This window comes from Mercenaria mercenaria, chromosome 11, assembly GCF_021730395.1.
Source record: "Mercenaria mercenaria strain notata chromosome 11, MADL_Memer_1, whole genome shotgun sequence".
NCBI lineage: Eukaryota > Metazoa > Mollusca > Bivalvia > Venerida > Veneridae > Mercenaria > Mercenaria mercenaria.
Window position 1 is genome coordinate 36487212 of NC_069371.1, and position 56692 is coordinate 36543903.

Sequence of the window (56692 nt, forward strand, 5' to 3'; positions counted from 1 at the left end):
TGTTGATGATCTTTTAGATGCATGCCCCTTTTAAGTGTCGTCTTTCTGCTTGCAAAGACTTTATACATTGAAGACGTCTAATTGGTAGAAATAAGAGCCTTTCTTCATTTTAGTTTTGACTACTTTTTATCCAATTTATGTTCTGTTAATACGTATTCACTTGATAAATATATATTTCCTTTTGTTATCAAAGAGTATTACGCATGGATTGACCTTTGCGTTGACCATAAGACAGTATAAAAGAAAGTGAGTAATGGTCAGTTGTCCACTTCCACTTGAGAAAGAGCAATTTATATTCACCATCAAAGTAAGTTCTAACTACTGCTGCCTTTGGACTTAATTAGTTTTAATAGCTTTATCTTAACAATATATTTTTGTACTATGGACAAAACTGCAGATTAAAGCTAGGCTACTTATGTTCGGTATCCCCAGAAAAAAAAGATTTTTCTAAAAGTCTGGAATTCGTAAAATTTGTATTGATTTTAGTGAATTTGTTGTAAGTGGTTTGCAAAAATATGACAACTGTCAGCAGACGACTTTAAGCTATTTAATTTGAAGATCGAGTAATTACAATATAGATTTACGCCGCAAGTCTATCATGTTATACATATAAATTACGTTTGTTTTAAATATTGCAACTTTCACATACACAAAGAAATGTCAATTTGAAGATACATGAGAAAACAAATTACACGCAGATGCAAGGAGAGCGTAAGGGATGTTGCATTTTCACTATCACTACGAACAGACTTGGTCAGACCAAGTCTTCTATTACATTGCTTGGTTGCGTTCTACGCTTCGAAAGGATCTTCTCATAACCCTTATTGTTGTCTTACGTATTTCAGAACAACTGCAACAATGAAATTTGCTCTAGTAGTGCTCGTCCTCATTCCAATGGCTTTGGCCGTTCCTGATAAACGATTCATCCTCGACACATTGTGTAAGTACTCAGAATTCAATGCGTCTTGGTTAAACTCAACACACAATCTGTGCTTTTCTTACACATCCGACACAGATAAAGATATGCACACTTAAGACAGACGCGTGCATTGAAACTAGGATAGTAATATTTTCGTGATATTGTTCATGTTTATAAAATTGTGACTTGTGAGAATGGGCAGGATTACCATTAGCTACAAAACCATTTTACAGCTCTTTTGTCACTCTTTCCATATTTCCTGCAGTTAACAAAAAGCATAATCAGTAGTTAAGCACACTGTGTACTTTATCCGCCGGGGTGACCGTGTTTGGCTTTGTAATTTTTTGACAAAGAGTAGTTAGTAATTTTTAAAAGATGATGCTGTTCTATACGTAAACAGTCACTAAATTGAAATAGAAAACAACTTTATTGACAAATATTTATGTTTGGTCAGTTATGGACAGGAGGGTATATTTGTAATGTTGAAGTCCACGGGTCATGCAAAACTGCTCTTGTTTTTGATGAAAATTCAGCGTTCTACATGGCTTATAGAATTTAATAGATACATTTGGGTTCCTTTGATAGAAACAGCCATACTGAGGGGCAACACAAAATGAAAAATATGTTGTTTTTTTTTAAAAAAGAAAGATTAAACACACAATTTGGCTCTGGTAAAGGGGTCAGGGATTTTGTTTTAGTAGTTATATAAATGGGGTTTTTGGCGCAGTTTCACCAAATTTTAACATTTAACCTTGACTAAACCGACCATGCTGACCAAATTTCAACAATTTAAAACAAATTTAAAACAAATTTTAACAAATTATTGTTAAAACCTATGTAATATGATTAAAGAAAATTTTAAACACTTCCACAATATTTTGCAAAATCCTGCCAAGTGGCAGCAATGTGACAATGTCTGCCAACTTGGCAAACTTTGGCAAACTTTGCAGATTATTTTTATATAAATGTAAAGGTATTTAAACTATTTTCAATTAGTAAGTAATTATTGGGTACCAAGTAATTAAAATTTTACTAAGCTTTAATTTGAAAGTTTGTTTCTATCAGGGAAATGCAGTTCATTCGATACAGGTTATACAGATCATCCGATTACAGGTTCATCAATACAATACCCGATGCAGTTCACCAATACAAACTCGATACAGGTTCATCCGATATGTAGAATTTATGTAACTATCCCCCAAAAGCGAAATGTTATTTCTGTAATTTTGAATCGTTATAAGGATGAATGTCAAACATGTTCCTTGTGTAGATAACTTAATTTTTTCTTATACTTTAGATATTAAATGATCATTCAAGTCCTTGCTACTATATTACAATATAAATGAATTAAATAGCCAAAGGGCTGGTTATATTCAATAGTCCACAACTAAATATAAAATGTTTTATTGGGCTTTAATCGTTTATCCGTTCACCTATGGGCCTGGTCCCGTTAATAAAAAATTTAATATCTATTAATTAGTTCGGGTTTTTTCGATCTTAAACACACCCTTCAAAAGCACACTTGTTCTTTATTATTATATTTTTTGTGTTTATAAATTTTTATAATCTAATAAAATTCCATCTTACTTGAAATGCATTTAAATAGTTCAACGGCCATATCTTCAATGTAATATATCCATCATCATTACGGTCAAAATACTTTTCATTTTTACATAATCATAAAGAGTGTTATTATAGTATTCAAAAAGAAACACTTCACGTCCCACTTCCTCTACCCTTTCTTCTATTTTCCTGTCTTTCTTTTTAAGTTTAAGAATTATTTCAGCTAAATCATCAAGTCGTTTTGTTGTAGCAACTTCAGAAGCAGATAAATTTGTCAACAGTATTCTTTGTTCTAGCTAATTGTGTTTCTTGTTTTAAGAAAACATTTTTTACTTTTGTAATTTCTTGGGTATTAGTGTAATTTCTTCAACATTAGCGGTTATTGCTTTTAGTATTAGCAGTAATTACTTGGGTATTTAGCAGTGATTGATTCTCCTTGTTTATCTGATATTTTAACTACAGAGTCCAAATCATTTATTATTTTTTAATTTGATCATTAATTATCTAATTGCTTCAGTAATAGCAGTAATTAACTCTCCTTGTTTAGCTGATATTTCAACTACAAGTCCAGATCATTTTTATGTTCTTCAACTTATCATTAAATTCATTAATATCTTCTTGTAATTTTTTGTAATATTACTTAATTCTGCATATTTTAAATTATGACGGTTGTCAACAATACTAATCCAATTTCGAATTTGTTTTTTAAAGTCATCTATTTAGAATTAATTCTTTTTAAAGTTATCTAATGCTGTATCATGATCATCACCTCTTTTGAGCTGCCTTTTCCAATTCAGATTTATTCTGCAAATTAAATTTGAAAATGTATCGAGTAAATCTTGATTCCCTTTTGCCATTTCAGTATTTAGTTTATTTATTTCTGTTTGATTTCTAACTGATACATATTTTGTAACTTTTTCTCAGCTTCAATAATCTTATCTTTAGCTCTTCATGTTTAATCATACTATCTTTTAATTCTTGAACTTGAGTGTATAAAATGTTTAAATTGACTCGAAATACTTCTTTATGTTGTCATCTGTCAAATCAGATTTCTCTTCAAGTTCTTTAATAGAATTAGTCATAGCTTTCATTTCTCTTCAATTTACCTTGTAATTGATTAAATTAATAATGAATTCTTTTTAAAATCTTTTTTTAAAATTCGTCAATATTCTTTACTTCTACTTCTAGTGTTTGTTTATACTTTTGACATCTTCAAGTTTATAGTCATCTATTACACTTGAATTTTTTTATACACAAACCGTCTTGGAACTGCATCGTTGGTTTATCTTGGATTTCCTAGGTTGATTATTCATTACCTCCCATATCTAATGCTCTATTCATTGTGTTATCAAGTTCCTTATTCTATGAAGATACGATTCCGTTTCCTTTTTTAAGCTTTTGAATTGCTTTTTTAGTAGCATAATCACTTAAATCAATATCAAATTTAACTTTACTTACCTTTCAGTTTCACTTATTTGTTTTACATCATTAAAACTCCCATATATAATTATATATATACCAGTAAAGTTTTTTCTTAAAAACTTCCTCGGTTTGTCAATATATAAGAAATCAATTTTTGATTTGTTGCATTAGCAAAAGTATCACGATCTATATTTGTTCATTACAAATCATATCATTTTCTCGTTTACCCGGACTTTCAAACAAAAATATAATGTGAACAGTTAATTCGAATATCTTTTGGTGTTTTATAGTAAGACTGACTTAAATAAATAACACAACAGTTTTTTGTGACGCCCCTTGAATAAAGTATTTTGTTATTTCATTTTGAACTTTTTTATCTTCACATACAAAATCATCAAATATTACTACTTTTTGTTTTTCTGATTCAAGATTCTCACAAGGTTCAATTTGGTTGGGATCAGATGAATATTCAAGTATTTCATTTGGATCTACTTTAATTTTTTTTGCAATTTGACTTAAATGATTTATTAAATCCTGATATTTAGATTGTTCTAAGTTTTTAGCATACAAGTATAATTTATCATAATATATAAGAGGTTTTCGAAGTATATGCATTAATGTAATTTGTTTTTCCAGATCCAGAAGATCCACATATTAACATTCTAAAACATGAATCGGGCATAAAAGGATAAAAATTGTTTAAAGTTATTGGATTTACACTTTTTGTATCATAATTTGGAATTTCCATTTTAAATAAAATTTAAAAACTAAAGTTTTAAAACTTATATTACAATATCTTACATTATTTTACATTATTTTACAATATCTTACATTATCTTACATTATTAATAAAATGCAATCAAAACTTAATGAAATAAGAATAAGAAAAAAGTTAGTCGGGCAAAAGATGAGAAATCTTAGAGAAGAAATAATGAGAGAAAAAGTAAGAAAAGCTACAAATCGGGATATGTACACTGAAATTTATAAGCCAATTACTGAAGGAATAGAAAGTCAAAAAGAACAATTATCAAGTCAGTTAAAAGCATTACCTGGAATTAAGGAGCAATTAGCGTTATTAGGTGATGAAATAAAAGATATACAAACATATCAAGGTTTACCACAGCTATTCCGAGAACCGCTAGCACCATTACCGGACTCCTCTGAACGTGTTAAAAATCTTGAAAAAATATTGGCAGATTATGAAAATAAAATAAGAAAAGAACAAGCTTTAAAATCGGCTTCATCGATAGATTGGGGAGATGAACCTGCTGGATGGGTTTCTCAAGATGAACTTAAGAGATTAGAAGATTATGGAAGAAAAAAGATGGGAATAACTGAAACAACTGATGATACATCTGAAAAATCAGAAGAACTGGGAGCAAGACCAAAAGAATTCAAAGTTGATTTTAATAAAGGAATTGATTTAGATCTTTTAGATATAGAATATAACACACCACAAGAAGTGTTTGAATTTTTTCACAGCAAGTCTGAAAATCCTGATAAAAAAATGACTAGGGAAGAATTAGATAATATCATAGAAAATGTATTGGAGGATAAAAAGAAAATAACATCAAAAATACAGAATATAAAAAAAAGAAAAACATTAACAAAGATGAAAAAGAAAATAAAATACAATTCCTAATAAATAAAAGAGACAACTATAGTAATTACTTAGATGTAATTAGGGATATTCGTAAACAAAAAAAATATACGGGAAAAGGAATAAGATATCATAACCCATATAAAGTTTTACCAAATGGACAATATGGTAATTTAATTATTAACTTAAATAAACTTTATGGTCAAAACAAATTAATTGCTAAGGATAGAATAACTGGAAAAGAAGTCATTAACACTAAAGTTGATGATGATTTAATTGATTTGATTAATAAAAGATATAACAATAATAAAAAACATTCAATTCATTCAAGAAAAATATTTAAAGAATTAACAGAAAAATCAGGATTACCTATCAATAAAAGATCTATGAAATTTAAAAAAGTAATTAGGGGACAAGGTTATGACGTTTGTCCATGTAATCCAAAAGAATTGGTTAATGAGTTGGAGTTAATTTGTGGTTCAATTGATGCTGGAAATAATAATGAGGAACTAAAAAATGAAGGTATTAGAATAATTGATGAACTATTAAAAATGAATTCACTTTTACCAGAACAACATGAAATGTTATATAAAAATTATTTTTCTTGAATTTACACTTTTATTAAAAAGATATGTTTAATAATTATATAAATGGAACAAAAAATAGTATTAAGTTCTGAAACAGTTAAAGATAATAAAAATAAACCGAGTGATTTTACAATCAGATTTAGTCGTTCTTTAATTTTAGATAAAAATAAAACTTACGTTGTTGGTTTGGATAGTATTAACATTATGACCTACTCTTGGCATAATATTAGTGATGAATATGACAATAAAAGAATTCGTTATCATAATGGTAAGGATTGGAAAGATATCATATTTACAAATGGTTCTTACAGTTACACAGATATTAATAATTATATTAGAGAAACATTAATAAGTAATGATGATTTTGAATTTAATAAATCAGAAATTGCTCCAATAAGTTTGGAATTTGATTTAAGTATTTTAAGATTTTGATTTTCAATTACAGATAATTTTAAGTTGGATTGGAAATATCAAATTTTCATACATTGCTTGGATTTGAGAAAAAAATTCGACAAAACTGAATGGGGAACTAAAACACCAAATATAACTAACTCTATTGGTAAAATTTTTACATTCATTGTGATCTTATTGATAATTCACTTGTTGATGGTAATTTCAGTGATATTATCTATGCTTTAAGTACTGCAGATTTAACAAGAGCTTATCCATTACAAAAGAACCACAAAGAGTTGGATATTCTGAAATTAATAAATATATTATAAATTCAATAAGAAATATATATTACAGATGTATTTGGTAGAATAATTAATTTTAATGAGGTTGAAAACAAGTTTTACACTAATTTTAAAAGAAATTAATTAAACTAAAGTTTTAAAAACTTTAATTAATGAAAATTATAAATTTTAGTTTTATATAATGTACAAAAAAGTTTATGACAAAAATAAAGGAATATTTATTTATGTTGATGCTCACACAGGAAAAGAAATCATACACGGTACAGGTATCTTTGACACTTTAACGAAATTGTTTTCAAGCGGAGTTGCATCTTCATTAGCACAGCTGGAAAAAAAGCTTTGGAAACAGCAGGAAAAGCAGCACTTGAAAGTGGAACAAAAAAGGTTGCACAGAAGTTGGAAATTTAGCTGCTGATAAAATTGTTGAAAACTTAAAAAGAAACCTGCTCCAGCATTGGTAATTTAATTGCTAAGGAATTACAAGAAAAGAATAATAGTAAAAATAATAAAAATAATAATGATAAAGAGGAGGATATTAATATAAGATTAAATAGATTATTGTCAGGATCTGGAACTTCAGCTCGACAAAAACGTATTAACAGATTAATTTATAAAAACTAAAGTTTTAACTTTAATAAAAACTAAAATAAAAAATAAAATAATATATAATATATACATGTTTAGAACGAAACAATATTGCGAAAGATATGAATTAACTCCTATTCAATTAGATACAGCTTTAATATCTGTCCTGGGAAATAATGTTAAGCAACAAAAAAAAACGGATATCACTTTACCAATTAATGATAGAAGTTCATATTTTGATTGGTTTAATGGTTATTTTGAAGTAAGTTTTAAAGTAAATAAGCTTGCTGATGGTACTAGGTATAATGGAGCCCAAATTGCTCTAATTAATAATGCAGCTTCATTAATTGATCAGTTAGTGGTTAAACAAAATGGTAAAATTGTTTATGATTGTAATAATTTATACAAAGTAATAAATGTAAAAAATTTAGTTGAATTGTCTGAAGATTATGCAAAATCAACTGGAACAAACGAATATATTTATTTAGATACTACTGCTACTGCTGTCGCTGATAATAATTCAGGTTTTAAATTTAGACAGGAATTAATCCAGGATAATAATGAGGTAAATGCTAAGATTCCGTTAAATAATTATTCATTTTTTCAGGGTTTAGAAACTAATATTTTACCTCCAAGTCAAATTCAAATAACACTACAGCTGACAGATGATGATGAATTAATTTTTAGAGCTAATGCTGCTGATCCAGGTAGGGTAATTGTAACAAAATTAATTCTATGGGTTCCACGTTTGGTTTTCAATGAATTTGGGTTTGATCTAATTGCTACTGAAAGATTTACAAAAGCAAGATGGTCATACCTTAGGGAAATGATGACGCAATCAACTGATACACAACAGATTAATACAACTTTTAGAATAACGGCTGGTGTAACAAAACCACAACATGTATTTGTTTATTTACAACGACCTGACAAAAGTAATAATCAAGAACATAACCCACATTTATTAGATACATTTAAAGTTAATGCAGCAGATGATGCTTGTACTTTGAGTTCTTGTCGTCTTGAAGTTGGTAATGGTGTTTTTTTATCCAGAAACAGAATACACAAGTATATCAAGAATATATGATGATGTAATTAATTATTATTATAAACAAAATAATAAGACTACTGGAAGTCTGCTAAATAGATTTAATTTTCAAAGTTTGTATGGATTTGTTCATTTTAACTTGGAATATAAAAAGGAAGTAATAACAGAAGATCCTAAACAAATTACATTAACAGTTAAATTAATAACACTACCCACTGCAAGATATCGTAATTTACGCAATTGTATTATATGAGGAAACAGTTGAAATAAATACTATTGGAAATGAACTTGTTATTGTTTAAATGAACTTGCCCATTGTTTAAATAAAATAAATATAAATTAAATAAAATAAATATAAATTATAAATAATGACATCAAATTAATTGAATATAAAGTTAACCTTACAGATGGACAAAAAAAAAAATTTAGCCCGAGCCTACAACAACAAAATTCCGCATACTTTTAGATTAAAACATGAACAATTACATGGAAACTTCCCTTTACTATTAACAAAAACACAAATTAATCAAATTAAAAAAGCTGTTGCAAATAATAAGGGATTAGAAATTACAATTTCAAAAAGCCAAATGTCCAGTCAAGGTCAAAATGGTGGATTTTTAGGAGCTTTAGCTGGTTTGTTAGGAAAAACAATTCTTCCAATGGCAGCAAAAATAGCTCCAAAAATATTAGCCCCTTTAGGCATTGGAGCCCTTTCTGGACTGGCCAGTACTGGTGTTAGTAAAATACTTGGAAATGGTATGATTTCAGTAGCTAATGATAAGAGAAATATGATATCACCATATCTTACACCTAATCAAAGAAAGCAACTAGTAGGATCTGGAGTGATTAAATTAACACAAAAACAAAAACAAGACGGTGGGTTTTTAGGTATGTTGGGTGCTAGTCTAGGAATACCTTTGATTACATCTTTGTTAAGTGGTAAGGGACATGGCCAGGGTATACAGATTGATTCTCAACGGAGACCTTACAGACGAATTCCTATAGTAAAAAAAAAATAAAATTTAATAAAAAGAAAATAAAATTTATAAACAAACCTATTTCTAACTTTGAAATTGAACAATGGGTAAAACAATTAAAAATTTAAAACTTTAGAGGTGTGTTTAGTAGAAATAATTTACCAAGAGTGAAACTCTCGGAGACCACAGGTCTACCAAAATTAAAATTAAAAGAAAAGGACGAGTGTGGAATTATAAATTTGGACGACTCTGTTGGACCTGGAACACATTGGGTTTGTTATGTAAATAACATGTATTTCGACCCATTTGGACTTCCTCCACCAAAAGAAGTAATTAAGTATATACCAAATGTAAAATACAACAATGTTCAATATCAAGACAAAACAAGTATGCTTTGTGGATATTATTGTTTATTTTTCATTAAAATGTTACAAGACAAAGTACCATTGTATGATTTATTGTATAAAATACTAAAAATTAATAATGTAAAACAAAATGAACAAACTATTATAAATTATTTTAACTAAAAAGGACATTTATTTAACTTATTAAAACTGTGTTTTATTTAACTGGAATAATTAATATAATGGGAATATTCAATAATATAAATGAAAAAGTAAATAAAATAGAAAGACACTTAATAAGAAAACCTCCATTGTTTTTAACAAGTTATACCCAAGATACTGATGGTGGATTATTTCAATGGCAAACTGTAAATGCTAGTCCTGGTTTAGTTCAGGGTGGTAATATTGTGGCAATTAAACAAAATTGCATCTTAATTATTCTTGTTGATGCAATTAAATTAGATAAAGGAGAAGCTAAATTACAAATAAAAAATAAAGAAAGTGTAATTCTTCAAAGTTATCATGTAAAAAATAATAGAAAAAATGAATCTATTTCTATTAATTATGCAAATGAATTTAAAATGGATGATGTTTTTTATATTAATTCTTTAAACGTTACGAATATTCAGTTAACAATTTATGGTTCTATAATTTAAGAATTAATTTAAGTTTTAATTTAAGAATTAATTTAAGTTTTAATTAATTTTAAGAATAAGCTAATGTATCAATACCATTATCAAGAATAAAATCTTTTATCATCATAACATGATAAAGATGTTTTATTTAATAACATAACTGGAAAGATTGTGTTTATCAGAACGAATAACTTTAAAAGTGTGATTACTTTGGGTTGAATTAAACAAAGTATCTTTATAATTTTTATGAACTATTGTTTTCTTAACAACAAGTTTTTTAATTCCTTTACATTTTTTAACATTAACTTCATTTTCTAATAAATAAGAATACATTTTACTTCTTAATCCGACAAATTCAACAATTACTACACCGGCAGCTTCATCTTTAAATTTTCCAATTACTTTTTTATTATTATCGAAATAAAATTTTGAATTACTATCATAATCACTATTATCAAATAAATCTTTGTCCTTATAAAAATCCTCATATGCATCTTTGGTTTTAATTTCATAACATAATGAATCAGTGTCAGTAAACAATAATTTACAATTACTCTCGTACTTTTCCTTATGTAATTATAATGAAAATCATACATTAAATATTTTGATAAATCTAGAATGCACATTCCAACATAACAAGGTCTGTTTAAATAACAAACTTTCTTTTATTCTATGAATACCAAAAAGGTTAGAGTTAAACATCGTTGAACTAACAAATGAAGGTTTGGCTATGTATTTTAATAAAATATTTTCATCATGAGTTAATTTAATATTAACCCTCTTGCGTAAATTCTCCATCGTCTTACCGAATACAGAATTGTTCATTAACTTAAAAAAGTCCTTTTCAAATGAAGTTTTTGCTTTAGATCTTTTTTGAGTATTAAAATCAATATACTTTTTTAACCAAGGACTTTCATCAAAAGTTAATATTTTATGTATTTTTGTTACTTTTAACCCTAATTGTGTATATAGTTCAAGATTTTTAAAATGAACTAAAATAATTTTGTTTTTTCATTAAAGTTGGAACTAACTTCTTTACATTACTTTTTCCTATTTCAAATTCTGTTTTAATATTTTACTATAGTCAGAAAGCCATTGATCTGGTATTTTAATTTTTTCAGGAGCTAAAGGATAATCAATTGTGGGTTTTATGTAATTCTTTTGGATATTCAAGATCACATTCAACTATAAAGTTAGTTTAAACCTTTTGCAATTAATTTCTTGAATTGTTTTTCGGATATAAATTTAAAGTTTCCAGAGGGTAAAGGTTGACACATAGCCCAACCGTAAAGGTTATTGGCGTCGAGGTACATAATGTATTTAGATTCTAATTTAGATTATAATCTTTCCATATATTTATTGTTTGCTTTACTGTATCTGTTTGAAATATAACTTATTCCTCCTCTCAGTCCCTTTTCAATAAAAAGATACATATCAATATCAGTTATTAAATCTAAACTTAATTCCAGTCATTTTTAACATTGCCCTCCCAAGCTAAACCAGGACTACTAAAATAATGACAAGGATTTAATTTGTAGTACTCTAAACATAGTTTTTTTAAAATTTTCGAATACATCAGCTAAAAGTAATACGTCAGTTTTTAAATATAGATCATGATATTCTCCCATTGTTTTAATTTTAAATTTTTTCCAGATATTTTTAGCATGTTCGTATTCATTATCAGATATGTGTGTTTCATTTAAAATTGAATAAAACTCTTCTTTAGAAGGTAATTCTGTTTCTTTGAATTTTTTTAAATGAATCCATGTAATCATATGGATAAACACCTTTTGTCTTTAATAATTCTATGTAATCAAATTCTTGAGATAAGTATTTAAATTCTGGAATATTTTTTACTAGGTTATCCAATGATTGAGACATAAATTGGAATGAATCAATAAAGACCAAGTCGGAAATCATAAATGCCATATATCTTTCCATATTGTTAGGAAAAACATTAATTTCTTTTTAAATTTTCCTATTTGTTGCATAATAAAATACCGTCATAACCTCTTAAATTATGAAAAATAACAGGAATTTTATGTGTTAGTTAAAAAATTTAAAATTACATTCTGAGTGAGCACTTCCTCCTAAATTTTCCTGTTATATGACAGTAATCTCTTACTTTGATTGAATCTTCTATATATTCTTTTTCACAGATATGACAAAACTTTTGTTTTTTAAATTCGGTTGAATCATTTTTAGACATTCTTAGTTCTTTGTTAAAGTGCTCTTTAAATATTTCTTTACAATATTCCTCTTCCTCAAGCATTTTTTCAATAAACTTATAAACTGCATTAGGGCCTCTATAAATCTGGGTTGGTTTAGTATATTTATCGTCATAACAACAAACAACTTTATAGCCGTAACCACAATCTATATGATTTTGATATGGTTCAGTAAATGAAGATTCAGTTGAATGGTAAAGCAGTTAAAACTTTTTTAGTTATTGATTCAAAATCAGCATAAATTACAAAAGGTACTGCTAAACCTTTATGATAATTTTTAAATTGTACTTTACTTCCCTCTTTTGGCATTTTAACACCTTGGATACCATTAATAGCTAAACAATTTGGTATGTGTTCATTTAATATTTTTTTCATATGTAAAATGTTGTAAACAACTTTTACAAAATATTTTTTTCTTTATGTTGGTTTTGTTAAACATTAATCTATTAAAGTCTTTTATCCAAACATAATGTTGGATTACAGTTCTTGAGGGCTTACAGTCATCATCAGTTATTTTATCATTTATTTTATCATTTATTTTATCATTTATTTTATCATTTATTTTATCATTAGTAATTAGCAACATGTCACAGTGTTCTTCGTATTGATATTTTGATATGTACAATGGATAAATAAATATTTTCTTCATAACCAAATATATTAAATGATTTTTTCATTTAAAACTTCAATTTTAGGTATTTGATTTAATGTAACAGGAAACTTTATTCCAGTATAATCAAGATCGTTTATATGTTTTTTAAAATTTTGAAACTCTATGAGGGTCTTTTTCAACAGGAAATTTATAAGCTAAATGACACCATCTAAAACATTCGTTATCATCATTCTTTATATTTATTAATCCTTTCATTGGATGTTGTAATGGTTTTGGTAATTCTAAATAACTTGAAGCAGCCAATGGACTATATTTATATCTATTTATATAATGAGCATCAACTGACTCTATTCTCCAGCCACTTCCTTCAGAAATCCAATTACCAATTCTATTTATTATTTTATCAAAAGCTTGATGTAAAGTTTTTTTTATTTCGTTTGTGTTAATAATTTCTAAAGCCTTTGATTGAAAAATAAGCTGATTTATATTGTATCAGTTTTATCCATTTTTGCAAAAGTTATTTTTAAAACAACATTTATTTTTATACCTTTAAAGTTTTAAGTTCAGATTTAAGTATTTCATAAGAGTCGTTTATAGTTAAATATAATTTATTTTTTGGATCTTGTCTATATGTAATTTTAATTTCAAATTTCTTATAATATTGTTTTGTAGATCTCTCGATTTCCATCTATATATTATATTTAGAAAATAAAATTCGTTAAGCAAAAAAGGATTAAAAAAATAATAAAATAAATAAAGTTTTAAATTATCTTTAAGAAGAAATAAAATATTTAAACTTATATCTTTTTCCATTAACTTTTGATATTCCACATTTTACTCGGTTTGTCCCTTCACAACACATTTTTATTAACCCAGCATTAATACCAAATTCTTTAGATGCTTTGTAAGTGCTTCTATATATTTTTTCTTCATTAGTATCACAGTCGGTTACAATAACTTTTTAGGATTGTTTCGATAATTATTTGGTCTGGGACAATCACATAAATCTTTCATCATTTTCTTCTTCAGTTAATAGACAACCACAGTCCCATTCAAATAAAGTTCTTTTACGAAGATAAGGATCTATAACATTTTGTAATTTATCAATGACATGATTTTTTATATTCATCGCTAACTATTTGATCAAGTTTTGAAATTAATAAATTTCTTCTTTTAAGAACTTTCTTATATGAATTTTTGTCTGGGTTCATTATTTCTCCTAAAGTGCTAGATAATTTTGACATAATCATTCTATCTACCTTTCTATTAACCATCTTTTATATAATATACTTATAGAAAAAAATCTTTAAAAACGCACCTAATGAAATTAATATTGATTTGAGAAATTTGTTTATATTATCTATATCTTTTGAATAAGATTTTAAAGTCAATTTTTCTAAATTGTTATCAACTGTTAAAATTTTAATACCTTCTTGAAACATTCTGTTTTAACCATTCTTCGTGTAATTTGTGTAGTTTTTCTAAATAATCTAAACCAACTTTTTTTTCTTCCGTTCTGTTTCTTTTTTGAAGTCTTTTAAAACATATTTCTGGGTCGGTTTTAACATAAACAAATCCATCAATTGGGTTTTTTCCATATGGTTTTATAATAAGATCAGTTAAGAAAAGATTGTATACTGCCCACTCGGGTCATTTATAACACCGTTGTCGTGATGTTGTTTTGTAAAAACGTTACTGTTAGTTAAATAACAAAGTTCAAGGACAGAAACACCATCAAACTGTTTAGCAGAAGATAACATTTTTATATGACTGTTTAAAGTTGTTAGCTGAAAAGGAAATAAATATTTGGAAGGTTCTTGAGCAGCAAGTTCAAAAAGGTTATATGAATTTCCGCTTGGGTTTATAACATTTGCCATTCGTGAATTGGTTCTGGAATTATATTAAAATTAGGATTATATCTTTAATAATATCTAAAAACGTACTTTTTCCTGATGCAATATTGCCTTCAACTGATATAATTTTTCTCATTTATATAAAATGCTTATAGAAAAAATCTTTAATAATCTTTAATACAGTTCTTCTTCTTTTTTACTTTTATTCCGTTAAGTTTAAATTCCTTCATATGCATTTCAAGAGGTGTTGAATAATTTTTTCTTTCTGCATTTCTAATAGTATTGTAAAAATATCCTGAATAACTTGTTTCTCTTCTTCTTTATTTACTTTTCCAATCCGTGCTTTTGTTATTAGTTGTTTTTATTTTGTGATGATGTGCTTTTAAAATAAATTTCTTGTCGTCAAGTTTTAGTCTGTTAGTAAATATGGTAATTACTGATGGAACAGCGCCAGCAACTGCTATAAAATAAGGAATAGCTGGAACAAGTGCTAATGCAGCTGAACAACCAAAGACACCTGCTGTAATATATAATCCGGTACTTACTCTTCCACAAAATTTATAACTTTTTCTGTAAGCAGCAGCTAGTTTGGTTAAGTGAATGATTAACTGATCTATTGTTTCTATTCCATTATTATTAGAAATAAGATTTTTATTACTCATTTATATAATTAAACTTTTTATTTTCTAAATTAAATTTGTTCAAGATCGCTAAACGGAACCCAACTATTAAATTCTTCACTATAACCTTTCCATTTTAGTAAAGCTTGTTTTTTCTTATAGTCTCGTCTAATAATTTTTTCTATTCTAAAAACTTCTTGTGTAGTAGGTAAAAGTTCTTGTTCATAAAATGAACCTTGAATTATTTCATCATTTAAATCTTTAATAGTGTATGTTCTGGGATTTGTATTATTAATTTTTATAAATTAAAAATATTTCCTCTGTCCAGTTTGGTGTATATCCTTTTTCAAAATGTCTTTTAAGTTTGCTTAAACGAACTCGATCACCAATTTTAAATTTTGCTTTGCTCTTGGTATCTTTAAATCACCATATAAATTAAAGTAAACAGTACCTTTATTTAAGTTTTACTAGCTTCGGTTGGTGTCATTTTTATACTAAATGTTTTGTTTTGTTATATTTATCAACCATATCCTGCAAATTATTTAAATAAGTATAAGTATTATTTGCTGTAAAAATTTTCCACATTTTTCTTTTTAAACTTCTATTAAATCTTTCAATAACTACAGCCTTTCCTTCATTAAATGTATGGTACATATTAATCTTATTTTTATTCAAAAATGATTCAAATTTTTATTATAAAATTCTTTTCCTTCATCTACCCATAAATTTACTGGGAATCGTCCTTCTAAAATTATTTTTCAAATGCTTCAGTAACAGATTCTCCAGTTTTATTCTTTAATGGAATAACCCAAGCATAATTACTAAAAAATATCAATAACGGTTAACAAGTACTTACTCCCTTTATTATATTTTGAAAAAGCTTGCATGTCAACTAAAATCAGCTGACCAAGTATCATCAATATCATTAACTAAACACTCTTCGTTTCCTAAATTTTCTTTTAATTGGTTTGTGTAAATTCTTCTGCTAATTCATCGCTCCATGTGATTCCCGGGGGGAAAACTCTACCCCCTTTTCCCGTTTTTTGATTTTTGTTTTTGTCCCAACCCAAGTGTGTATTTCGTTTTGATAGCTGGTTTACAACTAAATGTTTTGCAATCTTTTCTCCAAATGTTTTTGATTTAGTTTTATTTAAATTGGAAAGCATTTGCTTATCACATGTACCCTTTTTTACACCACTGTCATAGCAAAAGTCATGGTCCATACATACTGCATCCAGTTCATTGACAGGAGGTCCATTATCTAGGGATTTCCTGGTCCACAATAATTATATCCTGGAAGTGTTAAACCTTTCTTAGGTAATAAAGGTAAACATTGCTTTGTGAATATCTAAATTACCCCCTGTACTTTTAACAAACTTTGATTTTATTTTTCCACAAGATGAACAAGTAGCCTTTATCATTTTTCTCCCGTTTTTTGTTATAACATAATGGGGGTTTATATTATCAGTAAATCTTCTTTCTTTCAAACAATATATTTTATTTTGTAAACTCATCTATATCAAATGTATTTAAAATTATTTAAAGACTAATAATGTAGTTATTAATTCAAAATAAGTTTAAATACCTTTACATTTTATCAATAAAAATAATCTGCCAAAAGTTTGCCAAAAGTTTGCCAAGTTGGCAGACATTGTCACATTGCTGCCACTTGGCAGGATTTTGGCAAATATTTGGTGGAAGTGTTTAAAATTATCTTTAATCATATTTACTATAGGTTTTAACAATAATTTGTTAAAATTTGTTTTAAATTTTGTTTTAAATTTGTTGAAATTGGTCAGCATTGGTCGGTTTAGGTCAAGGGTTAAATGTTAAATTAGGTGAAACTGCGCCAAAAACCCCATTTATATAACTACTTGTTTTTTTATTGTATTATCATCTTTGGGCACAACTTATTATTTTTTTTATTAATGGTACTTTATGCCATATCTGTTACAACTGCAATTGGCATTTTTAAATGAAAGCTGCCATTGATTTAATATGCATTTCTTTGATTATCTACCTTCCTGTCTAATATTTTTACTTTGGAATTCTTTCCCTGTTGACATATTTTGAAACAGCATGTAAATATAACTATAAAGAACTGTCTGCTATTCTTAAATGAACTAGAGGGAATGTTAGTAGTTCATATTTAAAGTGTTACAGGTATTTCATTAAAACTGCCTACAAAGGTGAAGGATATTGAAAGGAATTGCAGTGCACAAGTATTAAAACTCTACCTTTCTTACTTTTTGAATTAGTTTACTCATGACACTTTGATCGAAGCAGAACTCTAAAACTATGAAAGGAATTTTGCATAATTTCACACAATGACAGTGATCATTTAGATAATAAAAGTTTACTTTGCTACTTCTTTAATAATCTCATTTTATTACATTAATGTCCATTAAACTTCTCTTTAGTTAAACAATGACATTTTTGAAGAATTATGTATCGTTTTTCACGAGCGCAGGAAACATTATCACACAGCTGCAGTTTTGCTAATTACGAATTCACATTTTACGTCATCATTAAAATGCAAGAACTACGAACAAGAACAATGCATTTGTTTTCGATGAAAAGTCAAAACGCATTTGTAATCGTGAACAACGTGCATTACATTTTCATTTGTCTTAGTAGAAAAATATGTTGCGTGTTGCTCACTCTATGAAATATTTTCGATCTTTGACGGAAACAAACAAAAATCTCTTTATTAAGTCTCCCATTAAATGAAATTATTCGCTACGGACCCTCCCTTTCGGTGTTTTAAATGTTATACTTTGAGGGATTTTCTGACGGCCATGCCAGTATAAAAATATCATTTCAATTATATTCATGCGAAAACTAGAAACTAGTATATTGTAATTCAGTTATCTAAGGCAAATAAATGTTATTTGTGATATCGCGGCAACCGAAATACCAAAGCACTCATGCACCATGAGAATAAAGATGTGTATAAATAAAAGACCCTAAATAAAAGATATTTGGTTGAGTTAATTTTCAGTAAAATGCATGATGTTTAGTCAGTGATACGCATGATATGTGGCATAAATGACATAAAAATACACCCATACACAACCTAGTCACGTCATAAATATGCTTTCATAACGTTCTTAATGTCACGTCGGTGGCTGACTTAAAAGCATTGCAAGTATTGAAATAGTGATGTTAATTTGTTCAAATTTTCAGACTTGAAAGATAAAAGAATGTTCTTCCTGAATATTATGTTATCTCAATTTTGACTTATTGTCACTAATACAGGTCTTGCCATGGCACGGTCCATATATATATATTTAAAACTGAGTTAGAAAGTTGATCATCTTCAGCACTTTCTCTCTTATTATAAAAACGAAACCTGTTATATCCTTATATCTCTTGCTGATTTCTTTGGGAATCCATTCTGCGCTTGTTTACCCTATATTTAAAAACTATTATAAGCTGCAGGCAAGGGCAGTGAACCTTGTAGTAGTAATTGAGCATCCGCTTCAAATGCGAAAGGCCATTGGTTCATACCAAAGACATAAAAAAAGGAAACAGTAGCGCCACTGCTTGGCGCTTAGTTTTTAATAAAGGAAACAGGCTTCTCTCTTCTCATACCCTCGTGATACCATCAAGAATTAGGTGTCGTGAGTGATTACTATAAGCCGTAGAACGTTTACAGTTGACCTCAAAGCAATAAGTATAAACCAACAGGCTTTATCGTAAACCACGATCTATCTAAAAAGAAATATTTCGAAATATTTCAAAATCCTCATTAACATGATAAAGTCTATTAAGGCTGTGGGAAAGAACAGACCCGCACCGTCTCAAATTTTGAACAAAAGTAAAATGACGGCTTTGGTGCACAAAATCGCCAAAGAACTACAGTTAATATAGAATAGCACTACAGATAAGAACTTTTATGGGAAACTTGCAAAATGACGCTAAGCACGAAATACTGTTAATAATGATACAAAATGTCTATGTACAACGGGTATTCCTTCCTTGCTGTTAGCCTTGATTGATTACGATCTCTTCTGTGACCTATATCTTTTTGCAATCATCAGGGACATGGTCAGTTGTTTTTCAAGATTAAAAAGACCTTTCTATTTTTGTTCGTTCATATAAAGGATGCAATTTCATCAAGAGTGTAATACACCTCTTCAGGCCAATGAAAAGAAGCGTAGAAGAGTAGTTAAGCAAACAAATTTTCATGAATCGTTACACTCACGTCATAGACAGTAAAAAGCAGCGTTGCAAAACAGGAGATGGAGCTATTAGCATTAAAGTGGAATTATGCACATTTTTCAAGTAAAAATACAGCTGAAATGGATTGTGTGTAAAAAGGGTGGAGGAAATTATAGCCTTTAACCCAATATACCAAACTCTTCCTCTTACAGTACGAAATAATAAGTTTCCAAATATGACTTTTCTTATTTTGACTGGGGCAGTCTGTTTAAGAAAAGTCAAACTGCACACAGGAGTTGCTTCCCTTCAACATCAGAAATCTCCACCTATAGGTAAGGGAGGTCACTGCGTAGAAGATTGAAGAAAATAACTACTTTTTTTATAAGCCCGATTTCTTTATCTCTAAAGCATCAATTTCAAATACGTTTGCGGCATTATCATTAATTTAACACATTTAAATGCACAGCAACCGAAAATTGCTTTTTATAAAACATTCACTAAAACACACTATGTGCAGTAAGATGAGCATAATGGCACTTTAATAAAGGCATTGTTATGATCAAGACGCTGACTTTCCTTGCCTTTTCAGTAAACCTGGTGGACACTACTACAATCAAAAAGGACCTTCAGATAATGTTAGATACCATTGGCAGTGACCCAACAGAACAACTCTGCGAACAAGAATGCCACAACATTGCGCAACAAGGACTCCTTGATCATGCCTGTCCCCTCCTTTGTCATTCGTAAGTCGTTTTAGTCAAGTGATTGTGACACTTAAAGTATTTAATGAATTAAACATTATTTAGCATATACGTTTTCCAGTAATTTAATGCAAACAATCTTTCCCACGGCATTTTTGTTTATTATCATAAGCATCATGTTAATACAGAAAAGCACTGAACAGAACACAGTCAAGTTAAACGATTAAACCTTTATATCAGAACTCAAGCTACACACTGACCGATAATTCATATTGGGCTTTATAGTAAACAAGGCAAATTAATGCGTTTCAGGGACGTTTTTGTTAAGGAAGACCGTGTAAAGAAAACTTACCTATATGATTTTTTTTGCTGACTAAGATATGATGGTTAAAGCTATCGTCACCGAGTGTGATACTGCAAATTCTTTCCGGAAATTTCTTTAACGATTTTCTGTAATAATAGCATACTAGTTAGCATTGCTTTAGAATATAGTTGTACAATAGTATTGTATTCTACCAGTTTTAACTTAGAATTTGAGGCTTTACAATTCTTAGAAGGAATAATGTATTACATACAAGAACTCAAAGTGTCAAATCAGAGTTTGGAGACCAGTCTCAAAATTCTAGCAACTGATTTGTTGTTTCTGTGCTCAATCTTGGAATTGACCAATGACATATTGTATTCTACGATTAGTCCTGACTTGTTTTATAACCTCGGACCCATGTCCAAATAAATACATATGTTTCTTTATTATTCAGGTTCCAGGAACTTGTCCATCACTTCAATATTGTACCAGATACAACTACATCGTCTGCATAGAAAAATCCACATTACCTACTGATGGTTGAATAAGCTTTGATGTTGTTTAAATAAAATCATATATAAATAATATAGTCTGTTCTTTTGTGTGTACATATGTACTCGTTGTTTCAGTGTTATATCGCGAGTAGACACAAGTTGCATTATTTTCATGAGTGGATCAGGTGAATGAAAGAAAAGAATGAAAGTTGTTCTGATTTTACATACAAAATAAACATTTTTTAGCTCGTCTGATTTTTGAAAAAAATCTACAAGGTATTGTCGTCACTTGATCGTCGGCGTCGCCGTTGGTTAAAATTTTTGTTTAGGTCCACCTTTTCTCAAAAGAGCTACAGCTTTGAAATTTGCACACATGCTTATCATCATCAGCTGACTGTGTAGGCCAAGAATCATAACTCTGATATGCATTTTGTCAAAATTATGGCCCTTTTGTACTTAGAAAATTTTGGTTTCTTGTTTAAATTTTTTGTTTAGGTCCACCTTTTCTCAAAAGCTATAAGAGCTACAGCTTTGAAACTTTGCATACTTTTTTATCATTAATAGATAACTATGTAGGTCAAGAACCAAAACTCTATCTTGCATTTTGTCAGAATTATGACCCTTTTGTACTTAGAAATTCTGAACTGTAACTCATTTCTTACATACTGTCCAGCATTTGCAGACGAACGATGGCACCTGTAGGCGGTGCTGTTGTTTCTCAAGTCTTTACAGTGGTTTGAACCAAATTCTATACACTTTAGTAGTTCCTTGCTCGTACAACTCATCACTCAATTATCAAATGTATTTCACACCAAAATTTCAAACAACAATTCACAGAAAAAACATGTATAATAGCAAACATTTGAATAGTAGAAAAAAATAATAGATACATGTACTAGATAATATGTTTGGTCACCGGGCAACCTTATAAAAATAACATGAAATTGAAGGCTTGTAATCATTTGGCCAGATACCAGTCTTTGAGGTGGTTTAAGCCTGTTTCTGTAGTATTCCTTTAATCTCGATGGAGTTTTTGGATGATGTTTCGACAACGTGTATTTTATCCATATGGAAGAGACGTATCTTTTTGCAACTAGTAAGAAGTATTGCAATTTGTAATTTCCTTATAACGAAAAGTATTAAGTAGTAACAATACGCGACCTGCCAAATGGGTTAATTCTGTTTGACTTCCACCCAATTTTTACTTTATCAAATTGCCTGAACAAAGAAGTACTGTGGCATAGAGGGGACATAGAAAATATTTAATATATCACGTGCGCACGTGTTAGCTAACACGTGCGAACGTGTTAATTAACACGTTCGCACGTGATAACTATCACGTTCGCACGTGTTAGCTACCACGTGCGCACGTGATAAATAAAATATTTCCTATGTGAACGTCATAGCTATCACGTGCGCACGTGATAAATAAAATATTTCCTATGCGAACGTGATAGCTATCACGTGCGAACGTGTTAGCTACCACGTGCGAACGTGATAAATAAAATATTTCCTATGTCCCCTCTATGCCACCGTAAAGAAGCAACAAGTGTTTTTTTTTTATTTACATTGCATGAACAAAGAAACAACACATATCTTAATTATCATTGTCCGATCAAAGAAACAACCAACATAATTATTGGCAGTGTTATGATTTACTTTTGAATTAAATGATAAAATAAGAAGACTATTTTCTATACATGGCAGATTTACAAGCCCACTGGGACCTTGACGATTTTATTTTTGCTCCGTGGCCTGTTTCATCGAAGTTTAATTGGGTTTTCTTCGGCTGAATTGCAATCTACAGAGGTATTGAGTAATGCGTATATGGTTCATTTATATATTTACAGTTCCTTTCGTTACTTATCTAGACTTAAGGTGACGGGCATTTAAACGAAGGTGGAGGTATGGGATGGAAAAGTGTATACATATTCTGGCTCCATTATTGGAGTATATAAAAATTCAAGCCTCAGTTTCAGTGTCAATGAATAATCTGGCCCCTGCGTTAAACTACAGATGGGTCAATAGCACAAACTATAGTCCAACGATTTATATAACGAGTAATTAGTAAGATATAATATTGCTGCCACAAGATTTGTATTTGAAATACGAGTACAACAGGAATATGTACGATGGATTTTACATGGATTTTATGTGTGTAAATCCCATCACTCTTATTGTTTTATATACTTGAGGAATAGCTAGATGTGCCTAGTTGAACATCCACCATCGAAACTGAGCTCCTTTTTCTGTTATCGCTTGCTTACTCATAATTGATAACGGACAAGGCAATACTATGTTAGGCATACATACAGGAATAATATCAAGGCTATATTAAAGGGTCATACACCACACTGAAACATGTTTATTTGACTGGTCAAGACCGCTGCACAAAGGTCCTCATAACGAATGAAATAATGATACTGAATGTCCTTATAACTACTACTATAATTTAACAAGAGCTCCGCCTGCGTCTGCGTTTGACGTAAAGCAATATACAAGAAAAAGGTTATGATTCTTGACACTCTTACTAGTCTATTGATGACAATAAACAAAGAAAGTTACCAAGAAATACAAATTGTATAAAATAAAAAAGGTCCATATCGCTGACAAAAATAAGAGAAACATATTTTCTTAATCAACTTACTAATCTTATAAGAATAAACAAGTGCACAAAGTATTCATAAAAAATGGACCTAAACAAAAATTTTAACCAAGAAACTGAAAAGTTCTAAGCATATTTTAAAAGGGCCATACTCATTATAAAATGCATATCAGAGTTATGATTCTTGACCTACATACTTGCCATAGAATAATAAACAAGTCTGCAAAGCTTCAAAGCTATTGCTCCAATAGTATTCAAGTAAAATGGACCTAAAGAAAATTAGTGTATAAAAGGCTATAATTCTAAAAAAAAAAATGAGAGTTATGGTTTCTGGACTACTTAACCGAAATCAAAAAGGTTTCGAATTTATAGATTTTAAAGTGTTTGAGAACAAAGCTGACGCCGACGCCAACAATCAAATGATACCAATACCGTTTAAATTTTTAACGACTACTTTAGTGTATTGGAAAACCGACGGAAATATTATAATTTTCACATCCTGAAAATAGATTTCGGTGCTCCGAGAAAAATAAGCGATGGCAGAGTAACAAACTGGAATTTTAATATAGCAATTGCTAACTACATAATCTGAAATCGTACATGAAAGATATAAATGCTCTTACTTCCATGGAAAAGAACTTTTAATAGTAAAAAAATGGACAACATTCCAAATGAGACATATATTGTTATTCATTGTTTTGACAACCCTTTATCATGCTAAATTTTTAAAATGAGCTTGTCCTTCTTTCAGTACCATTAACTGTTAAAAGGGGTGCTTACCAAAACGATATTGATTGAATGGCGAACAGTGCAGATCAAGATCAGACTGCACTGATGTGCCGGCTGATCATGATTTGCACTGGTCGCAAAGACAGCATCAGTCGTGTCCAGCATACTAAGGATTAAAAGTATATCTTGATTAAAATGTTTTCTCGAGGACCAACTGATAAATTTATTTTCAGTTTGCCACAGACTTATACCTTCACAGATTTAGGCAACCAGTCAATTGTTATCAATTTCTGTTTGTTTATGACAGCATTTTTTTATTTTGACGTTTATCTGAAGGATGTTTATCACATGTATATTGGCATTTTAATTTATGTGCAATCATGTAACTTTGTATACATGTCTTACTAGCTACTCAAATATTCTAGCTGCAACCAAAACTGTATCGGATCTGATGATGATGATGATGATGATGATGATGTTGATGATGATGATAATAATAATAATAATAATAATGATAATAATAATAAAAAATAATAATGATAAGATGATTTTATTTTTTAGCATACTGTTAATGTCGGATCACTTGTATATTCTTCAGCTCAGGCAAACCAGACTTTAATCTTCAAAACAATACCGCCAACAGATGGTATAGGGTAAAGGGTTTGCGATGGTCTGGGCTACACATTCAGAATGCTTGAGCACAGCTGTCTGGTCGTGTTTGTGAATCTCGGAGGCAATGATCTAACATCAGCATGTGTATATAGCCTAAGAAGAGTGATTTCAACATATATTCGAAAACTTCACATCGGCTAGGCATTTTCCGACGGAGACCTTGACCGCAAAAACGCCCATTCCAAATATGATTGTAAATAGAAAGCGCTGTTTTTTTTGAGGATATTCTAGCTTCAGAGCTGCAAAACTAACATGATTACTACAAAGTTTAAGTCTAACTGTACAAAGCAGAAATATTTTAGTTTAACATAATTACTGCTTTAACATGCACAGGCCTCCCCATTTATTGTCGCACTTCAAAACTATGGTGCACTTATTTTCAAATGAGCCGCACCATGAGAAAACCAACATAGTGCGTTTGCGTCCAGCATGGGTCCAGACCAGCCTGCGCAACCAAGCAGTCTGGTCAGGATCCATGCTGTTCGCTAACGGTTTCTCTAATTGCAATAGGCTTTGAAAGCGAACAGCATAGATCCTGACCAGACTGCGCGGCGCAAACGCACTATGTTGGTTTTCTCATGGTGCGGCTCAAATAAAGAGTATTATGCGTGGCTCGTAAAACATCATGTTTTGTGCTTTTCAAGTTCCTTTACTCCAGCTTTTTGTGTTTCTTCTATACTTTATAAATTAGCTTGAATTAAATGCAAAAACCGTCGTTTCAAAGCAACAAAGCAAGTAATACATTTGGAAAATTTGGACCTAAAAAGTGATCTAATATAAGTGCTCTAGCATAACCTACTATCAATCGTAGCTCGACCTCTTCGCTCAGTATGGAGAACACTTATCTTTGGATCGTGGGATTGTGAGTTCGATCCCAAGGCGAGATGTGAGTTCTCCGTAACAATTTGATAGAAAGCATTGTGACTGAATTGATTCAACGTTCCACTTCTGATGCACATAGAAGTTGACAGTTACTTTTTTAGAACTGAGAAGTATTAGTTCAGAATCCAGAAAAGAAGTACCCATCGTGGCAATGAATACAATGTATAATATCGTTGATGAAACGGCGCAAATTAAACTACTATTGCATGAACATAAAACATGCCATTCGTTGTTTAGTTCAATGCCACTGACTTGTAGAACAAAACGAGTCATGATCACATCTACAAATGTATATAGATATATTACAAGTTTTGCACGTTCTTATCTGATGTGCGTCAGACATGCAAACATGTATATGAGGCCCTTTTCTTGAAAACACGTTCGCAAAAATTTCACCAGATTGCATTTCTACCGTCCGAAGAAGCTACACTTGTCATTGTGATTTTCAGCTTAGTTTTATAAAGTGACTGCAGATCAATTTTTGGTTTTATTTATTTTTTCAGTTTGATCCACAGAACATTTGGTGAGCCGTGACTAAACATATCTTTTCTGTAGGCATACCAAACATTATTATCTTCTTCGCAACTATTTGCCAAACTGACAAAAAACTTCCATCAATAAAACATTTCCAAACATGGACAAAGTTCTACTACCGACAAAATGATTCCACCAGTAAATCACCACAAAACATGGGCTACCACTCCTATTAAAAGCCTTCAAAATATTGAACGGATTAGTTTTGCATATTCTTAAGGCATTTGACCGTCAGTATGACCTTAGCCATAAAACGACATAGCTAAAAGTCACGTCAACGGGACAACGAAAGCATACGGAAAAACAAACAATATTTCGCTTCGATACCAAGGATTGATCGATAAAATAAACATCAATTATTTAAAATTTGCAGAGTGTCTATTTTAAATTTAAATCGTTACAAAAGCACAACTAGCATGTAAGGGCCTCGTCTGCCAAACTGAGACATCGTATATAACGCAAATCTAAATCGCACTTTTTCACTTCAGACTTTTCTTCTCGGTTGGACATAACCATTTGAATAAAAGGTAAATTACAAAGTTTATCATTTATTACAGTGTCCGGCGAAAAATAATAATGCCAAGTCGTGAATCGGTTATGTTTTTACCTGTACCGATAGACGCTTGCACTTACAGATCAAGCATTCTGCTCATTTCTGCAGCAGGAAAGTAGAGAAAAATAGTTACGTCTAATACAAGAAAAAATGAATTAATTAGAATGAAAAATTATATAAAAATGAAAAATAACAAAAAAGAAGAAGAAGAAAAAAAAAAGATTTTTTTTTCTTGTGTGTTTTGAATCAACAGCTTATTGTTTTAAAAATATTTCATTTATATTAGAATAAAGAAAGTTTCATTTATTAAGAGTTTTGTTCAGGACCAACCTTAAAATATATAGTTATTTTTCCTCTCAGGACAAATGTCATTAAAGGCTGGGTAAAATCAGCGTGTGTTGTTTATTCATAATAACACCATTGTTTCAACTTTCAACAGTTTTAAAATATATCTGTAACCTGTACATCAGTTTGGTTTTGGAACGGACACAAATGAAGTTATTCGATTCTCAAAGAATTTAAAAGCCTTCCTAATTCTACTAGAAAATCGTATCCATATACACGACAATATAAAGCATAAATGAACCTGAAAAAAGCACTAACGAAACAAAAATATTTAGTGTACCTACATTTAAACAACAACAACAACAACACCAACAACGACAACAAAAACAGCACTAACAACAACGAACGCTAAACATCAGGAAATAAAATTGCCATACATTTCTACAAAAAAATATTTAATCTCTATTTCATTTTTATTTTTTTTGTTGGGTTTACAGTCGCAGCGACACAATTATAAGTCATTTGTCGACATTCCAGCTTTGATGGTGGAGGAAGACCTCAGTTGCCGCTCCGTGATCATCATGAACGGGCACCTGTGTAGAACCACCAACTTTCCGTAAGCCAGCTGGACGGCTTCCTCACATGAAGAATTTAACGCCCCGAGACTTAAACCCACATCGATGAGGGGCAAGTGATTTGAAGTCAGCGACCTTAACCACTCGGCCAAGGAGGCCCATAATCTTTATTTCAGTCTTTCAATGTATAACAAGATATAACCTAACAAGAAATATCTTTAAAAATGATGGCCGGCGAATTGTAATAAGGAAAGAAGTTTACGAATTTTTCATCTAACATTCATCTTTCATCAAACATTTTGCAAAACTAAACACCGCACTTTAACAATTTAAATGGTTCTCTTTTAATTTTTCGCAAAGGTTTCGTAGGGTTGCAATTTTGTTTCGTTTATCCTTAGACGAATAATTACAGCAGTAGTTTGATGAAGATTCATGAAGCGGTTCATGAGAAGAGGTCATTAAACGTGTTTATATTTTTAGCTGAATTGGTCCCTATTCCCATTTGTAACAAAATAGCAAGAGACCTTACGATATTGTTACACATCGAGTTTGATAAAATCCATTACATTTTAGTGGTTAATGCGAAGAAAGGCATATCTACTTTTAGCTATAGTAGTCCCTAATAGGGCCCAAGTTCCTATATAAATAAATTTGGAAGAGGATCTTATAATGATGCTCCAGACCAAGTATGACAAAGATCCACCAAGCTGTTCATGAGACGCTGTATAAAGGCATTTCTAGTTTTAGCTCTAGCAGCCCCTAAAAGGGGTTAAATGTCCCAGCTGAACAAAGTTGGCTGCGGGCCTAATAAAGATGCTACAAATCAAGTTTGATTAGAATACATGAGAAAAAATCATTTAAAGGATTTTTTTATTTATTATTTTTATTTATTTCTAAAATAGGCCAACTGACCCCGCTTTAACAAATGCATATTCGCTATTCATGAATCTTTGGACAATAACGTCACACCTATAAAAAAAAGTGAAGGTCAAGCAAAACATACAATTGTAATTATTTCAATATTTCTGTTTCATAAGCAAAGTTTGACCGTAGTCATGTCACATAGATAAACTGTATGCAGCGTACCTTCATTTCAGTGTAATGAGATTCAGTCGTTATATAGCATATATATCATAAAACAGATTTCAACTGAGTTCAATATTTGCATACCATACTAAAGAAAGATATTCGTATGTAATAAATCAGTTAAATAATTTATAACAAATATATCAAAGCAAACAAGTACACATTTTAATATGCAATCTGAATAAGTCACAAAAGCAAGAAACCTTTTCATATACAGACGACAACTGTAACAAGGAAAATATTTTAAAAACACTTCTTTACACAAAAGACTCTTATCACACCCTTATTCCTGTGATACGCAGACCGTATTCAGCTCTTTCTTTAATTTGATATATGTTGGTATTTGAACAGGTTTTTATCATATTTATTAAACTTACTTATCATTTTGAGATATATCAATATTCTTGCTAAATATACTGAGCCAAAGTTAGCTTTAAAACTGTGAACAGCGTCGTTTAGGATAAACGCTTTGTTTACATTTCACTCAGCGTAGCACAATCAACAGAGTGAAAGAAATTGACACTCTCGTCCAATCAGGCAGTGTTGCATAAATCTTCCATTTTGATAAATTATCTATAATGCGTTATCAAGTAGTTTGATTTGCTAACTGAAGTCACGTGGCATAGGTAACGAAAACGAATTTAGAGGGCGTCGCCGAAAAATAATAAGATGATCAAAATATATAGTCTTTACACTAAAAGAACAATCACACCTTAATTTAAAGATAAAACTTAAACAAGGCGATCGGTAACACCGACGTATACTCCCCGAAATTACTGTAGCATCAGGGACTTTACCAGGTTGTGTTAAGGAAGAGTTGTAGTTCTGCACCCCTCTCACTGAAGTCTGTGAAAATTAGAGTATCAAGTCTATACCTTACATTGTATTCGAGATATGCCCCAGACAAAGATTTTCAAAAAGGGTGTTAATTGAAAAAATGGACCCGTTACATTTATGGTTCCTTGTCATTGCACTTTCTCTCACTGACTTCTATGAATATGTAAGATATGTCAATACCTAACATAATACTCAAGTTATGTCCCAGACAAGGTTTTCAAATAAAGAGATATAATTAAAAAATGTGACCACCCAGAGTTACCAAGGTATAAAGTAAAACTTGGTACCCTCAATATATTTTACGTTATCTTTCGGACAAAAAGTGTGACAGACGGAGAGACAGACGGACGAATGGACGTTCCTACTTTTAGGTATTTATGTGGCCGTTTTTCTTCTTTCGTTTGTTTTTTAGCAACGTAAAAGAAAAGTAGCTACATAAATTCTTACGGAATGATTGACATCAAAGAAAATGTAAAGTTACCTATTGTTCCTATAGCCGTCTAAGTATGCAAATGTGGGGTCGGGAAAAGGACGGACGAACTTACGGGCGGACGGACGTACAAGGTGGCGATAATATCCCCCACCATACACCCACATTCAGGGAGCAAAAATAAAGGGCTGCTGTTTAAACTAAAAATTAAGAAATTTGAATGAGAAAAATAACCATAAAAGAGCACAACGGAATGTTTTTATGTCCATCTAATCCAATCAGACTGATACTGCTATCAGCACCCTTTTTCCAAGAACGTTTAACACACAAGTCAAAACAAAACAGAAACAATAATCTTATACGTATGTACATACAAACCACTTTTATCTTCAGGTAACAATGAGGGTCCTCTTCATAGCTCTTACCATAACTGCTCTGGCATTTGCTGTTCAGGAGAAGAGATTCGTTTTGGACAGTCTGTGTAAGTACTTTTACAATAAAATCATTTTACATGTACACAACACTTGAAAGGAGTTCGCAACGAAGCCTTGATTTGTCGTTGGGGTTGGCTTTCGCAAATACGCTGAATTTTGATCCAAAATGTTTGGGTAAAATATGAAGTAGCTTAGCACTATAAATGGAAAAACGACACACTTTCGATCCGAATTAGGTAATAGCCCAACTAGGAATTCAATTTGATTCTGTTTCGCATTGGAATCCATTTCTATTTTAGTTTGGTATTTAAGTGAAATGGCCTATCGGTTATAATAATAATGCATGCTGATTTTTCATTTAGATTTGGATTTCGGTGTATTTGTGAAATGACCCTAAAATAACATCTCATGTTTGGACTTAAAAATAACCAAATAAGAAAGACAAAGTAGGTTGCTTGACTTTTGCTTGACTTTCTTATAAACAGCTCCTATCTGATATTTACGTTTCAATAGCTGTAAGATAAGCGATTTAGTGGTCAATTTCATAAAATGAAAATATATATACATAGAATCATGTAATTTGAAACGATTTGAAGTGCGTTCATGTATTAATACATTTACATTTGCCAAAACTTTACATAATTTTACAAAAGTTATTGTTGGGATAAAATTAAACTATTATTTTTATTCTATAGAATTCAAGTACATTGTCTGGAGACTTTTTAAATGATGTTTTAATTTGAATATATTCCCATACAGAGTATAGGAATCAAACATGCTTACCTCAGTATGTCTAGATTTTTCACTTTCTGAGGTACAGCCCGAACTTTTTTATGCTGTCTTGATAGTTGTGAAAACAGTTGTCATTCGCAGGGACACGTCAAAATAAATAACAGTTACAAAAAATAATAGATATTGGCATTTCCTTACATTTCGTATTTTTAAAGCAAACTTTTCGCACTCACACCATATTGAATGTAGTTACAATGTATTCAACAGAATGTAAACTACACCCTATTACTAACCCTATACGGCTCAATGGTAACAGTTTAGTGGTAACGAGGCTCAACAGAGCTTTAACTGTCGTTATTTCACTTCCGCTCCGGGAGCAGTCACCTTTTCCAAACGGTGCCGCAAATTATAAAATAAGATATTGTAGCATTACTGATCTTTAACAGATCGAGGTAATGTAAAATTTGTTTATATGCTAAATGTATTTTCTGAACTCTTCTGTACAGTGATACGGTGTATTCCGGACTGTGTAAGGTTTTCAACAGACGGCTATTAAAGATGTGTTGGTTTCACTACTTTTTTCCAGCACTTAGTTAGTCAAAGAATCGGCTCTAAAAGTCAATTCACGCTTTGTTTCTATATATATTGCTTGACGTCAACTGTCATTTAAACAATAACCATCGGACGTTCTACCGGCGCGGAAGTCGTTGACAGACGTTGAAAAAGATGAAAGTAAGTTTCTAAAGGACGAATCTGTTGAAAAGAAATGATATTATTGAAGAACTTGTCGGCCTACCGTGTTAGGAAATAAGTAATTCAAACAGTTACATTTACATCACCAAAAAATCGATAAAGCATAAATTCAAATTTACAAATATATTTAACTCATAAAAATTGGCAATACACTACACAAGCTGATCTTCTTTATTCTGTATAGGCTAAATTAACTTCTAAGGTTTGCAATTCATACGTTGACACTTTATAAAATTTTAATGCCTTTAGCAGAAAGTAGGACAGAAAGCGGTGTAAGTATCTTATTTAAAAGTAGACTCCCTTATTGTGCCTCATCTTGACAAGGTTAGGTTTTGTTTAGGATTACTGAATTTTCAAAGTTTTGAAACGGGACTTGAGAAATGACAACTTTATGATAAACTGCTTGTATACGATTGAATCGTCGACTAATCTTTACCTAAAGCTACAGTCACACATACGGATATGTCCGTGCATTAAGGTACGGTGCGGATAGGATTAGTCTGTGGGTGTATAACTACGGAGCAGTACGTCTTAGTATGGGAAAATGGTGAGAAACAGGAAACAAACAAAACAATACAGGGCGCGAATAAGTACGGATAGGTACGAGGTACTACGTTGAATTACGTTTTACTGCGCCTTGCAACTTGCCCAGCGCACGGACGGGTCTGCGGTAAACTACGTTAAACTATGCTTAAGTACGAGCGGCCTCGGATAACTACGTTCGGCTATGGTGAGGTACGTAACAGCCCGGATAACTACGTTTAAGTACGTTTAACTACGGATGAATAAGTTTCAGCCAAGTTGGACTAAAGTCACGCTCAAATGGCTACGGTTCGCTCAAACTTTTGTGCATGTTCAAAAGTTGAAGAAAATTGCAAGTTTGGAATAAGTTTTGAATACGTTTTGACCACATTTTGGTACGGATTAATACGACTACTCTGAAGTACGGCTAAGGTACGGATCGATACGGATTACTACGTTTCTGTCCGTAGCTAGACGTAGCTATCCGCGCCGTATGTGTGACTGGGGTATAACTTGCTTGAAATTTCCCGAAGATAAGCATTTTCGTCTTAAAACTTACAGTTATTTTAACTATAATAAATTCTTAGATATAAGTATTTGATATAAGTATTCTATTTATGAATATCGACTTTAACATCAATTATAGGTACCGCCATTTAAAAACACCCCAAGGTACGTTATCTGTACATTGTAAATGTTTTTAAAGTACAGTAATATATTTTCTGTAATCTACTTTTGGCACTAAAAGTTTCTAAATAGTACTGGTAGAGCCATTTGATAGTTTAAATTAGCTCAATCTATATGTGGAAATACTTCCAGAATGCACCACACACGTTCTAAATAACAAAAAATGTTCTCGGGTGAATGTGCACCTGGATCCCTCGAAGTATTTTTTAGTACACATATTAGATTAGAAGCCTTAGATATGCCGCTGCCAGGTATTTTAAAAATCCGTATCGAAACAGAATTTTATTACTGTTCTTCTTTTTCTTCATAATGATAATACTACTAATAATAATAATAACAATAATTATTATTTTTACGCATTGGACGGAAAATCATCATTTCATCAAAGAAATTTAATTACTTATATCATATTCAAAAGCGTGTTAGATCATATTCAATATTTTTTCGTAACTTAATTAAGAAACCTTATGTATCTCCTGCTGATCTGCTGTGCTAATTACCCTATAATAAACAACTATCATGAGCTGCAGATAAGGACATACTTGCATATTGGTTCTTGGGCAGCTCACATATACAGTGGAACCTCCTTAATCTTAATCTGAAAACCTCTCTAAACCGAAGAATTATTTTGTCCCGATATTCTTTTTCATTCTATAGTGTTAAAATACCCTTGTAATCTGAAACATCCCTAGTCCTGAAAACCGAACAATTTTTTTTTGATTTTTTATATCAAATTACTTTAAAATTTACCGCTCTAGTCAGAACTTTTATCAATGTTTCTGATATTAATATTACTTATTTAACACATCCATGTGTTTATTTAGCATTGATCTAGGTCTTTAATTAACTTCGTCAGTAACATAATGATAAAGCGTCCGCTTAGTGTGCGAAAGGCCTTTAGTCCGTTCAAAGACAACAATATGGATGCAGTGACGCCACAGCTTTGCGCTCAGAAATCTTTCCACAGTTTTTCCATTCATATACTTTTTATATATTATAAACTAGATGCAATACTTTTGAAAGATTTTAGCGTATAAACATTCATCAATATCAAGCGTACTCACATCCCTTAAGGCCAATGAATAGCAGCATTGCGAAAAGGAGTTGTCATCTGAGATGGAAATATTAGTAAATAAAATGTTATAAAGCGTTTCACGCACTTTAAGGTCAGTAAATTTGATTAACATTACCACAATCACTTTCTTGTCTTTTCAGTAAATTTGATTAACATTACCACAATCAAAAATGATCTACAGATAATGTTAGATACAGTTGGCAGTGACCCAACAGAACACCTCTGCGAAGAGGAATGTCACAAGGTTGCGAATCAAAGTCTCCTCAATCACGGCTGTCCTCTCCTCTGCCATTCGTAAGTCAACCAGGCAAACAATTTTGACACTTGCAGTATTTGAATTTGAACATTGTTTAGCATAAACGTTTTTAAAGGCATACTTAATGGTAACATTCTATCTCATGGTATTTTTAGGACAAAAAGCACTGAGCAAAACACGAGTTTAACTATCACAACATTAGTTAAATCCTAAACAGTATTCAATATTCGACTATAAGATGAACAAGGAAAAATAATGAGTTTAGAGAAATTCTTATTCAGGAAGAAACATGGAAGCTTTTCTGTTTAAATTCTACTTTCAACTGTAAAGTAATTTATAAGATCTAAATCTTATCGTCACCTAAGCAGATATTGTACGCGTTTTCCGTAAAGTTCTTAACTATTGTCTATAACAGCACTCAAATTAGCTTTTGGTTCAGACTAAAGTTTTATGGTAGAAATTTTTGTTTCCTATCCGCTTTAATTAAGAACGAGGCTTTACAGCATAACGTATTCTAAAAAGGAATTATATATAACATAAGAAACCAGAACTCGAGTTTGTAAAATAGAGACTGGAGGTTTTGAGGCCGGTCAAAACTAGCATGTGACATTTTGTTTTTAAATATGCTCAGTTTTGAAATTGACCATTGACAAAACTGCATTCTAAGACCGGTCTCGGAACAGTCTATTACCTCGGAAGATGATTAAAATTTACATGTTTTTCCATTATTCAGGTTCCAGGAACTTGTCCATCACTTCCACATTGTACCAGAAAAAACTACACCCTCAAAATAGAAACACTCCCATTACCTGCTGACGGTCGAATACACTTTTGTTTTTATGCTGTTTAAATAAAAGCATATCATAGATATTAAAGCTTCTTCTTCTTTGTGTACATATGAACTCATTTGATTGTTTTGATGTAATTTCGTTATTATTATCTTTAAAAGACTAAACATGAGTTATAATATTTTCACCAGTGGCGTAGACCAAGTACGAAAATTGGTTTGATCTTACATGTAAAATGAATAAACATTATTTTCATCTGATGTCTTTTCAATGGAATTCCGCAACACTGAACATTGTCAAAAAAATGTTTTCACTCATTAAAAAAAAACGCACAAAATAGAATACAGTAGAGATACGCCTATCTTTTGTCCCAGGTAAACCTTAAAAATAAAGTCTGTAATAAGATACTTCGGTAGAGTAGAACGCATTCACGTAACATAACAGCAGTCTCGATTTGACTGATTCTTTTTAAGAGAGGTAAGGAAATATGCAACACCCCTCAAGTCCCCTAGCACCGACTGAAGCGGAGTTCTATTATATGAGCCGTGCCATGGGAAAACCAACATAGTGGGTTTCTCTAATTCCATTAGGCTTTAAAAGCGAACAGCATGGAGCCTGACCAGACTGCGCGGATGCGCAGGCTGGTCTGGATCCATGCTGGTCGCAAACCCACTATGTTGGTTTTCTCATGGCACGGCTCATATTAGGAATGAATCTACGTCATGATCCAAAAGGACCAAAAATATCACAACACTGAGTCCAGGTACAGACAAACATTTTACATCCACCACGCGTCAACTAAACAAACTGTAGTTATGATAGTTAATAAAATCTGTAAACAGACCCTTTGGAAGCATGGAACGCAACAAAGAAACATACTAGCAAACTACAACGGATAATTTGGAACTGAAGACCTTTGATCGGGTAATAAAGTCTTTGAGACGATTTAAGCCTGTTTATGTAATATTAATCGAAACTATTTTTAGATTATGTTTCGACAACTTGGTATTTTATTCATATGGAAGAGGTATTTTTGTCTTTAGTTAGAAGTGTTGTAATTTATAATTTTCTTATCATGTAAAGTACTAAATAGAATCAATATTCAAAAATCCAAACGGGTTAATGCTCTATTACCCCCACCAACTACAGGCCTTCGGAAATATGTATCAAATGACTTAATTACTGATGAAATCAATGAAACTAAAAAGCAAATAATATCCTTTATTCTGAGTCATAACATTTTTTCAGTCAGGATCAGAACATTTATCATGCCGGAACAGAGAAACAACAAGCATCTTTCTTATCGTTGCTGGAACAAAGAAGCAACACATATCTCTATTCACAGTTGTCAGATTTACTTTTGAGATAAATCATCAGATTTACTTTTGAGATAAATCATCAGATGAGCCGTGCCATGGGAAAACCAACATAGTGGCTTTGCGACCAGCATGGATCCAGACCAGCCTGCGCATCCGCGCAGTCTGGTCAGGATCCATGCTGTTTGCTTTTAAGGTTTATTGGAATTGGTGAAACTGTTAGCGAACAGCATGGATCCTGACCAGACTGCGCGGATGAGCAGGCTGGTCTGGATCCATGCTGGTCGCAAAGCCACTATGTTGATTTTCCCATGGCACGGCTCAGATTTACTTTTGAGATAAATCATCAGATTTACTTTTGAGATAAATGATATAATAATGAAGACAGAAAAGGAAAAATTATTTTATTTTGTATAAATGGCTGTTCGAAAAACCTACTGGGACTTTGAATATTCGACTTTTTCCTTTGTGGCCCGATTTGTCGGAGCTTTCATTTTTTGTTAACATGCATTCTACAGAGAACAACCATTAGAAAGAGAATGGCCGTGTGGGAACTAGAAGGGGTTTAAGGGAGGTGGCGGGGTTGTGGAGTGAATATATATTCTGGTCCTTAAATTGAAGTACATATGATATCTATCTACGGCTTCAAAGTCAATGAATAATCTGACCTCAATTCCAGGAAAAATACACGCTTTGTTCGTGATAATTATTACAAGAGTTTCCATACGACATATATTCAGACTCCAAATTATTATTACAATTTGCTTTCTATTAAAAGAGGTCGTATAATCTTCAATACAAATCGCTCGCTTCGATCGCTGATTACACTAAATACCTCTAGAAAGTTTAGAGCAATTTAAGGTTGTATAGTGATTTCAAAATTGCATCATCTACGAAATAACATGAAGTTGCGTCCCTTGCAAATAAATAGTAAGCCACAACTTGATCTTCTATTGGTTTTCCCTGAACATAACGAGAATATCATGTGACTGGAACATGGTGGAAATAAGGAGCGAGGGTAAAACTACCTAGCGATATAGATACCAATTTACACAGCGTTATTTTTTCTGTTAACTAAGCTTTTCCTGTTGGACCTGCGTGCTATGTTTTACAAGATTAGACTGCCTTTGGAACGCTTCTATAAGAAATAAGAACACATTCAAAGATTCACATAACATTTGATCTCAACAATTAAGTTTTTGTCTATTGATTTAACATTGAAATGTTAACACAACTGAGACCCAAATGTATACACTGTTAAGACCTAAACATTTTCATACTTGGGACTAAATATATATACGATGTCGACCTTAATATACGAACAATTGAGACCCAAATATATACACTATTGAGACCTAAACATTTTCATACTTGGGACTAAGTATATACACAATGGCGACCTAAATATACACAAAATTGAGACATAAATGTATACACTATTGAGACCTAAACATTTTCATATTTGGGATTAAATATATACTAAATGGCGACCTTAATATACACACAATTGAGACTTAAGTACATACACAGTTGAGACTAGATTTATGTACAATGGCGACCTACATATATATACAAAATTCAATCCTTAATATTTACATAATTGCAAAGAAAGACATATGAAATATCGTAATTTGCAAAACTTCATGATAGAATACGGCACATATTAACCCTTATCATGCTGAACACGACTGATTCTGCCTTTGCGACCAGTGCAGATCATGATAAGCCTGCGTATCCGTGCAGTCTGATCATGATCTGCACTGTTCGCCATTCTGTCTGTATCCTTTTGGTATGCACCCCTTTTAATTTAATTTAATTGTACTGTCAAAATCAAAAAATGGACAAGTTCATTAAAGTAATTTAGCAGGGTACTGATGAAATGCTACAAACAACAGGATTTGACAACACAAATTCGATATTACAGTTTATTACAATGTCAAAGGGAGAAAATTGACAAAAGTTGCTTTCTCATTTTTGAACAGTCAAATAGTAAATATTGTGCTATATTCAGCAATTGTCATAAATCAAATTAAAAAATATCACAGACATATAGTCATATAAACAGACTTAATTTCTGTCACAAACAACTGGTAGATTACCGATACGTCATATGTCATCATTGACATGTGATATGATTATGTGTGTGTTTAAATGTATCCATGCGTGTTTGTCATGTGCGGTGCCCCACAGCGATGTTTTTTCTTGCTTGTCTGTTTGTTTTTCTGTGTATGTTAGTATACACACGTTTGTTTTTCGTTAATTTGTACGTGCGTGTCTGCGACGTTGCAGGAATACTACGTTTAAGGAACGTGACTTTCCCTGTTTAATATTCATCCTTGCTGCACCTTCAGCCGACATCCAACCTTTATATCTACCCCTTACCACCCAGCCCCATTTTCTGTATTTTGCATATATTTACAATATACTTTTTGTTGGACTTTTGAAGCAACCCGTCTACAATATATTTCCGTTACAGCTTCTTTTGTTGTGGGCCTACTTTGCGATGTACTGTTTTATGGCTTTGTTTTGGGTGCTCTGTGCTTCCGGGAAATCCACCCTTACCTTTTATCTTTTTTAATTTCTAAATAAGAGAAAATATCAATTTTCTTATTACAAATCTGGACAGCAGCAGAATATATGACCGTAGAGTTGTGCTGGCGACTTCTGGTGGATATCTCAGTTCCAAATCTGTGCTGTGGCCAGGACTCCTGTTGATCTGTAGTATTTTGAAGCCAATCCTCCCTCCTTCACGAAGTTGATGAGTGCTGGCCTTGTCTGTGCTTGAAGCTTCTTCTTTCGTGCTGCATCTAGGCCGGCAGCAATTTCGCTCAGGATCTTGTCATGTCCCCATCTGTATCTTCCGTCCGTCAACGCTGCCCTGCAAGAAGACAGAATATGCTCGAGGTTCGCCGGCCTTCCGCAAAGCTTACAGGTAGGACTTTCACTGAGGTTCCATGTCCGCAGGTTGGTTGGTGTTGGCAGTACATCATACACAGAGCTCAGCAGAAATCCTATCCTATGCTGGTCCATCTTCATCATATCATTCCATGACACATTCCTCGCCTTGACCCTTTCCCATTTTAACCAACCACCTTGCTTCTACATAAATACTGCAGCCGCTTGTCTTGTTTCCTCCTCTGCTGTCCGGACTTCCTTCTGTTAAAAGTATATCTTGATTAAGATGTTTTCTCGCGGACCAACTGATTAATTTATTTTCAGGTTGCCACAGACTTTAAACTTCACAGATTTAGGCAACCAGTCAATTATTATCAATTTTTGTTTGTTTATGACAGCTTTGTGTTTTTGACGTTTATCTGAAGGCGTGTCCCTTTAATATGTTTTTCACATGTATATTGGCATTTTAAATTATGTACATTCATGTAACTTTGTATACATGTCTTACAAACTATTCAAATATTCTAGCTGCAACCAGAACTGTATCTTAGTGGATCTGATGATGATGGTGATGATGGTGATGATGATGATGATGATGATGATAATAATAATAATAATAATAATAATAATGATACTAATAATAATCATAATGATGATAATAATTATAATAGTAATAATAATAATAGTAATAATAATAATAATTATCTCCCGTGGATTTCAACATATATTCGAAAACCCGCCCGCTCAGCTCAGTAGGGGAGCGTTGGTCTACGGATCGCGGGGTCGCGAGATCGATCCCCGGGCGGGGCGTATGTTCTCCGTGACGATTTGATAAAATACATTGTGTCTGAAATTCGTCCTCCACCTCTGATTATTCATGTGGGGAAGTTGGCAGTTACTTGTGGAGAACAGGTTTGTACTGGTACAGAATCCAGGAACACTGGTTAGGTTAACTGCCCGCCGTTACCTGACTGAAATATTGTTGAAAAACGGCGTTAAACCCAAAACAAACAAACAATCACATCGGCTAGGCATTTTCACACGGAGACCTTGGCTGCAAAAACGCCCTTTCCAAACAAGATTATAAAGATAAAGCGCTGTTTCTGGAGGATTTTCTAGCTTCAGAGCTGCAAAACTAACACGATTACTACAAAGTTCTAGTCTAACTTTACAAACATAATTACTGCTTAACATGTAGTTCATGACATGCACAGGCATACCCATTTATTATCGCACCTCAAAACTATGCTGCACTTATTTTTCAAATAATGGGTCTTGTGCCTGGTTCGTTAAACGTCATGTTTGATGCTTTTCAAGTTACCCAAGCTCCTTTACTTCAGCTTTTTGTGTTTCTTCTATTCATTATATATAAATTTGCTTGAATTAAATGCAATTGAATTTCATAGCAACAAAGCAACTAATACATTTGGAAAATTTGGATCTAAAAAGTCATCTAATATAAGTGCTCTAGCATAACATACTATCAATCGTAGTTCGACCGCTTAGCTCAGTAGGGAGAACACATATCTTTGGATCGTTGGGTCGTGAGTTCGATCCCAAGGCGAGATGTGTTATCTCCGTAACAATTTGATAGAAAGCATTGTGACTGAAACGATTCGCCGTCCCACTTCTGATGTTCATGGTAGTTGGCAGTTACTTTCTTAGAAAAGGTAAGTGTTGGTTCAGAATCCAGAAAAGAAGCCCACGTCGTGGCAATGAATACAATGTATAATATTATTGAAAAAAAGGCGCAAATTAAAGCAACTGTCCATCGTAATATTTCGAAATCAATTGCATGTACATAAAACATGCCGTTCATCAGTGGTTAGTTCAATGCCATAGACTTGTAGAATAAAGCGAGGACAACTGGTGCAGTCATGCTCACATCTTTAAATATTACAAGTTTTGCACGTTCTTATCTGATCTGCGTCAGACATGCAATCATGTACCTGAGGCCCTGTTCTTAAAAACACGTTCGCAGAAATCGCACCAGACTGAATTTCTATCGTCCACAGAACCTACACTTGTCATTGTAATTATCAGCTTAGTTTTATAAAATGGCTGCAGATCAAACTTTGGTTTTATTTATTTTCTCAGTTTATTCCACAGAACATTTGGTTAGCCACAACTAAACATATTTTACCTGAAAGCATACCAAACATTATAATGGTTCCATCAGTAAATCACCGCAAAACATGGGCTATTAAAAGCAATCAAGGTACTGAACGGAGAAGTTTTGCATATTCTTAAATTTGCATATTCTTAAAGCATTTGACCATCAGTTATGACCTCATAGCCAAAGGTCATGTCAACGGGACAACAACAGAAGCTGAATTAGTGGAAAAGAAAGCTTACCGACGGATAAACAATATTTCGCTTCGATAAAGAAATTTTTAAACGATCAAATAAACATCAATTAATTAAAATTTGCAGATTGTCTATTTATGATTTTAAACGAAAGCAACTTGCATGTAAGGGCCTCGTCTGCCAAACTGAAAAATCTTATATAACGCAAATTTCACTTCAGATTTTTATTCTCTGTTGGACATAACTATTTGGATAAAAGGTAAATGATAAGTTTATCATTTATTACGTAGTGTCCGGCGCAGTTTGAAAAGTAATCGTGCCAAATCGTGAATCGGTTATGGTCTTTACCGGTACCGATATACGCTTGCAGTTACAGATCAAGTATTCTGCTTAATTAAGGTAGTTCTGCACGTTTGATAAACCGGAAGTGATGGTGTTACGTCATTTATCCGGAAAACGTAGAAAAAAGCCTTGATTTGGCGTACGGAAATGAAAATCAGTTTATGAATTAATGGCAATCCGTGAGTAAATTTATTAAAATAACACTGTTACTATCTTTCTAAAGTTGATATATGATATTTAAACATCTGACACGTTAAAATAATTAAAAATAATGTCTTAAAATTAGCTTGAAATAGGCGGTTCACTTTAATTGGCCAAATATCTCAAAAATAGGCACATGGACCTATACATTTTATTTCACCATATTATAGGCCATATGTTTATTTACGACTCTGAGATGTTTCATCAAAATCTACATTGTAGAAAAAATCATATTCGCGAAAATGTGATGAGAGTTGCGATTTTCCTGTAGACTCCCATTATAAAATATTGCGTGAGGTCAAATTTTTTCACATCTGTCAAGCACAAAATCAAGCACACGACCCTATCTTTTTTTATTTGCTGTATTTTCTTAGTATAGTCCAAAGTTTTGAAAAATCAGAGTTTAATCAAATTCTACATTGGAGAAAAAATTTCGATACAAACGTGCAGAACTACCTTAAAAGAATGTAGAATATTGACGAGGGTTTTGTCTGTGAAGTAAAGGCCTATTTCTGCAGTAGAAAAGTAGAGAAAAATAGTTATGTTTGATACAAAAAATGAATATAGAAAATAATGTAAAAATGGAAAAATAATAAAAAGAAGAAGAAGAAGAAAGAAGATTTTTCTTGTGTGTTTTGAATCAATTCAGCTTAAAATATTTTTTAAATATGTTTATTGTATATTAGAATAAAGAAGGTTTAGGGCCAACCTTAAAATATATAGTATAATATTTTACCTCCCGGGACAAATGTCATTAAAGGCTGGGTAAAATTAACATGTGACTTTTATTCATAATAACACCATTGTTTCAGCTTTCAACAGTTTTACAATACATCTGTAATCTGTACAATAGTTTGGTTTAGGAACGGACACAAATGAAGTTATTCGATTCTTCAAGAACTTGAAAGCCTTCCTAATTCTACTAGAATATCGTATCCATATACACAACAATGTAAAGCATAATATTTGTTTATTGTAAACGGAACAAAGATATCTAGTGTACCTACATTTAAAAAAACAAACAAAAATATCAACAACAAAACAGCATTAACAACAACGAACGGTACACATCAGGAAATAAAAATGCCACACATTTCTACAGAAATAGATTTAATCTTTATTTCAGCCTTTCAAGATATAACCCAAATAAACACAATAACATGATAAAAGTATATAGCCTTTCTTTGCACTAAAAGAACAATAAGACATCAATTTACAAATAAAACTAAACAAGCCGATCGGTAACACCGATGGATGCTCCCCGAAATTACTGTAGCATAAGGGACTTTACCAAGTTGTGTTAAGGAAAATTGTGCCCAGCAAGAGTTGTAGGGCTTTAATACTGCACTCCCTCTCACTGAACTCTATGAAAATGTAAAGTATCAAGTCAATACCTTATATTGTATTCGAGTTCTGCCACAGACAAGTTTTTCAAAAAAGGGGGTTAATTAAAAAATTGGACCCGCTACATTTATGGTTCTTTGTCACTGCACTTCTCTCACTGACTTCTACGAATATGTAGGGTATCAAGTCAATACCTTACATACTATTCAAGTTATGCCCCAGATAAGGTTTTCAAATAAAGGGAGATAATTAAAAAAGGCGGCTAATTACAATTACCCTTTCTTGTCATTGTACTCATTTTACTAACCTCTATCAATAGGTAAAGTATGAAGTCAACACCTTACATAGTATTCAAGCTATGCCCAGGACAAGATCTTTAAAAGAAGGAACATAATTCAAAATAGGACCATCTAGAGTTATGGTTCCTTGTCACTGCACTCCCTTTCACTGACCTCTATTAGTATGTAATGTATCACGTCAATACCTTACATAGCATTCGAGTTATGCCCAGGACAAGGTTTTCCAAAAAGGTAGATAATTCATAAATGGGACCATCTAGAGTTATCATTGTATAAAGTTAGAACTTGGTACCTTCAATATATTTTAGGTTATCCTCCGGACAAAAAGTGTTACGGACGGACGTTCCTACTTATGGGTACCTATGTTGCCATTCTTTTGTTCTCTCTATTGTTTTTAACAACGTAAAAGAAAAATAGCCACATAAAAAAACTTACGGAATGATTGACATCAAAGAAAAAGTACAGATACCTATTGTTCCTATAGCCACCTAAGCATGCAAATGTGGGCTCGGAAAGACGAAAGGATGGACGAACTGACGGGCGGACGTACGTACAAGGTGGCGATTATATGCTCCCCACCACGCACCCACTTTCGGGGAGCAAGAGCAACAAAAAAGGCTGCTGTTTGAAAAAATTAAGAAATTTGAATGGGAAAAATAACCACTAAGCGTACAATGGAAAGTTTGTATATCCATTTAATCGGATCAGACTGATAATGTAATCATCAACCCTTTTTTAGAGTTGTATAATACAAACAAGTCAAAACAAAACAGAAACAATAATCTCATACGTATGTACATACAAACCACTTTTATCTTCAGGTAACAATGAGGGTACTCTTCATAGCTCTTATTTTACCAGCTCTGGCATGTGCTATTCCGCAAAAGAGATTCCTTTTGGACAGCCTGTGTAAGTACTTTTGCAATAAAGCCATTTCACATATACACCGCACCGGAAACGAGTTCGAAACGAAGCCGTGATTTTGTCGTTTCGGAAACGGTTTTGGCTTTCGCATGTTCACCGAATTTTTATTCAATGTTTTGGGTAAAATGTGAAGTATATAGTTATATAAATGGAAATCATGTATGAAAACAGCGGTACACTTTCGAATCGAATTAGGTAATAATCCAACTAGGAATTCAATTTGTTTCTGTTTCGCTTTAGTATCCATTTCAATTTTAGTTTCGGCATTTAAGTGAAATTGCCTATTTGTTATAATCATAATGCTTACTGATTGTTCATTTAGGTTTAGATTTCGGTGTATTTGTGAAATGACCCTAAAAAAATCTCATGTTTGGACCTAATAATCCCCAAATAGGAAAGACAAAATAGGTTGCTTGACTTTTTGCTTGACTGTCTTAACAAACAGCTTTTATCTAATATATACATTTCAGTAGCTGTAAAAATAAGCGATTTAGTGGTCAGTTTCATATAATGAACATATATTTACGTAGAATCATGTAACTTGAAACGATTTGAAGTGCGTTCACGTATTTATACATTTACATTTGCCAAAACTTTACATAATTTTACAAAAGTTATTGTAGGGATGAAATTAAGATATTATTCTTAAATTCAATAGAATGCACAGTACATGTACATTGTTTGGAGACTTTTGGAATGATGTTTCAATTTGTATATAATTCCATACAGAGTATAGGAATCAGACATGCCTACCTCAGTATGTCTAGATTTTTCCCTACCCGAGGTACAGCCCGAACTTTTTATTTATGCTGTTCCGAGGGTTAGGAAAACAGTTGTTATTCGCAGGAACACGTCAAAATAAATCACAGGTACAAAATAAAATAGATATAGGCATTTCCTAACATTTTGTTTATAGTTTATAAGGATCTAATGTGTCTTTTTAAGACTCACTCCATATTGAATGTAGTCACAGTGTATTCAATAGAAGGTAAACTACACACTGTAACAAGGAAATTCATTGATGGAAGCATCAAAGACGCTGCCAAGTGTTGTGTCTGAAGTACATTTATTGCAATATGAGAAATTACCTAATCATTACTGTATTAGACTGACTGGTTATAAATTATCAAAATAAGCACATAATACAATATATGTTATATACTGTTAAAAACAGTCAAGAAGAAACATAGTAAAAAAGTATTACCATGCAATACAAATCCTCTACCTGCAATGACATTGACATTGCGAGTAGGTGGTCCCTTTACATACAAAATTAAAGTAATTATTTCACCAACTAAGGTCAACACCTGTGAAAAATTCTTATATGCAGGAGCATGTGTATGAAGTTTCACATAAATGCAGTTTGTTGGGAAAATGTTGAAAGTTTGTGGTTTACAGAAACCATATTTTTATCATCATAATGTAATGAATGTTTTCTGTTCACTGATAAAGTTCCATGGATCTTAGTCACCTACATTATAGATTTCAGGATTCAGATTATACACAGCAGTTTCCGTTGTCAAAGCAACCAAAATTTTGTCCAATAAAAGAATGATATAACATGCGTAATCCCTATATTGTCCCTATATACAAAGCAAATGTCATGAATCTTTCTTATATACTTTTGGAATATCATAGAATTCAGTATTTTTCGGACGAACGGTAAACCTGAAGTGCTCTTTGGTTGAACCGTAAGGTTACTAGGAATATGTCAGTGTCTGGATTCAAATCTAATATTACAAGAAATTTAGCAAGCATAATAACCCACTGCCAAAATGTAGAAAATGTTTTAATGAAAATCTTATTTTAGTTTGACAGGAATGGACAGATACAAAAACAAACTATTAAAGTAAAAAAAAAGAAACAAGTAACAAGATATAATACAATCAGAGCAATTGACTAGTAATATAGAATTAATCAAAATATAAATTCAAAAAGAAAATCTATTTGAAAGTCTCTGATGCTTTGATAAGTTATGGTACCATGGCTTTTGGTATTTCGATCTAATCACAATTTAATGAAGTATAAACTTGTCACTGACAAATTCTGGCGACAAATAATAGCCCTTTATTGCACACCTTAGTTAACAGTGAATATCTGTAAACAATGAGTACATGTATATGATACATAAGCAACAAATAGGGATGAAAGTCAAAGGTTAGAATCAAGATGAGTTTATAAAGTATTTAGAAATATTCTGACCAGTAGAACATGTGGTCACAAATAGGAAACTCTATGCTTCAAAGTTAAGGTAACCATAACAATTATTTAAATACATGTATACAACTGTTAAAGGAATCTGCAAAAATGTGCGCATTCTGAAATTACATCACTGTACTTATCAACAAAGAAAATAAGGCAAAAGGTTAAAAATAATGTGGTACTTCCTACGTTCATTTCAATATATATGCTTATTGATACCTTTCTTTAATTTGTTAACAGGTTTTTCAAGGCATTTTATGCAGGCGAAGTGTAATGTTAAGTATTTTAATTTTTTTTAATTATCTTCGAAGGTTAATGTAAAATACATGCGTAATATATAAACAACGCTTCCTTGTCCGCAATTCACGCGTTGCATTATGGTATATCTGCGGTGTGTTCTATTTATTGAATACGAAAAAGCGCTATACCATTGTATCAGGTAAGTAGGTCATACTAAGGTCTTGACTTGAGGTAACCTCCCTTATCAATAAATCGGATCAACATTTTGACGATATTTTCAATAAAAAAAATATTTTCTGCTCTACAAATAAGGAGAGGAATGACAAATAACAATGTTTTATATTACAAAATAAGTTGCATTATATACATTTTTTATGTTCTCTTTTTGCCATTTTTTGTTTATTCACTAGTCTACTGTGCAATATCTTGGGTCCTTTAACAAACTATTTACTGTGTTCAATTTATCGTTTCGAAACTATTCATAACCATCTTTACATGGTCCAAAATAAAAGTGTATCACAGATACTCGACGCCGACTCCTGGCCTAATTTTGACCTAACTTGCTTGAAATTTCCCGAAGATAAGCATTTTCGTCTTTAAACCTTAGATATAAGTAACTGACATAGGTATTTTTATTTTAGAATATCGACGTAAACATTAATTATAAGTAACGCCATTTGAAAGCATTCCGAGGTACGTTATCTGTATTTTGGAAAAGTTTTTAATGTACAGTAGTATTTATTTTCTGTAATCTATTTTTGGCACTAAAAGTTTCTAAAATGTACTGGTAGAGCTATTTGATAGTTCAGATTAGCTCCATTTTTATTATGGTAATACCTCCAGAATGCACCATACACGCTCTAGATAACAAAACTGTTCCTGGGTGAATATGCCCCTGGATCCCTCGAGGTGTTTTTGCGTACATACTCTAGAAGCCCTAAATATGCCGCTGCCATGTATTTTAAAAATACGCATTGAAACAGAATTCTATTTCTGTTTCTTTTCTTCTTTGTTATGATTATTATTATTATAATGCACTGGACGAATAAATACCATTTCATCAAAGAGATTTGATTATCTATATCATATTCAAAAGCGTGTTAGAAAATGATCATGTTCAACATTTTTTTCTTATCTTAAATAAGAAAACCTTTTATATCTCCTGCTGGTCTGTTGGAAACCCCTTCCTGCGCTAACTACCCTATAATAAAAAGCTAGCTAAGCTATAGATAATGGCATACTTGCATACTAGATCTTGGGCAGCTCACTTATACAGTGGAACCTCCTTAATCTTAATCTGAAAACCTCTCTAAACCGAAGAATGATTTTGTCCCGATATTTTTATTCATTCTATATTGCAGTGTTAAAATACCTTTACAATCCGAAACCTCAATACTCCTGAAAACCGAACAAGTATTTGAGATTTTCATATCAAATTACTTTAAAATTTACCGCTCTAGTCAAAACCTTAGTCATGATTATCAATGATTCTGATGTAAATCTTACTTATTGTTGACACTTTCGGGTTTATATAGCAAAGGATCTAGGCCTTTAACTAGCCGTTTCGGTAACATAATGATGAAGCGTCCGCTAAGTGTGCGAAAGGCCTTTAGTCCGCCCAAAGGCAACAAAAAGTATGGATGCAGTGACGCCACAGCTTGGCGCCAGCATTAGAATAGGGAAACAGGCTAAATCTCTTTGATGAAATGGTCTTCTCTCATACTCTCGTGCCGAAGAATACCATATGAAATCAGGTGTCGTTAGTGAATAATATTAGCTGTAGAACTTGTTTTGCAGTCGACCTAAATAAGAATATTTTGAAATATTGCATAATTCCCCTTAACAAATGGGAACAGACCCTGCCGTCCCTAACTTAACCATAAGTAAAATAGAGTTATTGCACAGAAACGTCCAAGGACTCCAGTTAATATAGATATAACATTTACGCTGAACGCCAAGCACGGAACTTGGCGTGAAAATTATTGGTAAAGGGGTTATTCCTAACTGTACGTATTGATAAACATTGATGACGATTGAAAATGTTTTTCCCTTCGGTTAACTATATCTTTCTGTAGTCAAAAGAGATATAATCAGACGTTCAAAAAGATTAAAAAGACCGATCCACATTTTGTCCATTTATATACTTTTTCGATATTATAAAATAATTGCAATACTTTTGAAAGATTTTCGCGTACAAAATATTCAATCAACATTAAGCGTACCTACATCCCTTAAAAACAAGGCTGAATATTCAACAGGGAAAGCCACGTTGTAAAAACGCAGCCTCCCCAAACGTAAACCCAGCACGCGGACGCGCACACGACCAACACACACACCAAGTAAACACACAAGGACAAAACAAAAGAATAAAGGAACACAGTGGGGCACCGCCTTGGAACGGTCAGTGGCAAAACCACCACTGGGGAGCTTAAACCGGTTTATGGTGCACCTAACCAAACTCTTACCCCCACCGTGTTCCAAAGTCACAAAATTGTAAATAAAAGATATCCCCGCCAGGTAAAGGCCAATGAATAGCAGCATTGCAAAAAGGAGTTGTCTTTTGAGATGGAAATATTAGCAAATAAAATATTATAAATCGTTCCAAGCACTTTAAGGTCAGTGAAAAGCAGCATTGCAAACGGCGCATTTACATTAATAAAGGTCTATCGTTGTGTCATTTTGTACATGATAAAATTGCGAAACAAGAGGGCTAAAACTGCCCTAGGTCGCTCACCTGAGTAAACATGTTGACCTAGTGACCTAGGTTTTGACACCACATGACCCAGTTTCAAACTCGTCCGAGAAAAACATTCTGTCAAAGCTTCATGAAGATTGGAGCAAAATTGTGTCCTCTAGAGTGTTAACAACATTTTTCTTCAATTTTGCCTAGTGACCTAGTTTTTGATCCAAATTGACCAAATTCTTAACCCATCAGAGATTTCAATGAGACTAATATTCGTACAAATTTTCATTAAGATTGGACCAAAAATGCGGCCTTTTGAGTGTAAACAAGCATTTTCGTTGATCTGACTTAGTGACCTACCTTTTGATCCCACATGATACATATTAAAAAGTGCCTAAGATTTTATAAAAACAATCTGACAAAATTTCGCGAAGAGTGGAGCCAAAAAGTGGCCTTTAGAGTGTTAACAAGCTATATTTTTAACAAGCTAAATTTTTTATTTGACCTAGTGACCTAGTTTTTGAGCCATGTGAGCCAGATTCAAATTCATACATGATTTTATGATTGCAAACATTCTGACGAAGATTTATGAAGATTGAAAAAAAAATGTGGCTCCTAAAGTGTAAACAAGCTTTTTCTTTGATTTGACCTGGTGACCAATTTTTTGACCCCACGTGGACTAATTTCAGATTTCATAAAGACAAGCATTCTGACCAGGTTTCTTGCAAATCAAATGAAAATGCAGCCCCTATTGCATACACAAGGTTTTCTTTGATTTGACCGGGTGACCTAGTTTTTGACCCCAGATGACTCATATTCGGACTTGACCTAGATTTTATCAGGAAGATCATTCTGATCAAATTTCACGAATATCCTTCAAAAATGCAGCCCCTATTGCATACATCACACACCTTTAATCTCCTTATCAGTTGAAATGTGTTGATTCAGAAGTTTAAAAAAGGAAAAAAATAGTTTGCCTGTGAACCAAACAATATTTTACATATGAAATCTCGGGGAATCCCACGTTTCGACAAATCGGCACAGACATAACTTATGATTTTTACTGGCTTTCCCGCACGTTTTTTCCATAAACGATAAGGCGGCTTTTTATTGGTCCAGGGAGACATGCTTAGTTTGCACATAAAGTGAAAATAAACGGCGGCGCCGAAAAATAAATTATAACTATCAGCATTATCAAAGGCTCTGTTATGTTCATAACGCTGACTTTCTTGTCTTTTCAGTAAAGTTGTTTGACAATACCACAATCAAAGATGATCTATGTATAATGATAAATACAATTGGCAGTGACCCAACAGAACAGCTCTGTGAACAAGAATGCCACAAGATTGCGCTCCAAGGTCTCCTTGATCATGCCTGCCCCCTCCTCTGCCATTCGTAAGTCGTTCAGTCAAACAATCTTGACACTTGGGGTATTTAAATTTGAACATATTGTTTAGCATAAACGTTTATAAAGGCATACTTAATGCTAACATTCTATCTCATTGTATTTTTATTATTATAATAAGCAACATGTTTGGATGGACACAAAGCACTGAACAGAACACGAGTTTAACTATAACTTTAAATCACAACATTAAAATATTAAATAAAATAATTAAATATTAAACGCTGATCTATATTTAATATTTGGCTATAGGGTAAACAAGGAAACATAAGGCGTTTAGAGAAATTCTTATTTAGGAAGAAACATGGAAGTTTTTCTGTTTAAATTCTTCTTCTAACTGTAAAGTTATTTATCAGATCTTTATCTTATCGTCACTTAAACAGATATTGCACGCGTTTTCTGTAATCTTCTTTAACTATTGTCTATAACAGCATTCAAATAAGCATTTGCTTCAGATTAAAGTTTTAAAGTAGAAATTATTGTTTCCTATCCGCTTTAATTAAGAACGAAAAGCTTTGCACTATAGCGCATTCTTAAAAGGAATTATATATAATATAAGAAACCAGAGCTCGAATTTGTAAAATAGAGTTTGGAGGTTTTGAGGCCAGTCTCAAAACTGTAGCATGTGTTTTGTGTTTTCTATGATCAGTTTTGAAATTGACCAATGACGTGACTGGTCTCGAAACAATTTCATAACCTCGGACACATGTCTAAAATATACATATTTCTTCATTATCTAGGTTCCAGGAACTTGTCCATCACTTCAATATTGCACCAGGTACATGTACAACTACACCCTCAACATAGAAACAACACCTATTACCTGCTTGATGTTTGAATATACTGTTGCTTTATGCTGCTTAAATAAAATCATATCATAGATATTATAGTTTTTTATTCTTTGTGTACATATGAATAGACTCGTTTCATTGTTTTCATGTAATTTCATAATTATCACATTTAAAACAGTAAACATGTGTTGTGATATTTTCACCAATGGCGTAGATCTGGCGATCAAGTGCGAAAATTGTTTTGATCTTACGTATAAAATAAATAAACATTATTTTCATCTGATGTCTTTTCAATGGTTTCCATTTTCCAGTTCCGTTATATTGAAAATTGTCAAAAAGATAATTTTCACTCATTAAAAATCTTCAAATGTGAAATTTTTAGATATATTTTACACCAAAAGTTAGAAACCATTTGTATTGTCGAACAAAATAGAATATAATAGAGATACGGCTATGTTTTGTCCCAGGTAAACCTTATAAATAAATCTGTAATAAGATCCCAAGCGTAGAACGCATTCAAGTAACATAATAGCAGACTCGGTTTGACTGAGTCTTTTCATGAGAGGTAATGAAATATGCAACACACATCACCCCTTAGCACCGTCTGAAGCGGAATTCTATTATATTACGAATGAATGTACACCATGATCCCAAAGGACCAAAAGATATAACAACACTGAGTCCAAGTACAAGTACAGACAGACGTTTTACATCCGCCATGTTTACGTCACTTAAAGACTGTAGTTATGACAGGTTATAAAATCTGTAAATGGACCAATTTGAAGCATAGAACGCAACCAAGCAACATAATAACAGACTATCAAGGATAACATGGAATTGAAGGCTTTTGTTCATTTGTCCAGGTACCAAAGTCTTTGAGATGATTTAAGCCTGTTTCTGTAGTATCCTTATACTCGAATGTAGTTTTTAGGCAGTGCTTTAGCAACTGGCTATAGCTCTAAATCAACTACCAAGTTTCAACCTCGTGTCGTTTGAGTTTTCCTTCTATTTCTTTATGACCGCTTCACACAAATATTCTGGACGTGCAAAAAATATAGTCCCTTATTTATGTTTTGTAATCTTGGTAAAAATGTATTGTGTGAGTGTGTGAGCAACTGAGAACTACTGTTTTAAACAACAAAAACAAGCAGCAACGGATTCTAGAATAATTATGAACTTTATATTCACATTCGAAATATTCGGAATCACTCCGCTCTAGGGTTAGGGTTATGGTAGGGTTAGGATTTAGGGTTAGGGCTGAGGGTTTAGGGTTAGGGTTAGGGTTGAAATTGGCCCCATCCTTGGGCAAACTTAGTTTTACATAGAGTTGTATAGGGAAAACCTTTAAAAAATTCTTGTCTTGAACCACAATGCACAGAGCTTAGATATTTGGCATGTAGCGTTGTCTAGTGATCCTCTACCAACATTGTTCAAATCATGACCGGTCTATGCACAATGAAATGTTGATTCTTCAGTTGTATCGGTTGAAATATCACTCAATAAGCACTGGCTAACAGTCCTTTCAGGGCTTTGATTTGGATTATGTTTCGACAACGTGTATTTTATCCACACGGAAGAAGTGTCTTTTTCTAACTAGTCAGAAGTGTTGTAATTTATTGTTTTCTTAACATGTAGAGTACTAACTAGCGTCAATACGCGACCTGCCAAATGGGTTAATGCTCTTTTACAGTTTTCGGAAATATGTATAAAATTACTGATTTCGTTACGCCATACATCTCGAATCAGTTTATTTACCTACAAAATCAATGAAACCAAAAAGCAAATATATGGTGGCATATTTCTGTATACGATAACCAGATAAGTTTCACGAAAATCTATCGAGTTTTCACGAAAAACAGAAAAGTGTTTGCGAAAAAATAAAAACTTTTCAAGAAAAGAAATGCAAATATTAAGTGGAAAATTTCGCGTTAGTGCCCACTTCTGCAGACAGTATTTTCACGAAAAACAAAGAGTTTTCGCGAAAAGATTTTTTTTCTCGAAACAAAATGTTTTTTCGCGAAAAGATTCAAGATCTTGAAAATTAATCTTTTCATAAAAAGTTGTTAAAATACGGAAGCTTAGAAGGGCCTTCAGTTGTGAGCAAATGTTTTCTGAAGTACAGAAAACTAAGACGAGATGCCTAAAACTTTATGGTTTTCTCGCATTAAAATGCTCGCACTGTAGTATATTTTTCCATCAACACGATTTAAATTTAGTTGCAAAGAAAAACTCTTTTGTCATTTCGTATATTGTTATTTCGACAATTAGCTCTGAATAAACATGTTGGAATAATTTTTATGAGATGGCTAGATATGTTTTGGTGATGACGTCTTAAATATTTCACGATGCCGAAAAAAAACTTTTTGCATTTCGCGTATTTTTGTCGACATTATTTTTGGAAGTGGAATCTCAAATAGAATTCGGGCTTTACAGCGTAGATTTCCATGCTTCCGATTTTTGACTGAATCCTTTGTCTATAATTTAGTAACAGTGGCCTTGACTCAAGGTACCAAATTCCACTCAAATATACGTTGCTCTTTTTTAAGGCTACACAGCTAGCAGATTTGGTCTGCTTATCTCATTTTTGTGAGAAAATAAGTTTTCTATATTTAGTAATGGTGACATTGTCATTGACCCCAGTGATCAGAACGCGTACCTCAGTCGAGAAAGTTTGATATGTACAAAACTTGGTTGCAACATCCCATTTGCAAAGAAATGTCATATATAGTAAACATTATACAAGTACTAAGGGCACTATTCTGGTGCAGTGCCGCATTTACCAGTGACAGTCAAAATTATTACCACGTTTTATTGAAATACCCCTTACAATGTCTTAGATACGGTTCCAGGTGGATAGAAAGACAATAAAACTCTACATAAGTAATATATGTGTATAAGTACAAGGGGCATTAACTCGTTTCATCTGACTGAAACTTGCATGATCGCATTTCCTTACCTCAGTTTACATTGCTACCAAGTTTCATAAAAATAGTCTAAACCATATTATAGGTATGGCTTTGGACGGACGGAAATTGGAATAAAAACACTAAATTTGTACTATATATAGATGTACTAAGGGCGATAAACATTGTCTTTCACAGACAATCTGACTGAAACTTGCAAGGTGGCATTTCCTTCTAGCAATTAACATTTCTACCATATTTTATTTTAAATACTCCAAACAGTGACATATCTCTAATAAGGCTCCAACCGGACTGAAACACGGACGACGGACAACGCAGTTTATCCATACCCCTGTGGGAAGGATAAAAAGCAAATGTAACGTTAAGGTATAGAGACACTCAATATGGAACGTGTGACTTATTTTGAAAGATGAATAGGAAACCATGTCGATAAGAAATGTTAAAAGTGTTTTTCGTTGCAATAAGCTGAAGTCCAGATGTTAGAAATAAATTACTTCAATTGCGAGAAAGGCAAATATCTTATCAATATCGCGCAAAGATTTTTCCGCGATGTAATAAAGTACAACTTCTCGACAATAATAATATGAAAAATAAAATCTTTCTGTCTTTGTACGAAGATTCAAATCAAGTTGTTTGAAAAGTTCGAACCAATGCGGAAATTTCAACGCGAAAAAACCTTAAAGTTTTAGGGATCTCGCCTTAATTTTCGGCACTTGTGAAAACATTTTCTCACAACTGAAGGCCCTTCTAAGCTTCCGTAGTTAAAATTTGTTACTTATCTAAAATAGAAACATTCGGAACGCTTAAATCTATGCAGACAGATGGAGGGTAAACCTATAGTAATCTCCATATTTCCATGTATTCACATACCAAATTACATTAATCTAGCCACTATAAATTTTTGTTATCAAAGGATCCATATGGGAAAACTATATTTTGACTATTTCTGATGCCATAACAACATGAATTTTAACAAAGTGTTGTGCATAATTTCAATATTGCCATCTATTCACATATAAAATTACATTGATC

At 32.1% G+C, this 56692-nt stretch overlaps 1 protein-coding gene across 1 annotated transcript; it reads left to right on the forward strand.

Moving 5' to 3' along the window:
* Window positions 1–289: 289 nt before the first annotated feature.
* Window positions 290–52827, forward strand: LOC123531550 (uncharacterized). Its single transcript, XM_045312610.2, has 7 exons — window positions 290–307; window positions 846–940; window positions 20443–20596; window positions 21313–21343; window positions 45313–45400; window positions 51782–51935; window positions 52686–52827. Exons 2-7 carry the CDS (start codon window positions 859–861, stop codon window positions 52750–52752), a joined length of 576 nt encoding a protein of 191 aa, XP_045168545.2. The 5' UTR covers window positions 290–307; window positions 846–858; the 3' UTR covers window positions 52753–52827.
* Window positions 52828–56692: the final 3865 nt, after the last annotated feature.

Bases quoted from the DNA above. Each gene is read 5' to 3' on its own strand.
- LOC123531550 (XM_045312610.2), top strand. From the start codon at position 859: ATGAAATTTGCTCTAGTAGTGCTCGTCCTCATTCCAATGGCTTTGGCC. The intron at 941-20,442 runs GTAAGTACTCAG...TTGCCTTTTCAG, and splicing joins ATTCATCCTCGACACATTGT to TAAACCTGGTGGACACTACT. The intron at 20,597-21,312 runs GTAAGTCGTTTT...TTTATTATTCAG, and splicing joins TGTCCCCTCCTTTGTCATTC to GTTCCAGGAACTTGTCCATC.